General features: G+C 45.4%; 3 protein-coding genes and 1 non-coding gene across 13 annotated transcripts; 3 read left to right on the top strand and 1 right to left on the bottom strand.

The window, feature by feature from the left end:
* The first annotated feature begins 9,654 nt into the window (after nucleotides 1-9,654).
* On the top strand, nucleotides 9,655-17,549 carry HAUS4 (HAUS augmin like complex subunit 4). 6 transcript variants are annotated; one of them, XM_007180547.3, is made up of 10 exons: nucleotides 9,655-9,847; nucleotides 11,528-11,612; nucleotides 13,087-13,229; nucleotides 13,320-13,451; nucleotides 13,792-13,926; nucleotides 15,074-15,170; nucleotides 16,071-16,216; nucleotides 16,364-16,494; nucleotides 16,856-16,924; nucleotides 17,076-17,549. In XM_007180547.3, the coding sequence occupies exons 2-10, from the start codon at nucleotides 11,558-11,560 to the stop codon at nucleotides 17,257-17,259; spliced, it is 1,092 nt and encodes a 363-aa protein (XP_007180609.1). In that variant the 5' UTR covers nucleotides 9,655-9,847; nucleotides 11,528-11,557; the 3' UTR covers nucleotides 17,260-17,549. The 6 variants fall into 6 exon arrangements, with proteins under 6 accessions (XP_007180609.1, XP_057400119.1, XP_007180611.1 ...); XM_057544136.1 differs by lacking the exon at nucleotides 9,655-9,847 and adding an exon at nucleotides 9,881-10,034; XM_007180549.3 differs by lacking the exon at nucleotides 9,655-9,847 and adding an exon at nucleotides 10,063-10,244.
* Nucleotides 17,550-32,260: 14,711 nt separating this feature from the next.
* On the bottom strand, nucleotides 32,261-32,333 carry TRNAR-ACG (transfer RNA arginine (anticodon ACG)). Its single transcript has one exon. It is a non-coding gene; the product is annotated as a tRNA-Arg (tRNA).
* A 251-nt stretch (nucleotides 32,334-32,584) lies between these two features.
* On the top strand, nucleotides 32,585-40,835 carry PRMT5 (protein arginine methyltransferase 5). Of its 2 annotated transcripts, none has more exons than XM_007180544.3 (17): nucleotides 32,585-32,813; nucleotides 33,479-33,597; nucleotides 33,917-34,002; nucleotides 34,169-34,303; nucleotides 34,702-34,814; nucleotides 34,961-35,010; nucleotides 35,594-35,757; nucleotides 36,537-36,698; nucleotides 36,874-36,951; nucleotides 37,047-37,105; nucleotides 37,192-37,314; nucleotides 37,401-37,576; nucleotides 38,110-38,219; nucleotides 38,674-38,767; nucleotides 38,956-39,072; nucleotides 39,409-39,473; nucleotides 40,285-40,835. In XM_007180544.3, exons 1-17 carry the CDS (start codon nucleotides 32,704-32,706, stop codon nucleotides 40,435-40,437), a joined length of 1,914 nt encoding a protein of 637 aa, XP_007180606.1. In that variant the 5' UTR covers nucleotides 32,585-32,703; the 3' UTR covers nucleotides 40,438-40,835. The 2 variants fall into 2 exon arrangements, with proteins under 2 accessions (XP_007180606.1, XP_057399037.1); XM_057543054.1 differs by having other exon boundaries at nucleotides 32,765-32,899.
* Nucleotides 40,836-42,098: 1,263 nt separating this feature from the next.
* RBM23 (RNA binding motif protein 23) lies at nucleotides 42,099-52,351 on the top strand. Of its 4 annotated transcripts, none has more exons than XM_057543055.1 (15): nucleotides 42,099-42,310; nucleotides 45,205-45,358; nucleotides 45,907-45,982; nucleotides 46,552-46,673; nucleotides 47,177-47,224; nucleotides 47,353-47,520; nucleotides 47,726-47,779; nucleotides 47,934-48,051; nucleotides 48,148-48,300; nucleotides 48,386-48,523; nucleotides 49,055-49,120; nucleotides 50,646-50,841; nucleotides 50,929-51,033; nucleotides 51,123-51,207; nucleotides 51,293-52,346. In XM_057543055.1, exons 3-15 carry the CDS (start codon nucleotides 45,917-45,919, stop codon nucleotides 51,294-51,296), a joined length of 1,323 nt encoding a protein of 440 aa, XP_057399038.1. In that variant the 5' UTR covers nucleotides 42,099-42,310; nucleotides 45,205-45,358; nucleotides 45,907-45,916; the 3' UTR covers nucleotides 51,297-52,346. The 4 variants fall into 4 exon arrangements, with proteins under 4 accessions (XP_057399038.1, XP_007180602.1, XP_028021890.1 ...); XM_028166091.2 differs by having other exon boundaries at nucleotides 42,251-42,310; nucleotides 45,205-45,256; nucleotides 51,293-52,351; XM_028166089.2 differs by lacking the exon at nucleotides 45,205-45,358 and having other exon boundaries at nucleotides 42,100-42,310; nucleotides 51,293-52,345.
* Nucleotides 52,352-57,714: the final 5,363 nt, after the last annotated feature.

The raw sequence follows: 57,714 nt of genomic DNA, 5'->3' as shown, positions 1-57,714 counted from the left end.
TCTTGAGAACAGAAATTCCACATTTAGGGATGATTCTAAGATGACTTTGCCAGCCAACCTGGGAATTGCATAAAAGAGGCCTCTGATGGGCTTCCCTGGTGGCGCAGTGGTTGAGAATCTGCCTGCTAATGCAGGGGACACGAGTTCGAGCCCTGGTCTGGGAAGATCCCACATGCCGCGGAGCAACTAGGCCCGTGAGCCACAACTACTGAGCCTGCGCGTCTGGAACTTGTGCTCCGCAACGAGAGGCTGCGATAGTGAGAGGCCTGCGCACCGCGATGAAGAGTGGCCCCCGCTTGCCGCAACTAGAGAAAGCCCTCGCACAGAAACGAAGACCCAACACAGCCAAAAATAAATAAATTAATTAATTAAAAAAAAAAAAAAGAGGCCTCTGAGTGAAAGTAAGAGATCAGATTCACACCATGGAGTGCCAGAGCGGAGGAAATGCACTTTTTTTTTTTTGGCAGAGTAATGTTCTGAAACAAAATTACGTGTTCTACAGCTGGGATTGCTTCTTCTGAACTATTGTTATTAAATAAGTGAATACAAAGGCTCTGTGACTGGGAAAATTTCTCACCAGGCTGCTCCAGGTCTGGGAAATGCAGACAAGCACGTGTAGGCTTACGTCCATCCCTTCAGTTCTTTTACTCTTGGGGGTCTTGTCCACTCTGTCACTCTGACCCTTTGTTTCTTACTGTGGTTTTGGCCTCCCTCTGCCACTGACTGGCTGATTCCTTTCTAGGTTTGTGCTCATCTGTCCTAACCCTGAGGGGTCCCCGAGACTCTGTCCTTGCCACTGGGGCTACTTTCTCCCTCCTTCCTGAGGAAAAACAAGTGCTAATATCTGATGAAGATGGGCCCAGGGAAGGCAGGCCATGGCATAGGAGAAGACCCAGCTGCTGCACGGCATCACTGGCAAGTTCCAAGTGTACCCCACATCTCAAGAGCTTCCCTTCTTCCTGTTCACGGGGAGATTGCTCTTCCTTGGCAGTTCTATTTACTATTTCCCGTTGGTATTGAAAGATTCATGGGATGCTGCCAAGGATACAGCAACAGGTGGACCTTGTTTGGCCAATTTGCCACCTGATTTTCATCAACAGCCAATAGGCCTGAGACGGCGAAAGGGGAAATGGAAGAATTATCGATCCGTTTTGTTTCTCTTTAGATGAGAGTCACGGACAGGGGTCAGGCTTTCACAGCAGACTTGAGCTATTTGCTCTGGCCAGTGCTGTTTGCTACAGGCCCGAATGGGGTTTGTGAATAAGCCGGCTGGTGCGGGTTCTCTGCCTTACTTCTTAGAGACTTGACTGCTTCCCCTTCCCCCTGGAGCTCTCAAGGCCACGGAGATGGTAAACTCCATTTATAATCAGGCTGGAGACCATCCTCAGTCAAGAAGGACATAAGAGAAAGCTGTTTCAGGGCACAGAAAGCCATTTGGATGAGGTCCCTGAGACTGTACCTAGATGGAAGGGAATAAAAAGGGGGGAATAAAAAGAGACTAACAGGACTGAGAGAAAAGGATTGGGAAGAAGCAGTGAGTTGAAGCATTTTTATTTCTTTTTTTTCTTTTTTAGAAGGACCCATACCCCAGAGCTGGCCTAGGGGCATTCAGAACCCTAAAGGCAAGACTCCACAAGAAGGACAAGGGTCTCACCAATCTCAATCCTCTCCATCCTCTCCTCCCGTGCAGCAAGGAAGACCTAAGGCTGGGCCTCTGCTGTGTCAATTGCTTGTGGAGGGCCCTGTTGTCCATGCTTGGCCCTTGTTGGGAAGGAGGTCCTAAGGTTTGATCTTGGAAATCTGAGCAGACTATTCCTGGCACATATAGATTAGACTGGTCTAACTGTGATGGTCGGGAAGTCGTCAGAGGCAAATTCTGTCCACTGTGGGTATTATTTCAGCTACTATCCTCTTAGAAAGGATAGTGTTGACCCATGTGAAGGGAGCAGGGAGAGATGGGTTAGGAGGAACATCTACTAAAAGGTACTGGTTAGGCGTGTATCCTAGAGAGTTAGAGCCAAGCGAGGTGTGCGTTTAGAGATATCCCCGTCACCTCATTTTACTGAATGAAGAAATAGAAACTCTGAGTGATGATGGGACTTACCCAAGGTCACACAGCTGGAAAATGACTTTCCAACTTCTGAAGACTAATAAAGAGCTTATTTCCCCTCTTCCCTCCCCGCTACCCCCACCCAGGGACTCCCAGGGCATAAGTAAACTGTAAATGAGACAAGTGCTTCACTATGACAGATAATTAGGGCAAGTTTTAGTGGGAAAGCCAGGGAACACGAGAGATAATAATGAAAACTTTTGGTTCTTATTAGTGCTTTTTTGTTAATTAGGATTAGCAATCACCAAAGTACCTTTAAGAGCACATTAGGGGAAACAAAGGAAATATACTGCAGGGGAGTCCCTGTCCTTGAGGAGGCCACAGTCCAGCCAGGGAGATAAACACACACATAAAATGCGGTGAGAAGATTACAAGCAACATGTCAACAAATGCAAAGAAACTGTGTTACAAACGAGACCTAATGTGCAGGGTACAGGTGACAGTGATGAAACAGTCTGGCTTAGAGTGTAGATCAGAAGGTGGCAGCCCACTGGCTAAATCCTGTCCCCAAATGCATTGAGTTTGGCCCACCGGGAGTTATTTTTTATAGTACTAACCTGAACCCTAGTTGAAGAAGGAAAAAAATGCCAGCTAATAAATGTAGAAAGAATGACAGAATTGGGAAAATGGCATTTTGTGAACTTTGATAAGACTATTGATCCTAGCAAAGATTATTAATTGGTGTTAAAAACCATAGGTGAAATCATTGGTAGACAACCGCACATTCATACAGCGCCAAGTAACACTGTCAGTTTACAAACTTGAGGACAAAAATGTAACTGTATATTGGAGGGATCAGACTGTCATCACTCATTTCCTGGAAACAGTCTTGGTATCACTTACCAGTAGGCCAGTTCTGGTATGAGGCAAATATATAACCCAACCTAGCATATATTCTAGCTGCTCCCTACCCCAAAAGAAGTATTAGATATAACTTACAGTTTACAGGAAATATTGGGGATAGAGAAACGAACTAATGGACACTAGGAGGAAGCAACTGGACAAATCTAGGAGGTGAAGCATTCTGCAGGGCAACTGGCCAGCTCTCTTCAGCAAGTCAGTATGATTTTTTTTTTTTTTTTTAAATTTATGGCTGTGTTGGGTCTTCGTTTCTGTGCGAGGGCTTTCTCTAGTTGTGGCAAGTGGGGGCCACTCTTCATCGCGGTGCGCGGGCCTCTCACTATCGCGGCCTCTCTTGTTGCGGAGCACAGGCTCCAGACACACAGGCTCAGTAGTTGTGGCTCACGGGCCTAGTTGCTCCGCGGCATGTGGGATCTTCCCAGACCAGGGCTCGAACCCGTGTCCCCTGCATTGGCAGGCAGATTCTCAACCACTGCACCACCAGGGAAGCCCTGATTTTTTTTTTTTAAGCCAAAACCGCTATGAAAGAGACTTAAGGTATACAATAATAATACAATGCATGGTCCTGGATTCCCTGTTAGTTTAAACAAATTGCTACAAAAGATGTTTGTGGTCAACTGGAAATGTTTTAATATGGACAGGGGATTAGATGGGGTGAAAATTTACTGAAATGGAAAGGTCAAAATCATTAATAAAATACTAGTTCCAAAACCATAATCATTTTGCTTTTAAAATGTCTATATATTTATGAATAAAAAAGATCGGAAAGGATATGCATTAAGGTGTTAACAGTGGTGTTCTCTGAGTGGTGGGAATATGTTCTGTTGTTGTTGGCCTACATTTTCCGTTTTTATACGATGCATGTGTACTTCCTCGGTAATAATAATAAGCTATTATGAATAACTGGTTGCCAACATTTACAATTCAGGAGATTTCATATAAAAATCTGGATATTATATACAAAGAGCTGGGTTTCTAAGGTTTTTTGAATAATCAGAAGATCTGTCACCCCAGGCTTCCATTGCCACATGGCAGCAACTGGTCAGAACTGAGTGATGGCTGCTCCTTTGCTTGACGTATTCTCTCCTTAGTTTGTCACAGTCTCCACCACTCTTTGGTCTGTGCCCGTCAGACATTAATTACCTGCCTGGCTCCCATAGACTTTATTTTTTTTTATAAATTTATTTATTAATTTATTTATTTTTGGCTGCGTTGGGTCTTTGTTGCTGTGCGCGGGCTTTCTCTAGTTGCGGCGAGCCGGGGCTGCTCTTTGTTGCAGTGTGCAGGCTTCTCATTGCTGTGGCTTCTCTTGTTGTGGAGCATGGGCTCTAGGCAGACGGGCTTCAGTTGTTGTAGCACGTGGGCTCAGTAGTTGTGGCTCGCGGGCTCTAGAGCACAGGCTCAGTAGTTGTGGTGCACGGTCTTAGTTGCTCCGCAGCATGTGGGATCTTCCCGGACCAGGGCTTGAACCCGTGACCCCTGCATTGGCAGGCAGATTCTCAACCACTGCGCCACCAGGGAAGCCCTCCCATAGACTTGTGAGTCAGTAACCCTTGATTTGGATGATCAAGGGCTCCCCATCCATAGAGTCTCCCATTATTAATCATTTGAAAATACCGATAAATTAGTTTTGAAATGCTGCCCAAGAAAAGCATGCATTCCAGAAATATCTGTGCCTGGGTTTTTATACAGCAACCCAGTCATGGGAAACCCAGATGTAACACTTAATCTACTTAGCTACCATGGTTGAATACTATAAATTAGTTTGGCAAAATTTCTCTTTGGTAAGTGGAATATAGAAAGTATACTAAATTGCTAACTTCCTCAAGGTTTTGCTTTTTTTTTTTTTTTTTTTTTTGCATAACACCTTAATCATAGGAAGCGTTTCAATATTTACAGTGTATGTTCTTCCCAAGCATGAAACTCCAAATGCCCTTTGGTAGGTCTATTTCTCCCACTGGCTCTGACACAATTTTTAAAGGAGAAAATCTCTTCCATATGCAGCTCAGTATGAGACAGTGTCATCATCAGTTTAAAGCCCAGGGAAATACTTTATCAGCCTGGTACGTGTTTGCGCATTACAGCATCACACTCGGTCGGTTATAACAAGAACTGAACACGTTGTGCTTCATGTCTAGCTTTTCAAAATGATATGAATCTTCTTCTGAGTCAATTTCCTTTAACTGTTTCATATCCCTGTGTTAAAAATGGTTTCAATCTGTCCCATTTTTTGAGCCAAACTTCTCAGCTTTTCTTTGAGATCCAAAATTTCCTATCAGGCCTTGTTTATATCCTAGCTCACAACAGCTTCTCAGTAAAACGAGGCTCATTCCAGTTTGTATAACAAGTTTCCATGAACAGTCAGGCCACCCTTGAAGCCACAGCGCTGGGTTTGAAAGCCCCTTGGAAGGGTTAAGCGTTTGCAAAAGTGGCACATTATGAACATTTGTTCTAAAATTTTCATTTGATGTCATAGGTTGATTACATATTTTCTTTATCCACCTGTTTTCTCCTTAAATCATGTACTTACAATGGGCATGAAATTTTCTAGCTTAATCATCAATAGTTGTGGCTCTGAATAACTTCATTTTCCAGTGAACACCCTTGAAAATAATTCTGAAATCTCTTGACTGCCTGTAATAATTTTTATTCCTGAAACTAGCTTCTGAGTCCATAATACCATAATATATTCCTGCTACTTGTCTTCAGGTACTTTCAAAGTGGTATGGCTTTGTTTGTTTGTTTGTTAATTTTTATTTATTTATTTTTGTATTTTGGTCACGCTGCATGGCATGTGGGACGGTTCCCCAACCAGGGATCGAACCCGGGCCTCCACAGTGAAACCACTGAATCCTAACCACTAGGCCACCAGGGAATTCCCCAAAGTGGTATGGCTTTAAAAAATTTTTTTTCTAGACAATTGCTTAGTTAAGCATGGTTCCATAATTCAATGGCTATTTTAATGTCCTAGCTTTGAAACGGGTTATATAAGCCCAAATTTTCAGTGGGAGAAAATATTCTACTCAAAACTTTCCATTAGTTTGGTAAGTAGAATCCTAAATGCTCACCCGAAATCTCTATCTTTGGAGCAGCGTTTTGTTTCCTGGCTAGGGTATGGGAGGCAGAGTCCCTGCAATATTCTCAGCAAATCTCCATTCTTCTCTGCAATTCTAAACAATGCAGCAAAGGAATGGCCCAAGTCTGAAAGGCTAAGTAGACTTTTTCTCAGACTCCCATTTACATTTATTATCGTTAAAACATATGTGAATATGTTTTTGAATATTTTTTTGAATACTCAGTCAAGAGCAATGTCTTCAAGAAGGTAGAGCTAGATTGTGAACAGGAGTTATGCCTAATTTATCTTTCTCCACCTCCCCCCTAACACCCCCTCCTCCACCAGAGTCTAGCTCAGGAATACTTGAGCATGTTCATGGCTTTATCATTAAAGAACATTTAAGAAGTGAGCGATTGTATTGTGCATATGGTATAGCAGAAGGTGAGATGAACAACAGTGATGAAGAGACAGGCCTATAAAGGCCAAGCATCCCACGGAACAAACAAAACTATATAAGGTATTAGCACTGTGGGGTGGTCAAAAATTCATCCTTTCAACAAATAAGTGCCTCTGTATGCCAAGCACTGAGATAGGTACCTTGGGGTCATGGAGGAAGCACCTCCTTAAATACAAACCCCCCAAAATTAAGGTTTTAAAGAGGATTCTGTAGCACTTCTCAACAATAAAAACATGAACTGAAAAAAAATGAATTATTGAGAGTAGCAACAACATGGATAAAACTCAAAATTCACTATGCTGAGTAAAATAAGCCAGACAAAAAAGAGTACATCTTTATTTGATTCCATTTATATAAAATTCTAGAAAGTGCAAACTAATCCACAGTGACAGAAAGCAGATCAGTGGTTGCAAGGGGCCCGAGAGAGGAATTACAAAGGGGCACAAGTAATCACTTAGGGAATGATGCCTATGTTCACAATGTTGATTGTGGTGATGGTTTCACAGAAGTATAGTTATGTCAAAACTTAATGAGCAGTACACTTTAAATATTGGATGCCAAAATACCTCAATAAAGCTGTTTTTTAAAAAATCCAGAGCAAAGAGATAGAGAGGGAGGGAGGGATGGGAAGAGAGAAAGAGAATGAATTCTAGGGCCTCTCTTGCAATTCTTTCTTGCTCAAGGACACCAGATGGTGTCAATTGTAAGATCCTTTTTCGGTATTCTGCTGCAGTCTTAGCTGCCAGGATGGTCTATAGGCTCAACTTTCTCGTCTTAAGTAGAACTGGCCTGTGAAGTCTTTCACTTCACCTGGTCTGGTCTCCTCTTGGACCCAGAATGCAGCTTGGACCCCTTGTCTCTGCCTCCACTTGCTGGGAAGTTTCCTCCATTCGAAATGATCCAAATTTCCTCTCCTTTCAGGCCCAGCTAAGAGAAGATTTATTTCAGAGTCTTCCCTATCCATTCCTGCAGAAAGAGTTCTGTACCTTCTTCAAGTTTCTCTGGTATTTATAATCTAAACTGCTCTTTTGACACCTTTTTGCTGCCATGTACTGTTTGCTTTTCATATGTATGTTTTATCTTCTGAACTAGATTATGAACTTCTTCAGGGCAGGGACTGAGTCCTATTTATCTTTGTGTCTCTCCCAAGGCACTTAATAAGTGCTTAATAAGTGTCAGTTGTAAAACACCTCACTTTGATAGTCTTTCCAAAGCATTATCTCAGCCATTATCTCATTTGATCATTACATCAACACTGTGAGATTGGAGGAGCTAGAAATATGTTAGTTCTTCCTTTTGACAGATAAGGAACCGGAAACCCAAGGTCACACAGTTTGTTAGAGACAGAGATGGAACAGATAATTGCATGTGAAGGTTTGATCCAATTCAAGGCTTCCCAAGGCTCTCCCCTCTGCCCTCCTACCTGAAGACAGGCCTCTGTACCCTTCACCTCCTCATTTCCCCAGTACTTTAGAGCTGCTTAGCCAAAGCTTTGTAGTACCATTTTAGAAAATTTGGCAACTATGAGACATGAAATTTCAGTAGATTTCTGATCAGCTCTGAGTCACCAAAGCACGCTTGCTATTTTGTTCCAAGTGCTGTTTGTTAGGGACATTATGCCTGATATTTAATGACGCTGCACTACAGAACTGAGGAAGCATAAATGATCTTTAAAAGCCTTAGAAAATGACAGCACTTTAACATTAAGCATGAAAGGTGGAAGTTGACAAGACGACCAGGGGTAAAAAATTTCTGCACTGGATCACCCTATTTCCCTATGTATTGCTAACAGAATTCTCTAGTTGGTACCAAAAGAAAAGGTTAAACTCTCTGCCACCCAGCACATCTAGCCCTGAGATTCTTTTCCCTCTACCCCAGACTATCTGCTTCTCTGATGCAAGAGATTTCATAACCTTGGTGCAATTTACTTAACATCAAATATTTTAAAAATAATTCACCTAATTCCAGTCGACTTTGAAAAAAGGGTGGGTGAGGGTTAAGACAGAGAGAGGTGGGGAGACCCCCCTGAGAGGAGCAATGACCTTTGGTCAAAGTCCATAGCCAGCCTGAGGTCAAGGCCAGAGAGGAAGTCAGGGGAATTGTCCTCCTCCTCCCATCACTGTCTTCTCTCCCTCCCACCTCCTGCTGGGATCCCCCATTGGCTGATACCAGTCAGGGAATACGGGAACCCTGAAGTCCTGAGGTAGTCCTTACCTTCTACATAGGTTGAAGAACAGAAGGTGGATCTGGGGAGCAAATGTAAGACATCCAGCTCACTGGTCTAGGGGTGGGCAGGTGACCCAACCTGGCAATAAGACATATGGGAAAGTCTGCTGGGTGCTTCTGGGAAAGATTTTCTTCCCTGACTGTTACAGGAAGAAGGCTCTTCCCCTTCCTTCTTGCTTGGGATGCTGTTGAGAGGATGTACTCCTTGAACTTCTGAAGCCACCTTTTGACCACGAGGGGACTGCGAAGAGAATTGCAAGCAACCTTGATACCAGGGAGCTGCTAAGAAGCCTTAGGACCCCCAGCGCCAGACTTCTGGTTAAGCAAACAATAAATGTCCACATAGTCTAAAAACAGAAGACAGGGGTTTTAGTGAAGGATGAGAGGTAAAGGAGAGGGCAGAGGAGGAGCCTGGGGGAGGAAATTGGATGGGAAGCCCACCCAAGGGGCAGGGCTGGGAGCGCCTGACCAAGGAGACTTGCAGACAGGGTCGGGGTGGGCGGCAGGTCTGGGAAGGTTCAGAGGGCCCTTGGGTCAGGTTTACACTCTGCAAGCCGCGACCTTGAGCAAGCCACATAACCTCTTTGCGCTTTAGTCTTCCCCTCCGTAAAATGGGTATGATAGTGACTTCCTCGCAGGACACTGTAAGAACTAAACGGGGCGGGGCAAGGCAAGTAAAACGCTTGGCGTAGTCTGACTCATCGTGGGCCCTCAGTAGAAGCTGGCAATTACTGCCATCTTCTCAACGTTTGCCCTCAACATGGGGGAAGGTACCCAGGAGAAAGGGCAAAGAAGCCTGCCTAGGACGTCTCCCTTTCCCAGCCCGGATTCCGAACACCCAGTCTTCCGGCCGTTGGGGTCTAAGGGCGCGAGCGAGGCGGGGGGCGGAGCCTGCGTTCCCGCCTCGAGCGGGGCCCCGCCCCCTACCACTGCCTCCGGTGCGCTTTCGGCCTTTTCCCCTCCCCCGACCTCCCCGCGCGGTCCTCCGGGGCCTAGCTTCCCGCAGCCCCTGCGCCCGGCCCGAGGGAGAGCTTCCGGAGCCCGGGCGCGGCCGGGGGCCGGGTGTTGCCGCCGCCGGCCTGCCCGCCCCAGCCCCCTCGGCACTGCCTCGGGAGCTTCAGCTGCCCACGCTGTGCAGGTTTGCTCCGGAGGGTCGGCGGGCGGCGCTGCGGGGAGGAGGAGCGCTGGGAGGGTCAAGCTGGCCAGTCCCCGGTATCCGGTCGCCGAGACCGCCCTCGGCCTTGGGAATCCTTGACTGCCCAGACTTCCGGAAGGAAAGTAGGCGCTGGAGAGCCCGCTCCGCATTTTGATTCATCTCGGGCCCTGTAAGGGTCACATCTTGTGAAAATACCTGTAAAATCAATTTAACGTTCAGTGCAGCGTGTAAAGACAGCTCTAAGAATTTAAAAGACGCCTGAGTCAGAACATTTAAATGCTTCGGTCCTTGTATCACCGTTTTAACACGTCTGAGTGCAAAGGGTGGAGAATCGAGCCTGATTGCCGCCACCGTTCACGCCCTGTAGCACTTTAAAAGGGTAAAGGAAAGCACCCTAAAAAACCCCAAGTGGGCACTTCCCCTATGGAGGGAAGAACAGCTGACTTTTTTGAAATTTGGATTGGTCCTCATTTCCGTGGGCGAAGTTTCCCTGCAAAATTTATTTACAGGCTTAGATCCGTGATAAACAGAATGCTAAAACACTGAGCTTAACTAAGTAGTGGCTTTTGTTGACAAGTCGATTGTGTTATTAATTCTTAATGTCTCATCCAAGGCAGGAATCGTTATCTCAGTTTTGCAGGTGGGAAAAAGTTTGGCACAAAAAAGCAATTCCTTTAAATTCGCACAGAAGCAACGGCTGAGCCGCAAATTAAGTCTTAGCATTCTGATACCTCAGCTACGTCCCCCTCTAGACCATGTTACAACACAAATGAGTAGTTACTTTGATGTTACTCATAAAACCAGGGAGTAAACCAAATGTTCTGTGAACATGAAGTGTTAAATCATAGTAACCTATGTCTGTTCTGCTTTGGGAGGCTCAGCTTCCCTTTGGAGTTTGATACTTTGCAGAGAGGAGGGGGTGGAGCAAAGAAAGAAAAAAATGGGAAGTCATGTCAAGGGAAAAATTTTGTCTCCACAGAGTCCAAACTGTGCCCATCTTTACTGCCCTTTTGTGTTGATGTCATTCTTTTCAGTGTACTCCGTGTTCTGGCAAAACACCGACGGCTCACGTCGTCCTCCCCGCCTCAGACGCATTAATACACCTTTGAGTTCCTCTTCTGGCCCTGACCTCCCTGTCAGTCTTCTTGTCATGCTCTTTCCTCCAGGTGCTCTTTACTAACGCTGTTATGTGAAAACCAGTTGTTTTTGTTCAAGTGTGGAATGATTCGTCACTCCTGAAGGATGTTTCTAGAGTTAATGATCAAAAGCTACCAACAGATCTCAAATGAAAGGACAAGTTAAAGAAGCACAAGAAACTATTGTGGAATTTGATAGCTGAGTTATTTGACTGGAGAAAAAAGCAGACCTGGATTTTTTCCCCCCTTTTCCCAGTTCACTCATAACTAGAAAGCAGCAGCTCAGTTTTAACCTTAGACATAATGGTGGGGGGAGGGGGCCATCCTCCCGTTTAAACTAGTGAATTGGAAAGTTTTCTTTCCCAAGGAGGCTCCTTTTCAGACAGGACCCAGGATGTGTGACATAGTCCCCGCCCTGTAAGAGGTGTTTCTCCTCCCCTGCTTGTAGATGACAGAAATTTGAACCCAAGGTAGTTGTCTCTCTCGAGCAGCTAAGCCAGTTTATCTTTTTGTTTCTTTTACTCAGTTGGACAGATAAGAATCACAAGAAAAGCAGATGGCATCCGGGGATTTCTGTTCATCTGGAGAAGGGATGGAAATACTCCAACAAGGTAAGGGTAGCCATTTGCAAGAGGTTTGAGGACTTATCCACAGAGGTCTTATCTAGGGTCTTGTCTTCTGTAATAAAAAGGGGGAATTCCCTGGTGGTCCAGTGGTTAGGATTCGGCGCTTTCACTGCCATGGCCTGGGTTCATCCCCTGGTTGGGGAACTGAGATGCCATGCGACGTTGCCAAAAAAATTAAAAAAGGATTTATAATGTTCACCAGTATGGTTTCTCGCACAGAAGCCTAACTTTCTAGGGAAACTAGAATACTTGAAGATTCTTAAACACTCTCTTATTGGCAGACAGATTATACTGACTCCTGTTCGGTACCTGCTAGTGCAGTAGACTAAAATTTCAAGATGCTCCCATGCTGAGTTAGCAAGCATATCCTGAAGATGAGAGTGGCCAGTGAACTTCTGAAAGCTACCTTCCTACCTGTGTCTTGAATTTTCTCATATCTTGTCCTCCAAAATCTCAGATCCTTCCATATCTTGAATTCTTTGCATATCTCAAATCCTTTCTTGAATCCTTCAAAAACTTGAATCTTCTGTATTTTAACCATTTCCATAGTGATCTTTCAATGCCTTGAGGGAAAAAAAAGAGAGATTTCTTATTCTCTAAAAGGACTCTGGTATGATGGTCCAAAGAATGAAAATGTAAGTGTTTGGTAAGTGGGAGTAAAACAGAAGACCTCAGCAGAAAGCACGTGGGAAAAGAGATGGAAAAAAAGCCCTTTGAGCATATGGAATAAGCAGTGGATCCTGACTTCTTGCACTTTTTCTCATGCATATGCTGTTCTACATCCACATGGGTTACTCAGTCTATTTACAATAAGGAGAATTTGGTTAGTTAAATTTTTTATTTACTGTTAAGAATATACCTTCTCTCAGTCTTGCTTATGCGACTAGAGATCACATGCAAAGAGGGAACTTTACATGTGTTTTTTTTTTTTCCTTCCTCAAGAGCTCTAGGTATTCTGTGTGAATGAGGCATTTTAGGTACTGTGGTATACCAACGAGTCCCTTATTCTTGATTCTCTTTGTCTAATATTTTCCAACTGCATTTGCATTTTCTAAGATCTTAGTTTTTTTAAGACTCATTCCCTAATTCTTGATTAATGTCCTTGTATATAATATAAATACTTGTTACTTTGAGTATTGCCTCTAGTTTATTTGTGGATTTTTTTCTTTCTTTCTTTCTTTTTTTGGCCACGCCACAGGGCTTGTGGGATCTTAGTTCCTTGACCAGGGATTGAACCCCGGACCCTCGGCAGTGAAAGCACAGGGTCCTTACCACTGGACCGCCAGGGAATTCCCTATTTTTTGATTTTCTTAAAATTTTCATTCGATTTAGAAAACTTCCCTACCAAAAACCTAGGGGTTTTTGGAATTGAGTATTAAGCTAAGAGTTATGCTCAGTTATATAAATTGAGTCCATACTGTCTTTGCTTTTTGGTCCCTATGGGGGACATCCCTTTAAGTGTGCAGCAAACAGCTCCCTCTTTGTAACCTGAGTGAAGAGGACCTATTACAGAACCCACACTTCAGCAAACTGCTGCTGAGTCTCTCACAACACATGGACGAGAGTGGCTTAAGCCTCACACTGGCAAAGGAGCAGGCTCAGGTAAGGGCCCTGGGAGAAGGGCTAATAGGGAGGAAGGAAATATCTTCTGAGAAAGAGGGGTTCCTACCTGGGATTTTTTTGTTTTTTTAGGCGTGGAAGGAAGTTCGATTGCATAAGACAACGTGGTTAAGGTCTGAAATTTTACAGAGAGTCATTCAAGAGCTGCTTGTGGACTACTATGTGAAGAGTCAAGACAGAAATTTAACTTCTGAGGACAAAAAGGTGAGGCAGGAGAGATGAAGTAGGCGTTGGTACCAGCTGTAGGAATGACCAGGCCAGCTATGGCTTCAACTGATTCTATGATCTGGGGGAAATAGGAGCTTTGAGTAATGGTTATCAAGAAAGAAAGGGACTGTAGTTATGGGGGAGAGGTGGGTGTGTTGTCAGGGTTTTGAAAAGAAAGATTGACAGGAGAAAGTACTGGCAGCTGGGAAGTTATCCGAAGGGGATGACACGTTTGAGGACTTTGAAGATGTGTGAAAAACTGGTTTGTGAGGATGGAGGAGGTGGAGTGGGAGAAGTTTTATAGTAACTTCTTTTTGTTTTTTATTCTCTCTCTCAGTTTCATGAGACCCTGGAACAGCGGCTACTCGTGACTGAGCTGACACAGCTCTTAGGTCCCAGCCAGGAGAGGGAGGTGCCCCCACTGCTTGGGCTGGAGAAGGTGGACCTTCTGGAGCTCATGCCACCCTCAGAGGTTGGCGGGGAGCAGATATTGGGACCAAAGAAGGGAAATGGCTTAATTTCTCCCATATATTTAAACATTTTTTGGTTAAGCTTTATTGTTTCTATAAAAATGAAACATGTTCACGGTGGTCAAACTCTAGTAAATAAGAAAGACATTACAAGGAAGAAAGTAAAAGCTGAAATACTAAACCTAGAAATAAATGCAGTATTATTATATACAGCTTGACATAAATAGTATTATACCTTCCATACCTGTATAGAGAGTATAATCTGTTTTCACAATATATTTTGGACTTTTTTCAAGTATATGATTATTTTCAGGTAAATATATTACTTTTCAAATAACTGTAAATAAGATGATACCTCCTAAAGCACTCTTTTTTTTTTTTCATTGAAGTGTAGTTGATTTACAATATTGTGTTAGTTTCAGGTGTACAGCAAAGTGATTCAGTTATATGTATATTTATATCTATTCTTTTTCAGATTCTTTTCCCTTATAGGTTATTATAAAATATTGAGTAGAGTTCCCTGTGCTATACAGTAGGTCCTTGTTGGTTATCTATTTTATATATAGTAGTGTGTATATTGTTAGTCCCAACCTCCTAATTTATCCCTCCCACCTTCCAAAGGCACTCTCAGCAGTGTCCAGGCACATAGTTAGTGCTCAGAGTCCTTATTATATCATCAGTTTAAATTCCAGATAGGATTCCATTGTATGGATGTAGCATGATTTGCTTAACCTTATTGATGGATATTAATTTAAGGTTATTTCCACATTTGTGCTGGTAGAAACCACACTGATAGGAACATGCTAGTTCATACGTGTCTTTGTATGATTATTTTCCGAGTGTTAGTGCTTGAAGTGGGATCACCAGGTCACAGGCTACACACATAGAACACACTGGTACATATTGCCAAACTGCTGTCCAGAGAGGAGCTCCCAGTGCACCTAGGTCCCCACATTTTCATCAGCATGGGATCTTGACAGTCACTGTATTCTTTGCTAATTTGATAGGTCAAAAATTAATCTCCCTGATGTCTCTTGATGTACTTTCTTTGGTTATCACTGAGATTGTTAATCATCACATATTCATTGACTGGATCTTTCTAGTTCCAACAGTCTGTCTGCATCTCTCTTTTCACTTCTGTGGCTGTAGGATTTTGTGTGGATGAGAGCCCGGCTCCTGCTTGAAGTGGAGGAGCAGCTCAAGAAGAAATGTTTCACTCTGCTCTGCTACCACAATCCCAGTTCAGGTGCGTGCTGGCTGTGTTCTGTTCATGGCTGGCCTTCAGGGCTCCTGGTCTTCTCTTTTGAGAATAATGTGTTTGAATTTTAGATTTGGGACAGAAGCTGAGAAGCGTTGGAAATGTTTACTTGTTTGTTTCCTTGCTGGTAGAATAAAAGCAAGAAATTTTGTACGGACTTCTTTTATTCAGCAAGGTGGCAGCGTCCTTTTGCTGCAGGGAAGGATAGTTCGTTCTTAAGAGAATCAGAATGAAATAGGGAGTAAAGTTCAGGTTAATAGGAGTTGACCTTTTCTTTATTTCTATGACTTAAGAGTTAAGGGCCAGGGCTTCCCTGGTGGCGCAGTGGTTAAGAATCCACCTGCCAATGCAGGGGACACGGGTTTGAGCCCTGGTCCGGGAAGGTCCCACATGCCGTGGAGCAACTATGCCCGCACCCCACAACTACCGAGCCTGTGCTCTAGAACCCGTGCACCACGACTACTGAAGCCCGCGTGCCTAGAGCCCGTGCTCTGCAACAGGAGAGGCCACCGCAATGAAGAGTAGCCCCCGCTCCCCGCAACTAGAGAAAGCCCACGCACAGCAACGAAGACCCAATGCGGCCAAAAATAATAAATAAATAAAATAAATAAATTTAAAAAAAAGACACAACACAGCCAAAAATAAATAAATAAATACATTATTTTTAAAAAAAGATTAATAAAAAATAATTAAGGGCCAAATCTGGAATTCAAAGTACGAATGAAGAGAACTTGATGAGAACTGGGCTGTTTTTACCAGGCCATCAGAAGAAAAGCTAGAGGAAGACAGAATTTGTAGGGTTAGATATTGGATAGGGGCACTGAAACATGGCCTTCAAAGGGCAGGAGCAATTAGGGTTTTCCTATCCAGCGCTCTGTCTCTGCCCAGATTCAGACAGTGAAACCCTGAAGGCAGCAAAGGTATGGAACCTCGCAGAGGTCCTGGTGGGTGAGAAGCAGCAGTGCCAGGATGCCAGGAGCCAGCAGAAGGAGCAGATGGTGCTCCTGGAGAAGAAGAGTGCCACCTACTCCCAGGTTTGGCAGGGCAGTGGGATGGCCTCCTTTCATTTTTACCCTGACCCCAGGGGCCCCTCTGGGGAAGCCAGGGATTTCTGATCTGCTTTCTTTTCTACTCTCTTTCGTGGCCACCCTCTTGCTCCTGCCTCCCTCCCGGGTGCTCAGGTGCTTCTCCGCTGCCTGGCCTTGCTGCAGAGGCTTCTTCAGGAGCACCGGCTGAAGACTCAGTCTGAGCTGGACCGTATCAATGCCCAGTACCTGGAGATCAAGTGCAGCGCCATGATCCTTAAGCTGCGGTGAGCTGTGACCGCCGCGGATCTGAGGGACTCCATCTCATACACCACCCCCTCCAACCCTCGCCCTCATCTCTTTCGTCTCCATCATGCCTGGCACCCTGTGGGTGTTCAGTAAATGTCACATAGCAGTATTAGCCTTTGGATTACTCTAAAGCTGTCAACATTCTTGGGTCTTTTATTTTAAAGCCCTCTGAAATAGGTGGTTTATTGTGAGCTAAATTGCTCAGGAATTTGGAATGACCTTGTTTATCCTGTCACTGCTCAACACAGGACCTTGACCATTGGCAGGTCCTGTGTCCCATTCCTAAGTCTGCTGCTGTCAGGGATCCTCAGCTTGACATTTCTTTCTTCCCTCGGTCAGGATGGAAGAGCTAAAGATTTTGTCTGACACTTACACTGATGAGAAAGTGGAAGTTCATCGTCTCATTAGGTGAGAACTCCCAAGAGCCTGACGCAACTATTCAGAGCTTGTCCCCATACCCTCCACCCTCCAGACTCATTCATTTTAGTGCTTTCTCATTCTCGTGTACTTTCTGAGGAACCAGATCCTTATATTGTATCTTCTGTGCCTGGGCTTTTAGGGACCGTTTGGAGGGGGCCATTCACCTACAAGAGCAGGACATGGAGAAGTCCCGACAGGTCCTGAACACCTATGAGGTCCTCGGGGAGGAGTTTGACAGGCTGGTGAAAGAGTACACCCAACTCAAGCAGGCAACTGAGAACAAGCGCTGGGCCCTCCAGGAGTTCAGCAAGGCCTGCCGCTGAGTGTGGGCGGGGCCAGGAGGCTCAGCTTCTGCATAGGGGCTGCCTCCTCCTCTTCCTGCTGAAAGGGCCACCACCACCCGAGCCCACCTTCACTCAAGGGAGCGTGGGGACACTTGCTCAAAACACTGCAGTCCTTTAGGCACCCTCCTGGTTTTTCTTCCTTGTTTACAATGAGAGTCTCTTCTAGCAAATGTAACAGATTTGTATAATTTTCTGTACAGCTGTTTGTCAGTGTCAGCCCTGTATCGTACTTGATTATCTCCTGAATAAAGTGATAATGTTGTATCTGAGGATTTTAGTCATTTTCCTTTGGGCAAAGATAAAAAAAGAATATCAAAGGCTATATGGGAAAAAAAAAAAAAAGGCTATATGGATAAGGAGGGAAACTGAGTGGATCTGAATAGAGATGGATCCGTAATGCTTACTCAAAGGGGGGAGGTTGAAGGGCCAGCCCACCCACGTGGAGTCTTTTTTTTTTTTTTAATTTATTTATTTATTTATTTTTGGCTGTGTTGGGTCTTCGTTGCTGTGCTCGGTCTTTCTCTAGTTGCAGTGAGCGGGCTTCTCATTGCGGTGACTTCTCTTGTCGTGGAGCACGGGCTCTAGGCACGCGGGCTTCAGTAGTTGTGGCTCGCGGGCTCTAGGTCGCAGGCTCAGGAGTTGTGGCACATGGGCTTAGTTGCTCTGCAGCATGCGGGATCTTCCCAGACCAGGTCTTGAACCGGTGCCGCCTGCATTGGCAGGTGGATTCTTAACCACTGCGCCACCAGGGAAGTCCCATGTGGAGTCTTAGAGGCTTCATTCTTAGCAGAAGTGGATTAAAACTGGTCTTGCTCTTGAAGAACTATAGTCTCCAGAGGAGTGCTAGATGCTCAGAGGGATAGGGAACTATTCTGTCACCGTGGCTCTCAGTGGGGCGGGTATGATAAAGTAGCAGGGCGTCCAGCTCGGTTACAGGAAAGGACACAAGGCATTTGTGTTCCTGCTTCCCTCTGGTGTGGTTTGAGGGTTACTTCTTTCTCTGAGAGCAGACGGTGGGAGGAGATCACCCTGAGGAACCAAGTTCCACAGTCTATTTAGCTTAGAAAAAGGCAGGGCCCTGGCTGGTGTCAAAGTCAGGGACTGCAAACAAGCACAAGACCGACACCCTTATTTAGAAGGGCCTACCCAGCTTCTCAAACCACTTTCCAGGGAGACTGTCTCAAGGTGCTCTTTTTGCTAAGATCAAATAATGATGGTTCCCTGCACTATACAGTAGGTCCTTGTTGTTTATCTATTTTACATATATAGTGGTGTGTATCTGTTAATTCCAAACCCCTAATTTATCCCTCCCTCCCTCCCCTTTTCCCTTTGGTAACCATAAGATTGTTTTCTATGTCTGTAAGTCTGTCTCTGTTTTATGAATAAGTTCATTTGTATAATTTTTTTAGATTCCACATATAAGTGATATCATGTGATATTTGTCTTTCTCTTTCCGACTTACTTCACTTAGTACGATAATCTCTAGGTCCATCCATGTTGCTGCAAATGGCGTTATTTCATTCTTTTTTATGGCTGAGTAGTATTCCATTGTATATATATATACCACACCTTCTTTATCCATTCATCTGTCAATGGATAAAAGACATTTAGGTTGCTTCCACGTCTTGGCTATTATAAATAGGGTTGTAATGAACATTGGGGTGCATGTATCTTTTCTAATTAAAGTTTTCGTCTTTTCCGGGTATATGCCCAGGAATGGGATTGCTGGATCATATGGTAACTCTATTTTTAGTTTTTTAAGGAACCTCCATACTGTCCTCCAGTGGCTGCACCAATTTACATTCCCACCAACAGTGTAGGAGGGTTCCCTTTTCTTTACAAAGAGTGTTCAGTGCACCTGAAGAGAGCACTACAGTGGTGTGTCTTGGTCCTTTCCTTCTTCACACTGCCTGGAGATGGAAGGTTCGCAGTAGTAAATTTGTCTATTGTGGAGATGAGAAGGGGCCTTGGAGGGCAAGCAGAGGGGTTGAGCGAGAGCTGAGGGTTAGCATCTTGGACCTCAGCTGCCCTCTCCTCCTCACATTTTTCAGAAAAGATTTGCCTTTACTGTCTCATTCATTCTTTCGCACTCCTCTCTCTCTTCACTTACCTTCTACCACATCTGATCAAGAACCAAGTCTTGCTGGGAATTCCCTGGCAGTCCAATGGTTAGGAATTGACACTTTCACTGCCAGGCCAGGGTTCCCGATACCTGGTCAGGGAACTAAGATCCCTGCAAGCCCCGCAGCCCGGCCGAAAAAAAAAAAGAACCAAGTCTTGTTGATTCTTCCTCCATAATGAGAGGCAAAGTATATCACCTCCAGAACTTGGAATAGGATCGGTCTCTGGAATGAAACTAGGGCACTCTCAGACAAGCAAAATCTGTCCCCTCCAGTCTTTCAAGGAGGGGTGAATATCCAGGTCTCAAGGGAGTGACCTTGCCTTCATTCTCCCTCAGCCATCACAAAAAGGGGAACCCGGCGCCCCCTGGAGGGCCCCTCACCCCATAAAGAGTCTCTCCACAATACCCATCCTAAAGGATCTGGACTAGGTTTGTTTTTTTTTGTTTTTTTTAAAGTTTATTTATTTATTTGGTTGCACCAGGTCTTAGTTGCGGAAAGCGAGATCCTTAGTTGTCGCATACAAACTCTTAGTTGTGGCATGCATGTGGGATCTAGTTCCCTGATCAGGACCTGGGCCCCCTGCATTGGGAGCACAGAGTCTTATCCACTGCGCCACCAGGAAAGTCCCTGGTCTAGGTTTTGTTAAGGGAACTGGCAGTTCTTATACCTTGAGATAGTGAAAATATAGGCGTTAACTCATCATGAGCGAGGTTAGCAATCTGTAGAAAGAATTTTCCCTAAAAGATAGTTATATTCAAGTGGCTGAGGTCCAGCCAAAGTGGCTAAGTAAGGCCTGGTCTCAGAAAAATACAACTGAAATGTAGAAAGACCTAAATGTACTAAGCCTGGCTGAAGAAAGAATGTGTAACCAAACGTAAATGATTAGCCCAGAGTTTAGAAAAGGGTTATCCAAAGAACAAGATCAGGGCTCTCCAGAGGCTCTGGACCCACCAAGCTGAAGCCAGGCCCTGAACCCGAAGACCTCCCCAATGTCCTGCCACCTTGTGAGACCAGTCAGCATGGCCAATGGGCATCCTTCCCCTGCCACTGCCCCACCTTACTCAGGTCCTCATTTTGGGTCCCTGCAAATTGCCCTAACTGCCCCTCCTCTCATCATATACACCACTGCCAGGCCAATTTTTATGATGATTCTGATTTGTTTTTCCCAGGTAGTTTGTAATTTTCACTTCACGTCATTTCTCTGTTCAAAACATGTCAGGTGTCCCCACTGCATACCAAACACAGTCCACATGGCTTAGCTGGGAATTCAAGCCCTCACAGTGCAGCTCGACTTTCCAACCTTTTCCCACCACACACACCTTCTACTCACCCTAAGCCGCCCCCCAGTGGGCTTACTCACCCTTTCATGCTTTCTTGTGCTTGTTATGATTCTGTCCACCTGGCAAGAACTCTTCTGCTCATAAAATCCTATCATCTTGGAGGCCCACCTCAAGTTCTGCTTCCCCATGATCATTCCAGCTAGAAAAGGTCTCACTGTCATTTAATACCCACAGCACTTTTTTTTTTTAATAAAGAATTTTGGGTTTTTTTGTTTGTTTGTTTTATTTATTTATTTATTATTATTATTTTTTGGGCTGTGTTGGGTCCTCGTCTCTGTGCAAGGGCCTTCTCCAGTTGCGGCAAGTGGGGACCACTCTTCATCGCGGCCTCTCTTGCCATAGAGCACAGGCTTCAGACGAGCAGGCTCAGCAATCGTGGCTCATGGGCCCAGCCGCTCCGCGGGATGCAGGATCCTCCCAGACCAGGGCTCGAACCCGTGTCCCCCCACACCGGCAGGCAGACTCCCAACCACTGCGCTACCAGGGAATCCCATCCACAGCCCTTTGTTACAACTTCTTTAAGGTGCCTGTCATGCAGGCCTTGAATTTCATTACCCCACTGGGCAGTGTGTTTAACCCTATCTACAACATCAGAGGCTCCTGGACGGCAGCTGGTTGTAAAACAGGTGTTCTCAGTCTTTCTGGTCTCAGGACTCTTTTACTTGCCACTATTTTTAAGGATGCCAAAGAGATTTTGTTTATGTAAGTTTTATCTATAGATATTTCGCATATTAAAAAGTAAAACTGAGAGACTATCATCGGTCTTTTCCTGAAGGATATCAGAAAAAAAAATTACTTCGTTTTATTGAGCATGGATGTTTCTTGAATATAATCCTTTGCCGAGATGGAGTCAGGTAGTATCCGAGCTCTAGTTAGTCACAACTGCTTTGATATTTAAATATGATCTTGATTAGATCTCAATTTTATAAACGCATAACTTAATCCCTAGTGGCAAACGTAGAACCAAAAGAGCTTTTTAAAACAAATAATTTTGGGGGGCTTCCCTGGTGGCGCAGTGGTTGGGAATCCGCCTGCCAATGCAGGGGACGCGGGTTCGAGCCCTGGTCTGCGAAGATCCCACATGCCGCGGAGCAACTAAGCCCGTGAGCCACAGCTACTGAACCTGCGCGTCTGGAGCCTGTGCTCCGCAACAGGAGAGGCCGCGACAGTGAGAGGCCCGCGCACCGCGATGAAGAGTGGCCCCCGCTCACCGCAACTGAAGAAAGCCCTCGCACAGAAACGAAGACCCAACACAGCCATAAATAAATAAATAAATTTATTTAAAAAAATAATAATAATAATAATTTTTTTATTGAAGTATAGTTGATTTACAATGTCGTGTTAGTTTCAGGTGTACAGCACAGTGATTCAGTTATACATATATACATATATATACACACACACACATATATATACACATATATATATTCTTTTTCAGATTATTTTCCCCTATAGGTTATTACAAAATATTGAGTATAGTTCCCTGTGCTATACAGTAGGTCCTTGTTGGTTATCTATTTTATTTATAGTTGTGTGTATATGTTAATCCCAAACTCCTAATTTATCCCCTCTCCCTTTCCCCTTTGGTAACCATAAGTTTGTTTACTATGTCTGTGGGTCTATTTATGTTTTGTAAATAAGTTCATTTGTATCTTTCTTTTATATCTTTATATTTATATTATTTCTTTTATATTATAATAAGTTCATTTATATCTATCCACATATAAGCAATATTATATGATATTTGTCTTTCCAAAAGAGTTTTATGTACATGTCACAGGGAAGGAGGCAGCAAATGAATAAGGCTTAAATGATTTTCTAATATTCCTTGATATTTGATTGTCCTCTTCCTGCTACAGATAAAACGCCACTGAGTGATATCAAGTATATGAATTACAAGCCTATGTCTTAAGAATGGAAACTTTCTATTCAGAAAAAGTTGAAGATAATTGCTGGAAGTTTACTTGAACATCATTTTAAAAATTATTTTAAAGACTGAAGAAACTAATACAATATAGAATGATCTTAGTTGTCATTGTTAGAGAAAAGCAAAGAAAAAAAATCCAAGTAATTTAATTTGACTTTGAAATGTGATTTGATATTTACATATTGAGATGATGTGTCTGATATTCTAGACATTCACAATATTTAATAAACTAAATATTCTCCCAATCAAAAAGGTTTTAAAAACTGAGAAAATTTTAAAATATTTATTAATTCATTAAACATAATAAGCCCATTGCATGTTAACATAAATAATACATTTTAATTAAAAAACTGTGTTTTCCAAAACAAAAAAAACTTATGGGGCTTCCCTGGTGGTGCAGCGGTTAAGAATCCGCCTGCCAATGCAGGGGACATGGGTTTGAGCCCTGGTCCGGGAAGATCCCACATGCTGCAGAGCAACTAAGCCTGTGCGCCACAACTACTGAGCCTGCGCTCTAGAGCCCACAAGCCACAACTACTGAGCCCGCGTGCCACAACTACTGAAGCCCACGCGCCTAGAGCCCATGCTCCGCAACAAGAGAAGCCACCACAATGAGAAGCCCGCGCACCACAACGAAGAGTAGCCCCCGCTCGCCGCAACTAGAGAAAGCCCATATGCAGCAATGAAGACCCAATGAAGCCAAAAATAAACTTAAAAAAAAAACAAACAGAAAAAACAAACTTATGAGAAGAGTGATACTGTTTTATATTTTTGCAAATCTCCTTGGTATCTGGTTTAATAGAAGGCAGCTGGATTCTCATATCTGCTTTCTGTTATGATATGTGGCTTTGGCTGAATAAAGAAAATCTGGCCTCACACAGACACGTAGGAGATCCTCATGCACCTCCTAAAAAGGACTCAGGGAGCCCCCAAGGTCCTTGGACCACGTTTGGGGAAACGCTATTGTAAAAGAAAAAGCAATGGGTTGGGAATCAGAAGAACTGGATTCTTATTCTGGCTCTACTATTTAGTTGAAGCACAACTTTGTTCAAGACACTGAACCTCAGTTTTCTCATATACAAAATAGATATATTAATAAGTCCTACCTCACAAGATTATGTCCTGAGCATTAGGACAAGATTATGTCCTGAGGTGAGATAATATATTTAAAGTACCTGGCCTGTGGTAGAGCTTAATAAATATTACTCTGTCCAGAGAAAGACAAATACTGTATGATCTCACTTATATGTGAAATCTAAAAAACAAACTCATAGGAAAAGAGATCAGACTTGTGGTTACCATAGCTGGAAAGTGGGGGAAGGGGGAATTGGAGGAAGGTGATCAAGAGGTACGAACTTCCAGTTATAAGATAAATAAGTCCTAGGGATGTACATGGCGACTATAGTTAACACTGCTGTATGATGTATAGGAAAGTTGTTAAAAGAGCAAATCCTAAGAGTTCTCATCCCAAGGAGAAACATTTTTTTCTTTCTTTTCCTTTTTATTGTAACTATATAAGAAGATAGATGTTAGCCAAAACTGTTGTAATTTCACAATATATGTAAAACAAACCATCATGCTGTACACCTTAGACTTATACAGTGATGTATGTCAATTATTTCTCAATAAAACTAGAAAAAAACTAAAACAAACAACAAACCCAAAAATATTAGTCTGCCTAGGAGGACTGTTAACGTTATTGCTATGAGTGAGAGTGACTGCTGAAGTTCAGACAGCTACAGGGGCCTAGAGAGGAGGGGGGCCTTGGCTAGGTCTTCAAAAGGAAGAAGAATGGAAACAAGCAGAAAGATCAAGGAGAGATCACAGGTTTTAGATACATTGAAAAGATGTTTCCCACATAGTATAAACATACTTATTATAGAAAACTTGGAAAATACATTTTCCCCCGCACATATTGAAGTCATTCTGCATGTACGATTTGTAATCTGTGTCATTTAATGGCATATCATGAACATTTCTCCATGTTTATTAAATTTTCTCTGACAACATTGATTTTAATGATGACTGCTTAAGATTTCCTTGCATGGATGATTTATTTGACTATACCCCTACAGGATATCCAACTTGTTATACATTTTTTGTAATCATAAAAAAATGCTACACTAGACATTTCTCTTAATGAATCTTTGCCCTAGTTTGTGAACATTGTCTAGGATAGCTTTCTAGAAGTAAAATTATAGATGATGTGTCTTAAGGTTAAGGTCAAAGGCTCTGGAGTCAGTTGACCTAGGTTTGTACCCCATCTAAACCCCTTCTTAGGGGGGCAAGTCACTTAACCTCTCTAAGACTTAGTTCCTTCACCCATAGATGGATAACATTTCCTTCCTCACCGGGTTCATGTGAAGATTCAGAGTTCTTGTGAATGTAAAGTGCTTTTCATAGCACCTGACACAAAATAAGGGCTCAATAAATGTTAGCTCTTATTATTATCATAAATGCATTCAGGGGACTTCCCTGGCAGTCCAGTGGTTAAGACTTCACCTTCTAATTCTGGGGGTGCGGGTCCAATCCCTGGTCGGGGAGCTAAGATCCCACGTGCTTCGTGGCCAAAAAAACCAAAACATAAAACAGAAATATTGTAACAAATTCGATAAGGACTTTAAAAATGGTCCACATTAAAAAAATCTTTAAAAAAAAAATTGCATTCATATATTTAATCATGCATGTATACACATACAACTGGTCTGTTTCTGGGCTATTGGTTTTGTTTTTCTTTTCTTTTTTTTTTTTTTTAATTTTATTTTTTTATTTATTTATTTTTAGCTGTGTTGGGTCTTCGTTTCGTGCGAGGGCTTTCTCTAGTTGCGGCAAGTGGGGTCCACTCTTCATCGCGATGCGCGGGCCTCTCACTATCGCGGCCCCTCCCGTTGCAGGGCACAGGCTCCAGACGCGCAGGCTCAGTAGTTGTGGCTCACGGGCCCAGTTCCTCCGCGGCATGTGGGATCTTCTCAGACCAGGGATCGAACCCGTGTCCCCTGCATTAGCAGGCGGACTCTCAACCACTGCGCCACCAGGGAAGCCCCTGTTTTTCTTTTTTAAATTTATTTTATTTATTTATTATTTATTTATTTATTTAGCATTGGGTCTTCGCTGCTGCATGCGGGCTTTCTCTAGGTTGCGTCAAGCGGGGGCTACTCCCTGTTGAGGTGCGCAGGCTTCTCATTGCAGTGGCTTCTCTTGTTGCGGAGTGCGGGCTTTAGGCGCGCGGACTTAAGTAGTTGTGGTGCACGGGTTTAGTTGCTCCGGGGCATGTGGGATCTTCCCGGACCAGGGCTCGAACCCGTGTCCCCTGCATTGGCAGGCGGATTCTCAACCACTGTGCCACCAGGGAAGCCCCTGTCTTTTTTTCTCTGTCTATTCTTGTACCAACTGCACATTGTAGCCTTTTATTTATTTATACATTGCTTGTTTCATAAAGGGTTTGAGGTAACGGGCCAAAAATGTAGAGCAAATTCCGTCTCCTTTCTCTTTTTAAAAATTTTTCTTTGCTTTTCCTTTTTAAAAAAATCTTACTTCCTTTCTTTCCTTGTTTCTTTCCTTCCAGGTCTTAGTTGCAGCACAGGGGATCTTTGTCGCCGCATGCAGGATCTTCGTTGTGGCATGCGTGATCTTTTGCGGCATGCATGATATTTAGTTGCGGCACATGAACTCTTAGTTGCGTGCAGCATGCATGTGGGATCTAGTTCCCTGACCAGTGATCGAACGTGGACCCCCTGCATTGGGAGTGCGGAGGCTTAGCCACTGTGCCATCAGGAAAGTCCCTTCTTTGCTTTTCTTGTCTGCTTTTTATTACAAATGAATGGTAGAATCATTTTATCAAGTAACAAAGGATTCCGTTCAAATTGTGACTGAGGGACTTCCCTGGTGGCGCAGTGGTTAAAAATCCACCTGCCGGGCTTCCCTGGTGGCGCAGTGGTTGAGAATCTGCCTGCCAATGCAGGGGACACGGGTTCGAGCCCTGGTCTGGGAAGATCCCACATGCCGCGGAGCAACTAAGCCCGTGAGCCACAACTACTGAGCCTGCGCGTCTGGAGCCTGTGCTCCGCAACAAAAGAGGCCGCAATGGTGAGAGGCCCGCGCACCGCGATGAAGAGTGGCCCCCGCTTGCCGCAACTAGAGAAAAGCCTTCGCACAGAAACAAAGACCCAACACAGCCAAAAATAAATAAATAAATAATTAAAAAAAAAAAAAGAGTCCACCTGCCAATGCAGGGAACACAGGTTCGAGCCCTAGTCCGGGAAGATCCCACGTGCTGTGGAGCAACTAAGCCCGTGTGCCACAACTACTGAGCCCATGTACTGAGCCCATGTGCCACAACTACTGAAGCCCGCGCACCTACAGGCCGTGCTCTGCAACAAGAGAAGCCACCGCAATGAGAAGCCTGCACACCACCATGGAGAGCAGCCCCCGCTCACTGCAACTAGAGAAAACCTGCGCGCAGCAACAAAGACCCAACGCAGCCAAAAAACAAAAATTTAATTAATTAAAAAAAAAAAAGAATTGTGACTGAATGTTGGAAAAGTGAGAAATTAATTTGGTAAGAATTGGCATCTTTATAAGATTCATTTTCCTAAGAACATGACTCGTTTCTCCATTTTTTTTCAGTCTTTATATCTCTCAGCAAAATTTTATGATTTTCTATATATAAGTTCCTCGCATTTTCCAGTAAGGTTACAGCTAAGTATTTTATGGTGATATTATTGTTACCTCTGTGAATGGGTAAAAAACTAATCACAATAGCTAATGTATATTGAAGGCCTCCTATGTGCAGATAGGTTCTAAATGCTTTACTATATATATATATTTTTTATTTTACATTTTGTTTCCAGTCTCCCAGTTCATCCCACCCCCCACCCAAATGCTTTACTATATTAACTAATTTAATGCTCATAACAGCTTTATGAGATAAGAACTATTATTTACATTCCTATTTTGTGGATGAGGAAACTGAGGCCAGAGGGGTTAGGTTCACATGGTTAGTAAATGGATAAATAGGGCTTTAACCTCTTGCCATCTGGCTCCACCGCCCATGATCTTAACTACTATGTTATTGGGATATTTCCTAGTTCCCAGACCAGGGATCAAACCTATGCCCCCTGCATTGGAGGCACGGGGTCTTAACCATTGGACTGCCAGGGAAGTTCCGGGATATTTTTATTAATTATGTCTTCTAACTGGTTATTCTTAGTTTATAAGAAGGCTACAGATATGTTTTGTATTTGTCTTGTATTAAGTGATGTCGCTGAATGCTGTTATTAATTCTCATCATTTTAGAATTGATTCTCATGGATTTTCTATGTATACGATCATATCATCTGCAAACAATGATAAGTGTGCCTCTTTCCAAAAGTTATAACTGCTTTTAAAAAATTTCCAGTCTTATTGTATTGGATTTTTCAGAATAATATTAAATAACAGTGATGAGACAAGACATTCTTGTATTATTTTATCTTTACCTGAATTGTTGACTTCATATATACATATATGTGTTTATATATAAAGAATATTGACTATTAAGAATGTTTTAGAAAATGGAATTGACTTACCATGTTCTCTTTGATGTCTACTAAAAATGATCAAATGTTTTTCTTGCTTGCTTTATTTTTGACCTATTATATAAATAAATTTCCTAATACCTAACCTTGTGTTAATTCCTGAGATAAACCCTAATTGGTTCTGGTATATTATTATGTTAATATACTATTGACTTTTATTGTTAATCTTAAATATTTTAGGATTTTTACATTTATATTCCTAAGTGAGACAGGTCTATAGGTTTGCTTTATTTTTTTTTGTGGAGGGGGTGGGTCCTATTTCTGACAGATTTTGATATTAGGTATATTCTGGCTTCATAAACAAATTGGGTAGTTTTCCATCTTTTTCTATGTTCCAGAACAGTTTCTACTTTCTATTCATTTTGACAGATAAATACTGTATAATAGAGATGACAAGGAAGAGAATGCAAATTGGCACAGATTATTTTGCTTCAGTAACTCTGCCACTTTTGTAGCTGGAGGACAGCCTTGATTGTGAAGAAGCAATTTGGAGCAGTAGGAGGGTCAAATGGGCCATTATTTTGGTGTTGAAGAGTGCAGCTGGCTGGGCACGCACAGAAGTGAGTGAAGGTGGGCCTGGGGAGGGAGGCGAGGGCTGAAGAAGGAGGGGTGCCCAAGAGAAGGTGAAAGGAGGGTTTACAATGCACTGGCAGTGTTTAAACAAGGACATAAAAACAGAAGCAGGTAGAAGAACTGGGCCTGAAGGTGAGGAATGCTAGAGGGCAACAGGAGGGTTATCTGGGAGTGGGTACTTCTTCCCTTCCAAAAAAGTTTCCAGTGCTCTAGACTGTTTGTCACTGGCTCCTGTTGGAGAAAGTAACATTATTTCTCACCTACCACCTCCCTGTCTTCATCCCAGCAAAGGCCTACATCCTATAGTATAACAGTGACTGACATGCTTCTGAGCACAAAAGTTCAGCAAGGAGAGCAGAGCAGAGGGAAGGAGAGCATAAGATGGACCTCACCAACTCTGACTTTATGCCTAGGGCCAAGTCCTTTAAAAGGTTCTCTATTTCTTTTTCAGTCTGTTCCTTCTGCTCCTCTGTAGCTCATATAGACAGACCTACAGACCACGCTGTTCTTTAAGGCAAAGCAAAGTGCTGTAAGACAGGCAGGAAGCAATTTGGTGTGGAATTCCCGGGAACTGTTCAGCATTATGCTTGCCACATAGCGGAGGCCATTTTGAATGAAAAAACAAAGACATCCCAGACTAATGAAATTCAGCCCATCTAAGTTTACTTTAAGGTCAGTCAGAAATTCTAGGCTCTTTTTATGCAAACCCTTTGAAAATTATTTTAACTGATGGCAAAATTGACATTACTGTTTCACAGATTTCCTCTCTCCCTTTCACCCATGGAGGGGTTAGTTAACAGAGCAGCCTCCAGCTTGACATCAGGAGGAAGATTCCAGGAGCACAGATGGTCCACAGCCCAGATAATTAGCTTCTGAAGACAAAACAACATCTAATAAGTCTTCTGTGAATGTAGAGTTTGGTTGGGCACAGCTGGGGCAGAGAACAAGCAGGCCTCCCCAACAACTCTTTTTCTTCTTAAAATGTCGGCAGAGCACTCACCCACTTCCTGTCAACTCCCTACTCATAAGAACTGCAGGGAAGAATTCAAATAAATATTGTAGACACTCCAGCCTAAAGGAGGGGAAGTATAACTCCCTACTCCTTAAGCGTGGAATGCACAAGTGACTTCCTTCCAAAGAGTACAGGATAGAAGGGGTGGGGGGGAAGGAGTGTAATTGAACAGTGGAGAAACCTGATAAACACTAGTTCTACCAGATGATAAAGGTCAACATCAACGGTCATAAATTATATTGATGGTATGTACTCTTGATATGATGTGATGAAAATGGCACTTTACCTCTGTGATCTTCCTCCCCCAAACCCATAATCCCAGTCTAATTATGAGAAAACCATCAGAAAAATTCCAATAGAGAGGTGTCCTTCAGTATACCTGACCAGTACTCCTCAAAATTATCAAGGTCATCAAAAACAACGAACATCTGACAAACTGTCACAGCCAAGAGGAGCCTAAGCAGACATGACAACTATATGTAATATGGTATCCTCGATGGGATGGTGGAACAGAAAGAAGACATTAGGTAAAAACTAGGAAAATCTGAATAAACTATGTACTTTAGTTAATAATAATAATGTATCAATTCTGGTCCATGAATAGTAATAAATGTACCATACTAATGTTAAGATGTTAATAATAGAGAAAGCTGTAGGGAGGCATGAGAGAACTGGCTGTGTTGTACTACCTGCTGAAGTTTTCTGTAAATCTAAAACTCTTTTAAGAAATAAAGTCTAGGGGCTTCCCTGGTGGTGCAGTGGTTAAGAATCCGCCTGCCCTGGTCCGGGAAGATCCCACGTGCCGTGGTGCAACTAAGCCCGTGCGCCACAACTGCTGAGCCTGTGCTCTAGAGCCCGCAAGCCACAACTGCTGGAGCCCGCGAGCCACAACTACTGAAGCCCGTGCACCTAGAGCCCGTGCTCTGCAACGAGAAGCCACTGCAATGAGAAGCCCACGCACCGCAACGAAGAGTAGCCCCCGCTCGCCGCAACTAGAGAAAGCCTGCGTGCAGCAACGAAGACCCAACGCAGCCAATAAATAAATAAATAAATACATTTATTAAAAAAAAAAGAGGGGCTTCCCTGGTGGCGCAGTGGTTGGGAGTCAGCCTGCCAATGCAGGATACACGGGTTCGAGCCCTGGTCTGGGAAGATCCCACATGCCGCAGAGCAACTAGGCCCGTGAGCCACAACTACTGAGCCTGCGCGTCTGGAGCCTGTGCTCCGCAACAAGAGAGAGGCCCGCGCACCGCGATGAAGAGTGGCCCCCCGCTCGCCGCAACTAGAGAAAGCCCTCGCACAGAAACGAAGACCCAACACAGCCAAAAATAGAAATAAATAAATAAAATTTAAAAAAAAAAAAAAAAGAAAGAAAGTCTAGTAATAATAATAAGAAGATGGGACAAAATCACCTCCAACTCTCTTAGGCTTCATAGGCATTTTCTTCTTTAGCTTTCTAATCTTCATCCTTTTGGGGCACTTACATTGCACCCGGGCTCCTTATAGCTTATCCCATCCACCCGTTCCGTATTTCTCAGAACTCTGATCCCCCACGGGCTACGGTGATCTCATTCAGTCTCATGGCTTCAGTCACTACCTCTCTTCCGGCGATTTCCAAATCTTGTCAGTTTCAGATCACTGTTCATCCAACTCTCTATTACACAGCGCCCCCTAGACGTCCAATTCAGCATTTTCAAACCCAAACCCTGATTCTCCCTAAACCAGCTTCTACAGAGGCCAGAACCCTGGGTTATCACCCACAGACTTCCCTTTATCACGCTCCCTGTCAGTCGGTCCCTGAATTCTGTCAACGCCTCCTGCCTCGGGCCTTTTGTACTGTGTTCTGTTTCCAACACTGCTGCCAGGCCCTCAGCACTTCTGGCCTCCCTGCCTTCAGGTATTCCCTTTCTATGTCTTTCTTTGCTTTCCTTTCCTTCTTTTCCACCCCTGGAGCAGGCATTCACAAAGGAAAATGTGGAGGTTCTCTCAGGCCTCCGCCAGGCAGTTCATTACTCCTCTCTCCTCACTGTATTTCCTCACCATGAGTTCCTTTTCTCTATCATCAGTGTGTGTGTGTGTGTTTAGGTGTTTGTTTACTTTTTTTGTGTTTGAGACATAGAATCACAAAGACTTAGTGGCTGAATTGCCACAATCTATTTAAAAATATACTAAGGCCCATACAAAGACCCCAGCCATCAACCCGGTTTTCTCAGGATTCGGATGGACCTAAGTAGTGACACAAGAACCACCTTTGAATTCGGTAAGGGGAAAAGCTGACATAAAATGGCTGCAAAACGCAATAAAATTAAGACCTCAAAATGAGGGCGAGAGATAATGAGGAAATTTTAAAGAAGAAAGAAGGGGAGACTTTCAAAATACTGCTTATGTCCATACTGCGTGGTATGCAATAAAGGAAACACCTGTCCCATCGAGCCAGCCAGGAGTCGAACCTGGAATCTTCTGATCCGTAGTCAGACGCGTTATCCATTGCGCCACTGGCCCTGAAACAATTTTGCAGTTCTCAATGATGATACTTCCAGTTTATACTGCAGGGTTTTATGCTGCAGTGTTTCATGGGACATGTAGTCTCTTAACGGAATTCTACGAGTACACGGAGCATTATGGGAGATTGAAGTTCGTCAAGAACCAGACCCTGAGATTGGTGACTCTTCCGGAGCCACGCCGTACGTCACTGTGCAGCCCGCGGATTGGCGGGAAGAGCCACTCCCCACCCCTCCTCCTCCAGCTCCGGAGCCGTGGAAGACGCTTTGGTTGTTAGGGAGACTCGTCCCGCCTTTTGGGGGCTTTTCTTCGGCTTTGTGATTGGCTGCTAGTGTCAGGGAATCTCGGCGTGGACAGCGCGGGGGAAAAGATGGCGGCGATGGCGGTCGGAGGTGCCAGTGGAAGTCGCGTGTCCAGCGGGAGGGACCTGAATTGCGTCCCCGAAATAGCTGACACACTGGGGGCTGTGGCCAAGCAGGGGTGAGGGCCTGGACCTCTGCGAGCGGAATGTGGGGTCCGAACTCAGGGACAGAGAGGCGCAGACCAGTCATTCCCGAGAGGCAGGGGTGAGGGGGTCGGAGTGGATACGACGAGGGCGGGGGAAACCATTAATCCTTGGAGGGGAGAAGCCTCGGGCCCTGGAGCGTGAGAGAGAGAAAAAGAAACTTGTTGGGGGCGTGGGGTCACTGAACCCCAAAGTCAGGGGAGTTACCAAGTGAACTCACACAGGGGGCGTACAGACCTCCAGGGCCATGGAGAGCGAGATTATCGTCTGAGAGTGTAAGAGTTAGGGGGCTAGAGAGAGAAGAGAAGAACCTTGAGGGGGGAAACTTGGGCAGTACTGGTGCAGATCTGGATGTGACAGTCTTGGAAAACCAGTGACAGCAGAATAGAAAGTCCACGTGGTGTGGATTTTCATCGTTTCTCTTTACTCATCTTTTCCATGGCTGTGTTCCGGGGAGAAATTGAGGCACAGTACAGCGGAAGTGATATGCCCCAAGGTGGGCTGAATTCAGCAGTCCAGTCGGATGACTGACGGCAGCTGAAAGGGTTGTGCAGAATCAAGGTAGCCTAGTCCAATTGCTTGGATGTCTGGGCACTGCTCTTGTCTTTACATGACGATTCTGGGTCTGTCGCGGTTGTAGGTTTGATTTCCTCTGCATGCCTGTGTTCCACCCGCGTTTCAAGAGGGAGTTCACTCAGGAACCTGCTAAGAATCGGCCGGGCCCCCAGACACGATCAGACCTACTGCTGTCAGGAAGGGGTAGGGACCATCCCACATGCCCTTTAATTATTAGAGGCAATAACAACTTTATTTATGCTTTATCAGTGCCTTCCTTCTCTTCCTTTCTTGACTTGGATATATTGGTTCTCCCCGGGATATAGATAACTCTTGTTCTCTCCTTGCTTACCTGCTAAAAGCCTTAGTTCCCTATTCTGCGTCAGGCTCTCCTGTCCTGTATCTGTGATAGAAAAAGTCTGTCTCATCTCTAACTCTCTAGTCCCTGTTAAGAACTAGAAATTGAATGAGTAAAGTTCTGAACCTCATTCAGTCTTTGTCTTTCTTGGGTGGGGGAGTGCAGACTGGAATACACTAATTGTGGGAAAGCTTTCTCCATGGATTCGCCCAGACTCAAAAGTGGAAAAGATCCGCAGGAACTCCGAGGCGGTAAGACTGACCTCTTCAATTAATCTTTTTAAAGATCAGGTCTGTAAACAAGCTGGATGGGGAGAGTAGTTTTTTCCCCCTCCATAACTTAGTAAATCTAATATAATGCAGTTAAAGCTATTTGAATTGCTAGCTATTAACTTTTTCCTCTTGATCTCCATTCCAGGCTATGTTACAGGAGCTGAATTTTGGGGCATATTTGGGTCTTCCAGCTTTCCTGCTGCCCCTAAATCAGGAAGATAACACAAACTTGGCTAGAGTTTTGACCAACCACATCCACACTGGCCACCACTCCTCCATGGTATGGCTGAGGGCCTCCTTTCCTGCTGCATATTATGGTAGTCAGGCTGTGCTAAGTATCTTCTTGTTCCTAGCCATTCATTAAAAGGTGCATTTGGCAGAATTGAAATGTCAGTACTGCCTACCCACAACTAAAAGTGGTAAGCAGAGAGTTATAAAATATATAGAATATTCAATTACTTCCAGCAACTTGTAGTGAAATAGAAGACAAGGCAGATACTTAAGGATATGCACAAGATACGTGTACACATACATATAATCACATATTGGGAAAAGCATATAAAGAGAGTAATTTGAAATCTGGATCAAGATCTTTTTAGTTGAAGGAAGCTTTCTGGACCCAATGAGTTCAAAACAGTTCTAAATAGGGTACAGAACCTATTTATTGTTTGTGTGCAGTTCTGGATGCGGGTGCCATTGGTGGCACCGGAGGACCTGAGAGATGATATAATTGAGAATGCGCCAACTTCACACACAGAGGAGTACAGTGGAGAGGAGAAGACATGGATGTGGTATGTCTCCTTTTGCTGCTGTACCAGGGCAAAGCCTAGGGTGGAGGGAAGTACAGAGTGGAACCTGTAGGAAGGCCTCCTTGAGGTATGGTGATTGGTGGGCCATATGTATTTGACTGTATTTTTCTGTATTTGACTCTGGACAGGTGGCACAACTTCCGGACCTTGTGTGATTATAGCAAGAGGATTGCGGTGGGTAAGTCCACATATATCCTGGAATAGGTTATCATTCTCTGACCTCCTGTGACCAAAAATCAGGGGTCTCATGTACACTTGGCTGCTGGGAAGTTTTGCTACTTTCTCTGTGCCTCAGGTCTGCCTTGCTCTTAAGGAGTAGACAGATCTTGCACAAAAGAGCAAGGAAAGGGGCTTCCCTGGTGGCGCAGTGGTTGAGAATCTGCCTGCTAATGCAGGGGACACGGGTTCGAGCCCTGGTCTGGGAAGATCCCACATGCCACGGAGCGGCTGGGCCCGTGAGCCACAATTGCTGAGCCTGCGCGTCTGGAGCCTGTGCCCCGCGACGGGAGGGGCCGCGATAGAGAAAGGCCCGCGCACCGCGATGAAGAGCGGTCCCCGCACCGCGATGAAGAGTGGCCCCCGCTTGCCGCAACTGGAGAAAGCCCTCGCACGAACCGAAGACCCAACACAGCCAAAAATAAATAAATAAATAAATAAATAAAATAAGAAAATCCTTAAAAAAAAAAAAAAAAAAAAAAAAAGAGCAAGGAAAGGCTTCTGGCCTATCAGTGATTGACAGGTCTTTCTTTTCCCTTGTGTAGCTCTCGAAATTGGTGCTGACCTCCCATCTAATCATGTCATTGATCGTTGGCTTGGGGAGCCCATCAAAGCAGCCATTCTCCCCACCAGCATTTTCCTGACCAATAAGAAGGGATTTCCTGTTCTTTCTAAGATGCACCAGAGGCTGATCTTCCGACTCCTCAAGGTGTGTAGTAGAAGGGTTCTAAAGGTGCTGCAGCTAATCCTCTTGCCTTATTCACATATGTATGATGGGGTGTTCTTTGTTGTGTTTTTTTTTTCCCCTCTGTGGGGCTCTTTTCCCCTCTAGTTTCTGGAGAGCAATTTCGGCAAAGTTGGGGGTCTTGAGAGCAAAAAGGCAAATAGCAGTAGAGGCCCCAGTAACATTTCAAAAGGAACCAGATCTCATGAGAACTTTGCAGAAAGTTTCACTCAAGAAGTTATAGCAACAGGGCTTCCCTGGTGGTGCAGTGGTTAAGAATCCGCCTGCCAATGCAGGGGACATGGGTTCGATCCCTGGTCTGGGAAGATCCCACATGCTGCAGAGCAACTAAGCCCGTGCACAACAACTACTGAGCCTGCGATCTAGAGCCTGCAAGCCACAACTACTGAAGCCTGCACCCCTAGAGCCTGTGCTCCGCAACGAGAGAAGCCACTGCAAGGAGAAGCCTGCGCACTGCAACGAGGAGCAGCCCCTGCTCCCTGCAGCTAGAGAAAGCCCGTGTGCAGCAACGAAGACCCAAGGCAGACAAAAATAAATAAATTAAAAAAAAAAAAAAGTTATAGCAACAATCCATGGGCCTCTTGAGCCAGGATGATGTTTACGTGGCATAGGAGGGCTCTTGACGCTTTTGTTGGTATTTGGTGATCTGGGCCTTATTTTATGCTAGAGTTCTTTGGCCATAAACCATAATAATACCCTCTTGGTATAAGGACTGTGTCTGATGGTCTGACTTATTCTCACAGTTGGAGGTGCAATTCATCATCACAGGCACCAACCACCACTCAGAGAAAGAGTTCTGCTCCTACCTCCAGTACTTGGAATACTTGAGCCAGAATCGACCTCCACCCAATGCCTACGAACTCTTTGCCAAGGGCTATGAAGACTACCTGCAGTCCCCACTCCAGGTGGGTCTGGAGTACACTGAGAGGAGGGAGGTTGGGGGAGGAAATGTCTCTTGAGAACAGGTGCCCTAAAATCCTACCAAAGCTCAGGAGGCAGTGGGAAGGTTTCGGTATTCTGGTGCATTGTCCTTGCCAGAAACTGGCTAACTTACTTTGCCTTTTTCCTCTCATTCATCAGCCACTGATGGATAATCTGGAATCTCAGACATACGAAGTGTTTGAAAAGGACCCTATCAAATACTCTCAATACCAGCAGGTACAGTGTGGGTCCCAGATGGGGTCAAGCACAGGGCCGGGATGACCTGGGTGAGGATGGCATTATAGCCATGAGGTCTTCCCTCGTTCCCCCAGGCCATCTATAAATGTCTGTTAGACCGAGTGCCAGAGGAAGAGAAGGACACCAATGTCCAGTGAGTGCTCTCCCCATGATTCCAGAGATTTGCATGCCTGCTTCTCTACATGCAGAGTCAGCTTAACTCCTCCCTCTCTTTCTTAGAGTGCTGATGGTGCTGGGAGCAGGCCGGGGGCCCCTGGTGAACGCTTCCCTGCGGGCAGCCAAGCAGGCTGACCGGCGGATAAAGCTGTACGCTGTGGAGAAGAACCCAAATGCTGTGGTGACGTGAGTAGCCACCTTTTTTGCTGGGAAGTTTGTCCCCAGTGTCAGTTTTTCTTATCTTATCCTCACTTGTATCATCTCTGTTTTAGGCTGGAGAACTGGCAGTTTGAAGAATGGGGAAGCCAGGTGACAGTAGTCTCCTCGGACATGCGGGAATGGGTGGCTCCAGAGAAAGCGGATATCATTGTCAGTGAGCTTCTGGGGTCCTTCGCTGATAATGAGCTGTCACCGGAGTGCCTGGATGGAGCCCAGCACTTCCTAAAAGGTGCCTCCAGCCTGGGGTGTACTGAGTAAGGGGATTGGATTATCAACTGGGAAGGCTGGACGGGACTGGGGAGGGATGGGTATGGCAGCAGCCTAGAGGAGGTTACAGAGTTTAGGGAAGGCAGGGCAGACTTGGGTCAGTGCCCTTAGCAAATGAAGCAATTTCTCTGAACCTCGGTATTCGTATCTGTAAAATGAGGGGAGTGGACCAGAGCAGAGACTCTTAGTCTGACATCTGTGGACTTCCTGAGCTGACATATGTACTTTGGGCTTAGCTTTCATCAGGATCTTACAGGAAAGAAAGTTAAGAACCACTAGATTAAAATACCTTGGGTTCCTTCCAGTTTCACTCTTGTGTGACTCTAAATTAACCTAGAAGTAGAATCCCCCAGGGCAGGAGTTAGGAGCAGGTTGGCCTGGGAATGTGATAGCATGGAGCTGCCTGGGTCTATTTTGATATGGGAGGTCTGGGCTTTCAGTACAGATGCACCATTTCCATCCCTTGGGAAGTAATGTGACTCTCCCGCTCTGCAGATGATGGCGTGAGCATCCCTGGGGAGTACACCTCCTTTCTAGCTCCCATCTCCTCCTCCAAGCTGTACAATGAGGTCCGAGCCTGTCGGGAAAAGGACCGCGACCCTGAGGTAAAGAGCTACTCTCTTCTGGAGGACTCTTTTCTCTTTAGTCCTTTTCTTTTCCTCTGTGAGCATAAGTGTTTTCTTCCACTGGAGAAGATGAAGAGGTGAAGGAGTTGGGGATGTGGGAAAGCGATTGAAGTGAAACTATGTTTTTATCTTTTTCTTTTTCTTTTTTTTTTTAAAATATTTATTTATTTGGCTGCGTCGGGTCTCAGTTGCGGCACATGGTATCTTCGTTGCCGCGTGCTGGGATCTTCAGTTGCAGCATGTGGGATCTAGTTCCCTGACCAGGGATGGAACCCGGGCCCCCTGCATTGGGAGCGCAGTCTTAGGCACTGGACCATCAGGGAAGTCCCTGTGTTTTTATCTTTATCTGTGTCCCTAAAGCTTGAGCTGCATTCCCTGGGGAATTAGGTCGCTCTCGCCCGTCTTCTCCAGATCTTTTTCTCTCTCGGGACAGGCCCAGTTTGAAATGCCTTATGTGGTACGGCTGCACAATTTCCACCAGCTGTCTGCGCCCCAGCCCTGTTTTACCTTCAGCCATCCCAACAGAGGTGGGTTCCTGCATGGCTGTGCTCTGACTGGTTGGGAGAGAGCTCACCCTCCTGGTTTCCTCCCTTGCTGTCCTGAGTCTGCTCTATCTGCTCTCTATCAAGGCTCCCTCTCCTGGTTCCTGCTCATGCCTTACCAAGTTGTCTAGGGTTTCTGGCCGCTCATCACCCACACCGCTCTCCCCTGACAGATCCTATGATTGACAACAACCGCTACTGCACCTTGGAGTTTCCCGTGGAGGTGAACACAGTGCTGCATGGCTTTGCAGGCTACTTTGAGACTGTGCTTTATCAGGACATCACTCTGAGTGAGTGTTTGGGGCAGTAGATGGGGAGTATAAGACCATGCTACCTGGGCAGCGTACGTACATGTTTCGGGCAGCCTATGTACATGTTTCATTTAGAGTCACAGGGAACCCAGGAATCAGTGAATGGAGATCTTTGATTACTTGCTTCTGTGTTCACAGAAGAGATTCTCCTCAATCTAGGCAAAAAGCAGAGTCATGGAGACCTCAATTTTTTTTTATTTTTAATTTTTAAAATTTTTATTGGAGTATAGTTGTTTTCCAATGTTGTGTTAGTTTCAGGTGTACAGCAAAGTGAATCAGTTATACTCAGTTTTTTAAATTACTTTGTCCACTTAGGTATCCGTCCAGAGACTCACTCTCCTGGGATGTTTTCATGGTTTCCCATCCTCTTCCCCATTAAGGTAGGAATCACCTGTAAGGCTCCTTGGGTTAAAGAGTAACTTTTGTCATTGGTGTTCTGCCCCTTCCCTTCTCCCAGGATGATGCTTGTCTGTGACCCATGTTCTACTGCTCTCACGTGCTCTTGGATCCTGTTGTAGATGTTGGGATATGTGCAGGGGCCTTCCACCTGGCTTCCCACATCTACTCTGGCTATTCTTCTGTCCATTCTCTACCTGGAGCAAGAGTCATCTTTTAAAAACCTGAATCTGATCCTATCTCTCTCCTGCTTTTAAAACCCTTCAATGTCTCTCCACTGCCCTACGATAAGGTCTTAAATCTTTGTTAGACTTGGTGTGATCTAGTTTTCGCCTGCCTTTTCAGCCACTGTCCTTGGATTACATTGCTTCAGTCCTATGGACCTTCTTTTGGTTCCTCTAATGCCCCATGTTCTTTCCTGCCTCGGGGTTTCACACCTTTGTCCTCTGCCTGTAAAGTTCTTGGCTCATTTCTTGACTCAGCTGACTTATCTTCCAAGTCTCATTAAACATTCTTATTGTCAGATAATTTTCCCTGACCTTGTAGACTAGGTTAGTGTTACCTTTCATAGGTGTTTTCATAGCACCCTATCCCTGTTCACAGTGTTCATCCCACTTTTGATTATTTGTTCAGTGTCTGATTGTTCATTTCTGATTATTTGTTCTGATAGACTTCAAATAAACCTCATGAGGGTTGGAACATCGTTTGATCATTTTATCTCCACACCTAGCTTAGTACATTGCCACATAAAATTCATTAGCTCCACCCTGAACCTCCATGTCTTTCTTCTTACAGCAGCCCATTACCGTGCGTGAAGGCCAGACCATCTGTGTGCGTTTCTGGCGATGCAGCAATTCCAAGAAGGTGTGGTATGAGTGGGCTGTGACAGCACCAGTCTGTTCTGCTATTCACAACCCCACAGGCCGCTCTTACACCATTGGCCTCTAGCCCTGCCTGCAGGTGTCTAGAGCCTTGGAAGCAGCTTCAGGTTCTGCTCCTGTAGCACAGAAGGTGCAGTACACCATGGGCTCTGATTTGCCTTGCCCATCAGAGAGGAGCATTTCAGTCCACTTTCCTGCCTTATGTCAAGATGGGCAAAGGATGAGAATTGCAGGGCTCACGCCACCAATCTGTGAAGACTTCAGGCCAGGGCATGAGGAATTCATGTTGGATCTGCGGCTACTCCAACAGGCACTCAGCCTCAAGTGCTCCCTGGGATAGCCCTGAGAACATGTGGATTGAACAACTTTTCAGCCCTTTTCTCTGCCCATCTCTGTTCCTATTTTGATGATTTTGTGTAAGGAGGAAATACAAATAAAGTGAGGTTATGGCCCTTCCTGCTCCAACTCTGCTGCCCCCTGCCTCTGCTTCTCCACCCATTACTTACACATATTCAGATCTATGCTCTTATCCAAGACTTGAAGGGGCCTAGCTTTATTTCCTATTTAAGAAGCTTAGTGGTGACTCTTGGACTCCCAATTATAGGCCTTTCTGACCAGCTACAGAGAGGTCTTGTCCGTTAGGACCTGTGATTAGGCTCTTGTCTGGGGGAGGAGGCATAGTGTTTGTTGCCATGGAGAAAGATAGGGTAGTGAGTGAAGCCAGCTTCCCTTCCACCTTCCTGAGCTGCTGTACTGCCAGCTCCTCTGTTACCTCTTGGGAGAGAAACTGGAAGTCATCCAGGCTTCGCCAGCAAGAAGCCACTTATTTTGTTTGAATAAAATCATAGGATTAGAGTTTGAAGTCCTAAGAGATAATCTAGTCCAATTCTACATTTTACAGAAAAGGAATTTGAATTGGTACAATGATATAAAGTTAGTATTCAAATCAGGACTCAACACGGTTCCTGTGACTCCGTGGCCCTCTCCATGTTATAACCAGCTATCTTTCTGGCAGCTGTATTAAGCAGCTGAAGGCTCTGGGGGTTCTGGAAGACGTTGCAACGTGAGGGTGGACATCAGTTCCTTCTCTTTCTGGTTGGAGGGCTGAGTACTGCTGCACCGAGTCACCTGAGAAACTGCCTCAAGTTTACCCTTGCGGTGGGAGGTGTGTGGGGCACTGATTTGAACTGAAGGTATGTGAGCTGTAGGACCAGGCAGAATGCGGAAGACAAATCTGTGACAGTCTCGTGAGATCCAAGCGCTGAGGGAACGAGGCAGCGGTTGGGAGGGTTGTATGACAGAATGGGGATGTGCAGCCCAGCATCCCTCCCCACGGGAAGCAAATACAGTTGCTCTCAAGAAAGCTGTCCCAGAGAAGCCTGACGTGAGCTCCTTGGCAAATCTGAGTGGGGACGACCAAGGACGTCAATAGGCTCCTCCGCGGTGTTCGCCTAGTCTACAGGAGAGCCGGGAGCGAGCCGGAGGATCCTTCTCTCCGGTGCTCTGCCCGGTTGCCGCGCCTTCCGCAAGTCATTTAACCAATGACAGAGCGGTAGGCGGCTACCTAAGGATGCTTCTGCTTTCCCTCAGTCTCGGAAGGATTAGCCAATCAGTGGGCACTTGATGGTTGCTAAGAGACCTTTGAGCTTGGCTCCACCCATGCTCAGGATTTTAGCCAATGAAAATCTGTACTTTGGAGTGTTGCCGCGATACCAGTGAGATTAATTCCGCCGCCTGAGTGTTTCGGCGCCTGCGCAGATTGGGGAACGTTCTGGAAGACAGCGGAGCTGCCGCCATTTTGCGGGAAGAGGAGCGGCTCCGATTGTAGTGGGGCTCTTACTGCTGAGTCTCTGGAAGGGAGCCGTGCTTCGCGTCCCCCGACACACCCAAAGGAACGGAGGGAACCGGGACCACCCCCCCCCTGCGGGGACCCGGAACTGGTAAGAAACCCCGAAACCGGGTCCCCCCCCCGAAACGTCACCTATGCGTGACGTTGTCGCACGGCGCCTCCCCCTGACGTCACAGGCAGAAAATGGCGTCAAGAGAAGAATTGGGCAAACTTTTTATTTATTTATTTTTTGGGGGGGCAAACTTTTAAAATTAAAAAAAAATTTTTGTTTACTTTGATCTGGAAGTGTTCGCTACCTAACTGTAATCCATCGGCACCCTCGTGGCTACATCCTTTAGCGATGAAGATGCTGTTTCAAGGGTCCCAGTGACTTATCTCTTTCCAGGTCCCCGCAGCCCTGACATTTAGGGTGTCCCACACTGTGGAGGGAGCATCGACCCACCACGGTCTGAGAGGACATGTGGGATCCGTTTTCAGCCCCTAGTGCCACCACTCAGAGAGAGATGAGGGAATTGAGGCTTCTTCTTCAATCTTCAGTCTCTCAAAGACTCATGTTCAGTATGTTGGCCACTCTGCCCACACATCCTGTGGCGGTAGAGGAGCATAGTGGGGCCACATACGAGGCTTTAGAATCGGGACACTGGCCCTCGCAGAGATGCTGCCAGTCGGTAACTTGTAGGACCATTTTTTGAAGCGTGGCCTTGGCTTGTTACACAACATGGGGAATGATTTTATCTTTCTCATTGTTTCTGTTCTTAATTAAGTTGTCTTCAGTTTGGAGATGTTTGTGCCCAGCTCAGTTACCGGACCCAGGAGATGGCGCTACCATCACCCCTGGGACTCCAGCGTTTGGTGAATTCTGCCTGATCAGGGCTGACAGTGGTTCTTCACTCTCCTTTGCCCCCGCGGCAGTGGGGTCTTGTCTGTGCTGGCTTGGGTCTTGTCTGTGCTATGACAAGGTCCACGTAGTGCCGTGATTGTGGGCCTTTAACATAGTTTTTGGAGCAGGGTTGGAAGAAAGCACTATAATATTTTAATGTATGGGATTGAGTGGACTTTGACCCATAAGTTAGGACTCAAAGAGTTTGAAAACTCCCAACGTGAAAGCATACAGTGTTTGGGACATTCTGTTTTTAGGACATCTAGAAAGATAGACTAAACCCAGCAAGATTGCAAGTTTCAAAGTGTGCTGGTGTTATATATGTCTGTGCTTAAATAGATTCATTCATTTGTTTCTGAAGTCTGAAAACTTTATTCCATAGGAAGGGGTTCATTTGTCAACTTACATGAAAGTTTTTTTTTGGTGTTAAGTTATCCCTATGCTGTACTAGCACTCAACAAAGAGCAGTTCTTGAAGCATTTCATTTGGAGAGTTAAAGGCAGGCTGTGAAAAAGAGAAGCGTTATGACACTTAGAAAAATTGTATAGATTTGGCAGCCAAAATGAATGAAAGGAACAGAGCTTGTAGATCAAAAACTTACTTTTAGAACCATTTTTTCCCACAGTAGCATATATTAAGATATATGCTGCCATATATTAAAATCAGATAGCATATATTAAAATCAGCCTGAAAAAAAAAATCAGCCTGGTTTCTAATATTTTGTAGCATATACTGTTACACGCTGAATATCTGTAAGCCACACAATAGGTGTGACTAATGGGACTGATTCTTTTGATACACGTATCAGAACATTAATTCTTCAGGTCAGTGTAAATTTAAAATAGACATCTTGGTAAGCTGTGTACTTTTCTTTTTTAAATTTCCTTTAGGGTTTAAGTTATAAACCACGTGAGAGAGCAGTAACCTGTTAGAATATTAGATTTAAGAGTCGGAAGACTTATGATCAAGGGTCAGCTTCTCCATTTGAGCTTTGTGACTTTGGGCAGTTCACAGAACCTCAGTTTTTTCATCTGTGCATTTTTAAAATCTTTCTTCCTTCCTTCTTTCCTTCCTCCCTTCCTCCCTCCCTCCCTTCCTTTCTGCTGTGCAGCGTCTTAGTTCAGGCACGTGGGATCTTTAGTTGCGGCATATGGGCTTTTTACTTGCAGCATGCATGTGGGATCTAGTTCCTTGACCAGGGATCGAACCCGGGCCCCCTGCATTGGGAGCACGGAGTCTTACCCACTAGACCACCAGGGAAGTCCGTCATCTGTGCATTAGATCCAATATTTGCCTGTAGCATATGTTACCATTGATTGTTAAATAAATGTAAGGTGTTAGTATAAGAGATTGAGTTCACTGGTTTTTAGACACACCTATTTGATTTTGGTTTGGTTTCCATTTTAAGCCTTAAATTTGGCTCCAAGTAAGTTTTATTGGTTGGCTCTTTCCAAGAATTTTATCTGTAACATGTTTAGCATAGTGCCTAGCAATATTAGGTACTATAAATGATAGATATTGATATAATGATTACTCTTATTAAGTCATCAAAATAGGCTATGGACTCTGAGGGCAACCAAGACAGCATGATTGGATGATGCATTAGCTGCTTTAAAGAGGACAAAGTTCTTGAGGATATGGAAAGTCTAATTATGATTAACCTTGCATAGAAAGTATTTAGATTAGTTTTTTTTTCAGCTTTATTAAGATGTAATTGACATAAAATAAAACTGTACACATTAAAGTGTATAGTTTGATGGGTTTTGATGTGTTTTGATATGTGTTAACACCCATGAAACCATCACCTCCCAAATTCCAAAATGCCCTTTTATAATCCTTTCATCCTAGCCCCTTTCCACCTATTCTTATCCTTAGGTAACCACTGGTCTGCTTTCTGTCACTACAGGTTAGTTTGCATTTTCTAGAATTTTATGTAAATGAAATCATACAGTATGTATTCTTTTTTTTACCTGTTTCCTTCCACTCAGCATAATTATTTTGCGAGTCATCCATGTTATGTATATTGATAATTTCAGACCAGTAATTTCTGAATAATTTATCCTATTGATTTTGTTTGGTGTCTTCTGTTTTTTTTTATTTGATAGACCTGTCGTGGACAGACTTGGGAAAGACCATTGCTAGATGTGAAAGCTTGGGGTAGGCGAGAAGTCCTACTGTACCTTCCTAGACAGAAAGGCTTCAAAGTGGGACTGGTTAAGCTTGTCTTAATCATGGTCTTTCTGAGTTACCCAAACTCTGGTTGGTATTGTACAGAAAATGCTTAATGATGAATCCCCTCATTATTTATGTTGGGCGGTGGTGTGGGGAAAAGCTTAGGACAAATCTGCATTATTCTGGTATTGCTTTGTCTTGCTCCTAATTTTTAGTCATGCGTTCTTACCTTTTTATGGGAAATATGTGCCGATTTAAGTTTAAACTAATTATTTATTCAGAATTTTGAACAGTAGAATGGAGGCCGAATGTCTGTTGTAAAGTAAACAGTAATTTTGAGTACCAATATTTTCTCTTCACAGGACGGGGTCTATATTGTATACTGTTTCTACCTAGATATTCAGTTTTCTTCTAGACCCCTGACCTTTTCTAAGCCACAAAGCAGAACTAGTTCAGATCAGTAAGGTGCAAAAATAAACTTAGGGTAAGCAACAGCGGGTAAGGTACCTTTGGAGTTCAAGAAACAGAACTGTATATCCTGAAGTCTGTTTCTTGCAGGGGGTAGGGAATGTGGGGTGCTGGAAGGGGAGGAAAAATATAAATGAGGTTCTTATGTATTGATGTCCTCTCCTCAGATCTGCTACAATGGCGTCCGATGACTTTGATATAGTGATTGAGGCCATGCTGGAGGCTCCCTATAAAAAAGAGGAGGTAAGATTCCCCATCTCACTCTTGGAATTGGGCTGGTAAGAAAAAGCACTTGTGGATCATCAGTTTCAACGTTTTGTGAATCTTCTTTCCCTGTTCGTTTATTATGTGCAGTGGCTTTCATGAAAGGCATAATCTTTTAGTAAGCTCTGCTGGAGGCCGATACTCAAGGGCCATGCTTACAGAAAGGGCCCCAGAAACTGGGGGTCGGGGGGACATGAAGTTGCGGTGGGAACCAGTGCTTTGCTCACAGCTCTCAGTGACACAGTAGAAGGTCAGTGTATCTCAGGCAAAACTCTCATTTCTCACTCTCCAGGGAAATGGGTGTTAGTGGAACAGATGTTGGGGTAGCTAAAGGTTTGACTTCAAAATCTGATTTCTTCTTTTTGGGTAGTTTCTTTCCTTCTTCTCTTATTCTTTTTGTTAGGAGGTCCAGGTGCTTAGAAACTGTTTAGATGATTGAGAGCTTCGATTTCATGAGCTTTCTTCCTTGTCCACTTCTTTCCTTGCCCAATGGAATCTGTGTGTCTGCCACCTGGTACCTTGTGTCATTTTCCTGGCGAACCCCTCAGGATGAGCAGCAAACTAACGAGGTTGAAAAGGAGAGCCCTAGTAACACCACCAACAGCACCAGCCGTACCGGCAGCAGTGGCAGTGGCACCAGTGGGAGCAGCGCCAGTGGGGAGGCAAGCAAGTGAGTGTGGCCTGAGGAAAATGGGTTGGCAACTTGAGGAAGGGAAGCAACTGTGTCCGTTATAGAGACAGCCAGAACAGGGAGGTGGTTGCTGGTAAGATTTCTGACTTTTAGTAATGGCTCCACTGGGTCATGGGAATGATGGTGACCTGGGTTAATGATCTTCTAGTCTTCGCTTGCCAGTGTAGATTTGTGGATAGACTTGTGGATCAGTCCAGGCGTTGATGTAGTATTTCACTTGAATAAAATAGCAAGAGGATCTCTGATTTGGAAACATGAGCTTTTGCTTGGTTTTGTGGGGGAAAATGGCCATTTCAGATGCCTGACAGCATTCAGGGCTCTGTGTAAACTGGTGTCATGCCATTGTTGTGAACTTCTGCCATATTGTCTTCTAGACTTTGGTCTTTCACTGCTTTCTGTTTCACCCTTGCTTTAGTGTCATTTCTTATCCTTGGGAGAGATAATGAAACCTCAGTAATAAGAGTTTATGTTCTCTTTCACAGGAAGAAGAGGAGTCGGAGCCATAGTAAAAGCAGGGATAGAAAACGCAGGTCAGTCATTCTGGGGCCGCTTGGGTTTTGAGAATTATAAATGGAAAGAAACCAGGGAAAGCTGTACATTAAAGGCCAGAAAGGTTGGTTTGTTTTTTAAGGAGCTTAATAGTCATTGCCGTCCACAGTCGTAGTCGAGACCGTCATAGGCGGAGAAGCAGTCGGAGCCGGAGTCGAGATCGGCAGCGTCGTCACCGCAGCCGTAGCTGGGATCGTCGACATAGTAGTGAGTCACGAAGTCGAGACCGACGTCATGAGGATCGTGTGCGCTACAGGAGTCCACCGCTTGCCACTGGGTATCACCTTTTGCTTACAAGATCGTCTTTGTATCGTATTTTGGGATAGGCAGGAGACCCAGTTACTGGAGGGGTGATACTCAGAATTCGCATGTGCGATGGGGTGCTGTAATCTGGTTTTCTCATGGTGGAAGACCCAGCACTGGGCCAGTGTGGATAAAGGTGGGTGACCCGGTTTTCAGTTTGGTTGTTCTCTGTTCCGTAGGCGTAGGTATGGACACAGTAAGAGTCCTCATTTCCGAGAGAAGAGCCCAGTCAGGTGAGTTGACAATGAGCACTCTTTTAGGGATTGTGAGTTATGAATAAAAAGCGGTTTGAGCCAAACCACAGGAATGTTTAGTACTTGAGGGTAGCTGAAGAATGACGACCAAGTACTGGGAGGGAGGGTCTCGACGATTTTGCTCACTCTTTAGGGAGCCAGTTGATAATCTGAGTCCTGAGGAGCGGGATGCCCGCACGGTGTTCTGTATGCAGTTAGCTGCCCGCATTCGGCCTCGAGACCTGGAGGACTTTTTCTCGGCTGTTGGCAAGGTAACCCTCTTCCCCCTCTTAGTTGTCTCTGAGAAGCCTGTCTTCTATCCATCCCCCTTTATGCCCAACTCAGGATTTCCTTTTTGCCCTGGATAGGTTCGAGATGTACGTATCATCTCAGATCGGAACTCACGTCGTTCTAAGGGCATTGCCTATGTGGAATTCTGTGAGATCCAGTCTGTGCCGCTGGCCATTGGGCTGACCGGGCAGCGGCTGCTGGGAGTGCCTATCATTGTACAGGCCTCACAGGTGAGCAGCCTGAGAAATGGACATGAGAAGATGGAGTTGATGGTGGTAGGTGTGGGGCATGACCCATCATCTCCTCCTTCCGCAGGCTGAGAAAAACCGACTGGCAGCCATGGCCAACAACCTGCAGAAGGGCAGTGGTGGACCAATGCGCCTCTTCGTGGGCTCCCTGCACTTCAATATCACCGAGGACATGCTCCGGGGCATCTTTGAGCCCTTTGGCAAAGTGAGTAGAAAGTGAGGGAAACCTCTGAAGGGAATCGGAAAAAGTGGGGAGGGCAAGTGTACCTTCTCGTTCTGTCTGACCATGATTAACCCACTGCGTGTTTCACGATGGCCATGTGGGTCCATGCTGGGAAAGTTGGGCTCCATCTGTATTCATACTGCTCAGGAGACAAATTTGGCACCATGAAATCAAATAATGGGGTCCAGATGAAGTAAGATGAGTCAGAAAAAGTGTTTGGGAAAGAGATGGGCTTTGTCTCTTTTTTAAAATGATTTGGAGAGATGTAATGGGTTGGTTAGAAAGTTAGAGGTATTTAGAACAATTGGGGTAAGGGACTTCCCTGGCAGTCCAGTGGTTAAGACTCCGTGCTTCCACTGCAGGGGGCGCAGGTTCGATCCCTGGTTGGGAAACTAAGATCCCACATGCCACATGCTGCGCATGGCCAAAAAAAAAAAAAGAACAGTCTGGGTAGGAAAGATCAAAGGTATGGCTTAGCCAAAAGATTATTGATTATTTTTCTCTATTCTGCAGATTGATAATATTGTCCTGATGAAGGACTCAGATACAGGCCGCTCTAAAGGTTATGGTTTTATTACGGTGAGTCTCTAGTCTTCAACTTTTTAATTTTAGTTTAGGTTTGTCCACTTGTCTGATTTTGCAGCTTAGCTTCATCCTCCTCCCATAGGAACTGTCTAAATGACCCATAAACCCTGGTGCCTGAAGCTTGGACTAACCTTCTGCCCCTTGAGATGAGTGCATTGCTTGAGATCATGGCTTTGCTCCTACACTCTGTCAGTGGCACTGGTATGGGGTGTCCAGGAGGTCAACCAGCTTCCCTGGTGCTACAGCTTGCTCTCTGGGTAATAGTAACGATTCCAGGCTGCAGCTAAGAGGTTGGGGGCATGAGGGAGGTTAGGTACGGGCCTTTATAGATGTGCTTTATAGAACTGGTATATTTTCATGATGGGGTGGGAATAAGAAGGTATATACTTCTCTCTGGTCCTACCCAGTTTGAAGCAGTTTCCCCATTGAGAAATATCTTTATATTTAAATACCACTGTAGGGAAAACAGTGAGGCCACCTAATAGTGGGCAAGTCTCACCTTTTCCTGACACTCCAACAAAATTGTTTCCAATTCCCGTAACTGGTTCTTCCAGCCCCATGTGACTCCAGGCTAGGACTGGCTGCCAGCCACAAAGTCTGATAGAAGCTGATATTTTCTGGGCTCAATCCAGGCAGCATACACCACCCCCCAGTTGCCTGCAGGGCAGAGGGGAGGTAGGTTGTGTTCTACCATGGGAATTGCTCATCTCAGAAGTATCTGGTAAAAGCACGCCACCTACACCACCTGCCTAGGAACCGTCAGTACCACGTGCCAGGCCCTAGAACAGGTAATACCAGAGTAAATAAAGCCAGCTGTGGTGTTCATGGTGGCAAGTACCTTTTCTAGCTCCCTGTGTGGCTCAGCTGCAGAAAGGCTTCTGTGGGGCCTTTTTGCCCTTGTGTTGCTGCCTTTTAGGTCAACACCCTTGACACATAAACAGCAGACTGGGAATCCTCTTCATGCCAGGCTGCAGCTAGTGCTGCTGCTGAAAGGGACGAGAGAGTAGAGGCCTTCTGGCCAGTGGGCCAGAGTCAGCGGCACTGGGGCGGGGTGGGAGTGGGGGTGCAGTCTCGCTCTCAGTACCAGGGTGTGCGCCTTCCTGAGGCTGGGCTCTGGAGTTCCACGTTCCTGGTTCTTGACTAAGGACTGAAACTTACTAGTCCTGAGGGCTGAAATTAAAGCTCAGGAGCCTTGGATCTCAGCCTGTCTTACTTCCATTTGATACGCCCATTTGTGAAACAGCTTGTCAGACTGGGCTCCCTACAGATGATGCGCTGTTAGGTTCTCAGTGGAGCTGGAAGATTGAAAAGTGATTGCGCTTGAGTCAGCTGGAAAAGGTCTTTTTTAGAGAACCATTTGGGGGCATGGGGATCTTAGGTCACATTCCCTGGGAAAGAAAAGTTTGAGCCACAGTGAGCATGCAATTTTCATGGGACAGTAGGACGAGAGAGTATTAGTGGGGCTTTGAGAGCATGTCTGTGGCCAGGAGGTACCTGATATGGCCTGGGTTTCTTGTAGTTCTCTGACTCTGAGTGTGCCCGCCGGGCCCTGGAACAGTTGAATGGCTTTGAGCTTGCTGGTCGGCCTATGAGGGTTGGCCATGTGACCGAGCGACTGGATGGTGGCACAGACATCACTTTTCCTGACGGAGACCAGGAGCTGGATCTGGGATCAGCGGGTGGACGTTTGCAGCTCATGGCCAAATTGGCAGAAGGTAGGGCTTCTCTGCAGAGTGAAGAACATGGCGTTGAATTTTACATCAAGGGTTAGGACTTAACCCCACCTCGTCTTTCCCTCTGAGGCTCTGGAATCCAGCTGCCGACCACCGCTGCTGCTGCCCAAGCTGCTGCCTTGCAACTGAATGGAGCAGTTCCTTTGGGGGCCCTGAACCCAGCGGCTTTGACTGGTAGACTTGGACTTGGGAAAGGCAGAGAAGGGTCGGGCCTGGAAGGCATGAATGCTCTGTGCTAACTCCCTTGCCTCTCTTTGTTCCAGCTCTGAGTCCGGCCCTGAACCTCGCCTCCCAGGCAATCGCCTCCCAGTGCTTCCAGCTTTCCAGCCTCTTTACCCCCCAAACCATGTGAGTCTCAAGGCCCAGCTCATTTCAGTGTTCACAGTTCCTTTCTTTCCTCCGGCTTCCCGTTTACATCTTCTCCATGCCACAGGTAATGAGTGGCGCAGTCCACTGCCTCCCTCTGCCTCTGGGTCCTGCCACTCCCTTCTCCACGTCTACCCTTCCATGGCCCCTTCTCTCCATTCTGTGGACCAACCATCCCGAGGGTGTGAACATTGACGGTGGGGGAACCGGGACCCCCTCGGACACCAAGGAGAGCTCCTGCCCACCGCAGCCGCAGTGGGAGTGGACCCTGGTGAGCAAAGCTGCCAGTTGAAGAGAACAGAATCTGCACTTGCATTGAACATCTGTTTCTCTGTGTTTTTCGTCTCCTGGGATGACCTTCCTTGCCCTTTCCAACCACCTCTTACTGATTCCTTGATTCCTCCCCCATTGGGAAGGCCATAGGGCATTAACTGAAGGAACTAACCGCTCTCTGCCTGCCTGTACCTTTACCCTACAATCTGTCACGGAAAACCTTTAAGACCTCTGGTCTGTGAGGACTTTGGAGTTTGAGGGAGTGAACCTTGAAAGGGCTGGCTTGCTGCTACAAGGGCCCTGGAAGATAGCACGGACATGTGCGTTGGGAAGCCTGCCTTAAACCTTAGCTTGGGGCCAGAACTGCTACTGTGGGCTCAACATCTTGCTGGGAGGTGTGGGAATGATCTCTCCTGCCAGCCGTTTTGGATGTCTTAGGGGCATTCGGGAGTTCAGTGAAAGGTGGGGTACCTTTCTGTTATCTTCCATCTTCCTTTGTGTAGTTGTCCTTCCTTTGGCCCAGGGTGGGAGGATGGAGGGGAGGCTGCTTCTCTCCACCACTTCCATGTGCCTCTGGAGACTGGGGGCTCAAGCCCAGCTGGGCACACGTGAGTCCTTCTCTCTGTATTTTATACCCTTGTGTCTGTGTACATAAATATAAATATATATATATAAACTTTGTACAAAAGGCAGGTCCCACGGTTGTGGCGGCAGCTGCCCATGTGTGTGGTCTCGGTCCAGTGGTGTGTCTGTCTGACGTTAACTTATCCTGAGCCAAAACCACGAATGGTTCTAGGGATATAAAACATTTGTAATGCCATTGAGTTTTCTTTCCTTTATTTTAATTTTTTTAAAATCTGATCTTTAGAAAGAAAAACAGACGAAAGGCAGAAACGCCATCTGTATCTGCTTTATACTCCCATGGTCTTTATGCCCCGTGGTCTCCTTCTGTCTTTATCTTGATTACCTCCAAACCTTCCTGCCTAGTGGACAGACCTCCGGGCTCCCTCTCTCTGCCTGGGGACAGATCTTGTCTTTCCACCAGATGGCAGTGTGACGGTAGCACGTTCTGCACCTTGCTCTAAGGGTGTTTCGTGATCCTGAGGAGCTTAAGTACCAGAGAAGCCTCCTAAGCTCACCATTCTTACCTTGTTGAACTGTGTACCTGCCTTTGGACCTTTCTGTAGTGGACATCCAGTCCAATATCCAAAGGGGTTTGGGCGTTATACATCAGGGCTCCCCAGGCCTTAAGTCTGCAGTTGTTCGTCCTTTCACTCCCCCCAACTCTTTCCATACGGCTCTGATAACACAGGCCTGAGACCAGTCGATGAATTCCAGGGAGCTGAGCATTCCAGGCATGGCCCTTCCAAAGGTGAGGGCACACCTTCCTCTGCCTGCTTTGTAAGGCTTAGAACAAGGGGCCAGCCCAGAGCCTGGCTCGCCAACTAGGGACCAACCAAAAGGAGAAGGTCTGAGGTTCAAGGACAGGGCTCTGTGGGCTTCCTCCATTCTTTACTGGTCTCTATGCAACAGAATGTTGAGAGTTTATTGTCACGCTAAAAATTTGGATAATTGCTGCTAGGTTTTGTCAATTAAGGCTTCTAAGCAGAGTGATGGTTTTTTAGTGGTTAGCTTATGACGTTGCTCTTTACACTGCAGTGTTAAGTACCCGAAACCTACTTGTGGCATAAAAGGCCACTGGGACTCTGGAGGGACTTCCAGGCTGCTGCAGTCTCACCCACTGTCACCCCTACCCCTTCCCTGTACTAATTTGCTCTCTGGACCTGGGAGAAGGGAAGGAGGCCGCGTTATTTTTAGGTAGGAGCAGCTGGCTAAGGCCCAGTCCCTTGCAGTTATTGATGCGGCTGCTAAGGCATCCTGACCTCAGTGCAGACCATTTTTACATTTTTATGCATCCTCCTGAGGCTATGGGCCAGGCCTCCTCATGGCAGTCTTGAACATCTTCAAACTGTAGGTACCCCCAGGCCTTGCTTCCTGCCCTCAGGTGGGCCCCCACCACTGCTCAGTTTCCTTATACTCCCATTCCTAGCTGCCTTGGCCTTCCTGCACTTTGCGTCCTTCCACCTCAGTTCTAACTTGCTCCTTGTTCTTAGAGCCTTGCATAGCTTTTTGCTGGGAGAGAGACAAGGGTGGAAGTAAGGGAATGTCTAAGACAACTTCTGTTCTAGTCTTAACCCACATAAGGTGACAATGTCTAGTGGGTAACAGCCGGTGTCACTGTGTGTGACTCAGTGCCTTCTTGTTACTCATCCCTCTATAGGGGGTGGTTGGAGTGGAGAGAAGGGGCAGTGAACAGCCTCTGGGCCCAGCCTGATGTAAAGGAGCCTCCCTCAACCTCCTGCCTGAGCACGGTGGCTAAGGTGGGAGTAGAGATGAGACTTGCCCAGGTCTGTGCCCAGTGCAGTCAGAATTTTCCCACCAGTCCTCAATTCTGAATGGGATTTTTCACCTGACTTTCGGCTTACAGCCTCCACTTCTCTCTTCTCTAAGGCAGTGGCATTCCTCCCTGTTCTTTAAATGCTGCTGGATTGGGATTCACCCTACTTCTTTCTTAGGCTCTGTGGGCTACCAGTGGAAGCAGGGCTGTGACCTATGAACCTTTAGTCTTGGTGCTTATAAGGAAGGGAAATGAGCTAAAAACTTGGAGATATTCTGTCACAGCCCCTCCTTTCTCTTAAAGAGTCTGGTGTGAATCAGGAAGTATTACCTGGACAGGGACTTCCCTGGTGGTCCAGTGGGTAAGACTCCACGCTCCCAATGCAGGGGGGCCCAGGTTCGATCCCTGGTCGGGGAACTAGATCCCACATGCATGCCGCAACCAAGAAGTTCGCGTGCTGCAACTGGAAAAAAAAGGAGTGGGGGGGAGTATTACTTGGACAGTCAGAAGAGGCTCTCCTGGCACCAAAAAGTGGGGTGGTTAACAATGAGAATTTACATTTATGCAGGATTTGGTGTGGGTTAGGCATTGTTCGAATCATTTTATTTTTTTTTATTTATTTTTTTAAAATTATTTGCTTTATTTATTTTTTTTTAATTTTATTTATTTATTTATGGCTGTGTTGGGTCTTCGTTTCTGTGCGAGGGCTCTCTCTAGTTGCGGCAAGTGGGGGCCACTCTTCATCGCGGTGCGCGGGCCTCTCATTATTGCGGCCTCTCTTGTTGCGGAGCACAGGCTCCAGACGCACGGGCTCAGCAATTGTGGCTCACGGGCCTAGTCGCTCCGCAGCATGTGGGATCTTCCCAGACCAGGGCTCGAACCCGTGTCCCCTGCATTGGCAGGCAGATTCTCAACCAGTGCGCCACCAGGGAAACCCCGAATCATTTTATATGTATTGAATTGTTTAATCCTCACAACGACCCTCTGAAGTAGATTCTTTTATTTACTTTGTTAATGAGGAAACTGATACCCAAAAGGTTAACTAACTTGTCCCCCGATTATGCAGTTAGCAAGTTTGGGATTTCAGTCCAGTCTAGCTTCAGATCCCTTGATCTTAATCTTAACCTGCCTCAGCATCACTGTGGAAGCCAAAGCCTTGGAGTCATGGGGAAGTGTCACTTTTTCTGTCTCTATACTCATAGTTCTCAGTGTATCTTGAATTCTTCCACTTCCATGTCTACTGTCTTGTTCTCTCTTCCTGCCCCTCTCTGCTGGTCAAAATCCTGTCCTTTAAGACTGATGATTTCCTAGTTGAAGTTGGTTTTCCTTTTCAGTATTCTTGGTCCTATGTAGGTCTTATTCTGACTTTATTTACAGTTCTTTATAAACTCTGTTACTAGATGGTTATAGATTGATGAAGCCAGTCATAGATGTGTCTTTTTCATTACTGTTTTGTTTGCACCATTTTGTATCTGTTGAGTTGAATTAATTCCCTCTCAGTTCAAGTCAGAGCCAGGCTTTCCAGAGGCTGTCCCTTCTAGCCTGCTTTCCCTAGCAGTCTCGTCCATTTCTTCCTCACTGCTCCAAGAGAGGAGGCAGCTTTACTCTTTTTGGTGTTACCATGGTAGCCTGTGAAGCTTTCTGTCTAAAGTGATGCTTGCCACCCCAGAGACTGATGTTTCCATGGCAACCAGGTGAAGTGAGTAGTCATGAGCTGAATGCAGGAAAGGAGTTCTGGTCTGAAGCTGTGTGTCTGAATCTTCTGGCTTCAGATATCCCCCCCTTCCCTTCCAACTTTTGCACTCTATATCCAGAACTGATTGCTCGCAAAGTGTATTCTTCATTTTTTTTTTTTTTTTTTTTGGCTGCATTGGGTCGTCGTTGCGGTGCGAGGGCGTCTCATTGCAGTGGCTTCTCATTGCGGAGCACAGGTTCTAGGCGCACGGGCCTTTGCAGTTGCGGCACGCGGGCTCAGTAGTTGTGGCTCGCGGGCTCTAGAGTGCAGGCTCAGTAGTTGTGGTGCATGGGCTTAGTTGCTTCACGGCATGTGGGATCTTCCCAGACCAGGGCTCGAACCCGTGTCCCTTGCATTGGCAGGTGGATTCTCAACCACTGTGCCACCAGGGAAGTCCCTCAAAGTGTGTTCTTAGTTGAGAGAGCTCTGTGTGAGGTGAAGCAGACCAGTCAACTTAGATCATGTGGGAAGATGGAGGCAAGGAAAGAGATGATCAAAGATCACTTTTAAAAGTTGGATGAGGGACTTCCCTGGTGGCCCAGTGGTTAAGAATCTGCCTGCCAATGCAGGGGACATAGGTTCGATCCCTGGTCTTGGAAGATCCCACATGCCGCGGAGCAACTACGCCCTTGCACCACAACTGCTGAGCCCGCATGCCACAATTACTGAAGCCCTTGTGCCTAGAGTCAGTGCTCCGCAACAAGAGAAGCCACTGCAATGAGAAGCCCGTGCACCGCATCGAAGAGTAGCCCCCGCTTGCCACAGCTAGAGAAAGCCCGCATGCAGCAACAAAGACCCAACAATGAAGACCCAATGCAGCCATAAATAAATAAATAAAATATTTTTAAAAGTTGGATGAGTTCTCTTGGCTCTCCCAGATGATCTGCTCTCAAGAGCCCTTAAGGAGTTGGGTGGAGTTACTGGAGACCCATTAAGCAGTTATTTTTGAGGGCAGTGGGTGGATGAGGTGCCTGAAGATTGGAAAAGAGCCAGTCAGTGCTGGATTGCAAGAAGAGGGAAACAGTGACCTTGGAAATCAGAGACTTGTCAGACTCCTGCCAATATCCCAGAAAGGCTGGGAACTTCAGTCAGCTTTCAAGCATCCTGAAGCCTACTTGTTTAAAATGAATGGTGCTGAGAATTAGCCTCCTTCTCCCACTTCCTGGGCCCAACCAAGCCAGGGAACCTCCACCCTGTAGCAGAAAGATCATACTCTGGAACACCATGTGCTTCAGATCTCTCTTCTGCCACAAACCAGCTGAGTAAGCTTAGGTGTTACTTCTCTATCTCAGACTCCTCCCTTTTAGAAAGGAAATGATAACAGTAGTACCCGTCTTGGGGATGTTGTGAGGATGCAATGAAATGATAACCTGTAGAGGCCTTAGAACTTGATAGCTTCCCATTCCTCTGGATGCCTACATACTTGACTTTCTACCTGACCTAATTCTCCTCCCCAACTTTGAGAATGTTCGAGATTTACAGGGGCGGAACTGATGGTGGGGCAATGGTGAAAATAAACCTTCATTGTTCCTGGGCTAAAGTCCCAGGCTTACAAGGTCCTAGGTCACACACAGGCTACATTTCAGGAAAACAAATCCCACTGGTCGAATCTCTTTATACTTGAAACTCTAATCAGGTTACAACCAGATGGCTTTGGAAAATCAAGGTGGGCCCCTCAAGTACCTTCAGGATACCTAGTGCCCTTTGCTTGGTCTGGCTGGGGAAAATCCCAGAGCAGTCTCTGTTACAGTCCTTTGCAAGCATCCCTCCTAATCTCCCCCAAGCATTCCTATGGCACCTGTCTTTGTGGTCTCCAGAGCCTAGCCCTACCTACTCTGGCAGTTTCCTTTCAGAATAAGTATTTTAAATCAGCACAGGTCCTCTGCCTAAAGTTGTAATTTGAACAGAAAAATGGGAAACTGTGTAGTATAATACCATCCTTAGGCTTCAGTTGCCAATCTTCCCCCCAAAACTCCCCAAACAAGAAATCCGATAATGGTCACCTGTGAGTCTTGTGGGAGGCTGTTGGACTTTGTGGACCACAACTTAAATTTGTATCTCCAGAGTGGTGCCGTGCTTTGAG

This window comes from Balaenoptera acutorostrata, chromosome 3 (assembly GCF_949987535.1).
Source record: "Balaenoptera acutorostrata chromosome 3, mBalAcu1.1, whole genome shotgun sequence".
In the NCBI taxonomy this organism is placed as follows: domain Eukaryota; kingdom Metazoa; phylum Chordata; class Mammalia; order Artiodactyla; family Balaenopteridae; genus Balaenoptera; species Balaenoptera acutorostrata.
The sequence above is the reverse complement of the archived record's forward strand: the minus strand, read 5'-3'. Positions and strand labels throughout refer to the sequence as shown.

Excerpts from the sequence above, each read along its gene's own strand:
- RBM23 (XM_028166091.2), top strand. The coding sequence starts at position 45,917 with ATGGCGTCCGATGACTTTGATATAGTGATTGAGGCCATGCTGGAGGCT. Across the intron at positions 46,674-47,176 it reads GCCAGTGGGGAGGCAAGCAA|GAAGAAGAGGAGTCGGAGCC; the intron begins GTGAGTGTGGCC and ends TCTCTTTCACAG. Across the intron at positions 47,521-47,725 it reads AGTCCACCGCTTGCCACTGG|GCGTAGGTATGGACACAGTA; the intron begins GTATCACCTTTT and ends TCTGTTCCGTAG.
- HAUS4 (XM_057544135.1), top strand. The coding sequence starts at position 10,806 with ATGGGAAGTCATGTCAAGGGAAAAATTTTGTCTCCACAGAGTCCAAAC. Across the intron at positions 16,495-16,855 it reads GCCATGATCCTTAAGCTGCG|GATGGAAGAGCTAAAGATTT; the intron begins GTGAGCTGTGAC and ends TCCCTCGGTCAG. Across the intron at positions 16,925-17,075 it reads GAAGTTCATCGTCTCATTAG|GGACCGTTTGGAGGGGGCCA; the intron begins GTGAGAACTCCC and ends CTGGGCTTTTAG.
- PRMT5 (XM_007180544.3), top strand. The coding sequence starts at position 32,704 with ATGGCGGCGATGGCGGTCGGAGGTGCCAGTGGAAGTCGCGTGTCCAGC. Across the intron at positions 37,315-37,400 it reads AACCCAAATGCTGTGGTGAC|GCTGGAGAACTGGCAGTTTG; the intron begins GTGAGTAGCCAC and ends TCTCTGTTTTAG. Across the intron at positions 37,577-38,109 it reads AGCCCAGCACTTCCTAAAAG|ATGATGGCGTGAGCATCCCT; the intron begins GTGCCTCCAGCC and ends CCCGCTCTGCAG.